We start from the raw sequence: 71,392 nt of genomic DNA on the forward strand, positions 1-71,392 counted from the left end.
GTGCATGTGCTTTAAGGTTGCATAATCAGTTGAAGACCATTACAGTGCATTTGGAAATATTTCAGACCCCTTCACTTTTTCCATATTTTGTTACGACACAGCCTTGTTCTAAAATTAGGTAAATACATAAATTTTATTTACACTTATTAAAGCTAAACAGACCTTATTCATACCTTTTGCAAAAGACTTGATATTGCGCTCCGGTGCATCCTGTTTCCATTGTTTCTACAACTTGGACTCCACATGTGGTAAATAAAATTGATTGAACATGATTTGGAAATGAGCACACACCTGTCTATATAAGGTCCTACAGTTGACAGTGCATGTCAGAGCAAAAACCAAAACAGGCAGTACCAATACCATTCTACGGTGAAGCGTGGTGGCAGCAGCTTGCTATGGGGATGTTTTTAAGCGGCAGGGACGAGGAGACTAGTCAGGATTGAGGGAAAGATGAACGGAGTAAAGTACAAACGGCCAAAAGTTGAGACAAATATTCATTTTCACGTCTGCTGCCTCAGTGTCTTTAGATATTTTTGTCAGATGTTACACTGAGGTATAATTACAAGCATTTCATAAGTGTCAGGCTTTTATTGACAATTACATGAAGTTGATGCAGAGTCAATATTTGCAGTGTTGACCCTTCAAGATCTTTGCAATCTGCCCTGGCATGCTGTCAATGAACTTCTGGGCCACATCCTGACTGATGGCAGCCCATTCTTGCATAATCAATGCTTGGAGCTTGTCAGAATTTGTGGGTTTTTGTTTGCCTCTTGAGGATTGACCACAAGTTCTCAATGGGATTAAGGTCTGGGGAGTGTCCTGGCCATGGACCCAAAATATCAATGTTTTGTTCTCCAAGCCACTTAGTTATCACTTTTGCCTTATGGCAAGGTGCTCCATCATACTAGAAAAGGCATTGTTTGTCACCAAACTGTTCCTGGATGGTTGGGAGTTGCTCGGAGATGTTGGTACCATTCTTTATTCATGGCTGTGTTCTTAGGCAAAATTGTGAGTCCAGTCCCTTGGCTGAGAAGCAACCTCAAACATGAATGGTCTCAGGATGCTTTACTGTTGGCATGACACAGGACTGATGGTAGCACTCACCTTGTCTTCTCCGGACAAGCTTTTTTTCCGGATGCCACAAACAATCAGAAAGGGGATTCATCAGAGAAAATGACTTTACCCCAGTCCTCAGCAGTCCACTCCCTGTACCTTTTGCAGAATATCAGTCTGTCCCTAATATTTTTCCTGGAGAGAAGTGGCTTATTTTGCTGCCCTTCTTGACACCAGGCCATCCTCCAAAAGTCTTCACCTCACTGTGCGTGCAGATGCTCTCACACCTGCCTGCTGCCATTCCTGATCAAGCTCTGTACTGGTGGTGCCCTGATCCAGCAGCTGAATCAACTTTAGGAGACGGTCCTGGCGCTTGCTGGACTTTCTTGGGCACCCTGAAGCCTTCTTCACAACAATTGAACCACTCTCCTTGAAGTTCTTGATGATCTGATAAATGGTTGATTTAGTTGCAATCTTACTGGCAGCAATACCCTTACCTGTGAAGCCTTTTTTGTGCAAAGCAATGATGACGGCACGTGTTTCCTTGTAGGTAACCATGGTTGACAGAGGAAGAACAATGATTCCAAGTACCACCCTCCTTTTGAAGGTTCCAGTCTGTTATTCGAACTCAATCAGCATGACAGAGTGATCGCCAGCCTTGTCCTCGTCAACACTCACACCTGTGTTAACGAGAGAATCACTGACATGATGTTAGTTGGTCCTTTTGTGGCAGGGCTGAAACGCAGTGGGAATGTTTTTTGGGGATTCAGTTCATTTGCATGGCAAAGAGGGACTTTGCAATTAATTGCAATTCATCTGATCACTCTTCATAACATTCTGGAGGCAGCAGATTTTGTGAAAATTAATATTTGTGTTCATTCTTAAAACATTTGGCCACGACTGTACATGCCACCATTGATTGAGGCTGGCACTAAAACCACACAATGAGCTGTATTCCGCCGTAAGCAAACAGGAAAACGCTCATCCAGTGCGGCGCTCCTAGTGGCAAGGGACTTAAATCAGTTTTACCTCATTTCTGTCAGCATGTTAAATGTGCAACCAGAGGGAAAACATTTCTAGACCACCTTTACTCCACGTGTACAAAGCTCTCCCTCGCCCTCCATTTGGCAAATCTGACCATAACGCTATCCTCCTGATTCCTGCTTACAAGCACAAATTAAAGCAGGAAGCACCAGTGACTCGGTCTATAAAATAAATGGTCAGATGAAGCAGATGCTAAACTACAGGACTGTTTTGCTAGCAGAGACTGGAATATGTTCCGGGATTCTTCCGATGGCATTGAAGAGTACACCTCATCAGTCACTGGCTTTATCAATAAGTGCATCGAGGACGTAGTCCCCACCTTGACTGTACGTACATACCCCAACCAGAAGCCATGAATTACAGGCAACATTCGCACTGAGCTAAAGGGTAGAGCTGCCGCTTTCAAGGAGCGGGACTAACCCGAATGCTCATAAGAAATCCTGCTATGCCCCCTGACGAATCATCAAACAGGCACAGCGTCAATACAGGACTAAGATCAAATCGCCCTACACTGGCTCCGACACTCGTGGCAGGGCTTGCATACTATTACAGACTACAAACGGAATCACAGCCGAGAGCTGCCCAGTGACACGAGCCTACCAGACGAGCTAAATAACTTCTATGCTCGCCTCGAGGCAAGTAACACTGAAACATGCATGAGAGCATCAGCTGTTCCGGACGACTGTGTGATCACGCTCTCCGCAGCTGATGTGAGTAAGACCTTTAAACAGGACAACATTCACAAGCCCGCTGGGCCAGACGGATTACCAGGACGTGTACTTCGAGCATGTGCTGACCAACTGGCTGAGTCTGTAATACCAACATGTTTCATGCAGACCACCATAGTCCCCGTGCCCAATAACACTAAGGTAACCTGCCTAAGTGACTACCGACCTGAAGCACTCACGTCTGTAGCCATGAAGTGCTTTGAAAGGCTGGTCATGGCTCACATCAACACCATTATCCCAGAAACCCTAGACACACTCCAAATAGCATACCGCACCAACAGATCCACAGATGATGCAATCTCTATTGCACTCCACACTGCCCTTTCCCACTTGGACAAAAGGAACACCTATGTGAAAAATGCTATTCATTGATAACAGCTCAGCATTCAGCCCTCAAAGCTCCTCACTAAACTAAGGACCCTGGGACTAAACACCTCCCTCTGAAACTGGATCCTGGACTTCCTGATGGGCCGCCCCTCAGGTGGTAAGGGTAGGTAACAACACATCCGCGACGCTGATCCTCAACACGGGGGCCCCTCAGGTTGTGCGTGCTCAGTCCCCTCCTGTACTCCCTGTTCACTCATGACTGCACGGCCAGGCACGACTCCAACACCATCATTAAGTTTTCTGATGACAACAATGGTGGCCTGATCACCGACAACAATGAGACAGCCTATAGGGAGGAGGTCAGAGACTGACGATGTGGTGCAAGGTCAACAACCTCTCCCTCAATGTGATCAAGACAAAGGAGATGATTGTGGACTACAGGAAAAGGAGGACTGAGCACGCTCCCATTCTCATCAACGGGGCTGTAGTGGAGCAGGTTGATAGCTTCAAGTTCCTTGGTGTCCACATCACCAACAAACTAACATGGTCCAAGCACACCAAGACCGTTGTGGAGAGGGCACGACAAAACCTATTCCCCCACAGGAGACTTTAGAGTTTAGTTCATGGGTCCTCAAATCCTCAAAAGGTTTTACAGCTGCACCATCGAGAGCATCCTGACGCGTTGCATTATTGTCTGATATGGAAACTGCTCGGCCTCCGACCGCAAGGCACTACAGAGGGTAGTGTGTACAGCCCAGTACATCACTGGGGCCAAGCTTCCTGCCATCCAGGACCTCTGTACAAGACGGCATCAGAGGAAGGCCCTAAAAATTGTCAAAGACTCCAGCCACCCTAGTCATAGACTATTGTCTATACTACTGAATGGGAAGCGGTACCGGAGCGCCAAGTCTAGGTCCAAGAGGCTTCTAAACAGCTTCTACCCCCAAGCTGTAAGACTCCTGAACACCTGATCAAATGGCTACCCAGACTATTTGCATTGCCCCCCCCCCCCCCCCCCACGCTCTGCTGTTACTCTTTTATTATCTATGCATAGGTCACTTTAATAACTAACTACATGTACATCATTATCTCAATTACCTCGACACCGGTGCCCCCCGCACATTGACTCCGTACCGGTACCCCCTTTATATAGCCCCGTTATTGTTATTTACTGCTGCTCTTTAATTATTTGTTATTTTTATCTCTTACTTTTTTAGGGATTTTAGCGATTTTAGCCTTCTAAGTGAGATAATGGCGTTTCATATAAACCTGGGCCCAGTCAGTAACCATGCCCACGTGAGCCCAGACATTGTGTTGGCGTGATGGAACGCCCCAAAGACCAGAGTACTTAAAAGGACTTGCTAACGAAATTTACATTAGACCAAAACATGCCGGGTTGCTGCCGGCGTGCAAAGTGATCCTAGCTGTACCCTGAATAATCAACCATTGAGACCAGAGAACGTGAGGCCGAGGTCCACACATTGAAATGGTTAGAACCTTTGTAAACCAGACCAAAACATGAAACTTTGCATGTAAAGTAGCCTAGGACATTCAACCAAAGATGAGAGGGAAGGACAGATCCCTCTAACTCCATGTGGTACACCTGAAGTATCCATTCTACAGAACACTCCAGAACAGAAGAAGGCCTACAACTAGGAAGGACATTGTGACCTCTGGTGGACAACCAGAGACTTCCATTGAAGCACTTCCCATAGACGAATCGAGTGGTTTCAACAGACGACAGAGAAAGACATCTACGTGTAAATATATATTGCATTTCTTTTTCCGAATGGAGTGGTCGTTCATGTGCAAAGTATTCATATTTCTTTCCGTGAGCGTAGCTTCCAAATGTGTGTGAGAAGTTGGCTCTTTGTCTCTCCCTCTCCTTGCATACCCCTCCCCTTTCCATTGCGTAACCAATCGGTCATGCTTTTGTGAGTCCCCTAGGGACCTGTTTTCATTGTATTATGTATGTAATCAATAACCTATGCTGTGTGTGTTTACATATTCTGTGTGATTTAGTTAGTTAGTTAATAAATAATTAAGCCAATTTGTGAATCGTTGATTCGTCACTTAGGTTAGGGTTATGCAGATATCCAAGGATTATGCAACGTTCAGAATGAGACTGGTGAGGTAATAATTTATTATTGACTGTTATTTATGTATAAGATCTTTAGTGTTTAAGTCGGGAGATAGTAACTTGGTAAACAACTGTTCCCGTGATGCCCCAAATTCCTAATTAGTTAATTGTTACATGATTAATTTAAACATGGTATGTAATTTTTTTTTTCATCACATTAATGATAGTCACGTCAACAGACAGGTGTGCCTATACAAATAATGTCCAATCAATCAATTGTATTTACCAGAGGTGGATTCCAATAAAGTTGTAGAAACATCTCAAGGATGCGATCAATGGAAAAAGGATGCACCTGAGCTCAATTTTGAGTCTCATAGCAAAGGGTCTGAATACTTATGTAAATACGTTTTATTTTAATGCATGCCAATTATTGACTCATGAGCCAATGCACTTTGCGTCTAAAGGTCTATACCCAGAAAGCAACTAGCCAACAATAGCCCTGACTGACAGTTTGACTACCTTTCTAAAAGTGACATTTAGGTCAAAGTTTTGATCTTCTAACAGTTGTGGGCTCCGGTTACCTTTTGGCCCAAACAGCTTATACCAGTGTTTCTCAAACTACTCTTTAGAGTACATCCAACTGTTCCAGTTAGTAGTCCACTGACAGCAGTGGGATTCAAACCCACGCCCCCGAAGAGATTGGTGCCTTGATCCAGCGACTTAGACCGCTCGTCTGTCACACCCCCTACGGGTCTCTCTCTCTCCCTCTCTCTGCGCCTCTGCCTCTCTGCGCCTCTGCCTCTGCTCCCTTGGATTCCCCTCCGGACCCGTTTACCCTGTCCCAACCCAGCACACTCCAACCTCAGCCTCCACATCTGGTTTCCTACAACTCATCCAAGCTTCCCCGGATCTGCACTCCATATCTCCCTGTGTTACATAAATACCTTGGTTCATTCATCTCTGTTTCCTCGTCTGAGTCTGCTCTTGGGTCCCCCTGTTCTGCTCCGCTTAACAGTGGCTTCTGCATTATGTCACATGGATGACGCTGGAGAGACGAAGAAGGTAGGGGGAGTAAAACATTTAATAAATAACGAACATGGAACAAAAATGGAACAGCATCAGCAAACCGGTGACACAAAGAAAAGACAATCAATGCATCAGCAGGGAACAGAGCAGGGGAACTGACAAATACAGGGGAGGTAATAAACAGGTGATGAGTGAGTCCGGGTGAATACAATATCGCTGATTGATGATGGCAGGAGTGCGTGATGCAGGGCAGCCTGGCGCCATCGAGCGCCAGGGGGGAAGAGCGGGAGCCCCCCCCCTCTAGAACAGCTAGATTCAGGCAAGAGTATCACAGGGCGGTATTGAATGTGTCACTGTCAGTCACCTTGATTACTCAAAATTCTCATTACCTGTGCACCTACGTTGTATAATTTCATTCATAGGCTGGGTTGTAGCAACCTCATGATGGGTACAGGGAACATTTGAGTATCATTTAGTAGACTTAACCTATCGATGTTTCATTGCCCAGGGTGAATGGAATATGTATGACACTCATCCAATATCTGTAATAAAAATAAGGCCATGCTCATAAAAAATCATCATCCTCCCTCATCTTAAACGGCACTGACCGCCACTGAACCTGACCACAAAGTCACAAAAAATGCTGATCTCCAGAAGACACAGGTGTAGACAATATGAGAGCCAGTCATCCCTCTGAAGTTCTTTACCAGGTCTTATTCTGTCCTCTAGTCAGTTATCTACAGTACTTGACCCATAATATCACACCATTAAGCCCTTACAACCTGCTACCGCCTGGACGGACGGACGGACGGGCGGACGGGCGGACGAACGAACGCATGCACACACGCACACACACACACACACACAGAGAGAAAACATTCAAGAATAGCAAGGCACCCTTTACTGGCTCAAACAGCTGACCAATCAACATGTTACCAACCGTTGGGGGGTGGGGGGGGGGGGGGGGGGGGGGATTGAAGATAGGGAACTGCAGTTGCCTTTGTGCCTCACGGATTGAGTGCCTCTCTCGGCAGGCATATGCTCACATGCCCCCCTCCGTGCAAAGCGAGCTAGCACAGGTAACAAAAGTTCATACAGGCGCTCTCTCCTACGGAGCTGCGCATACAGACCCAGCTGGCTCATCCTGAGTCATTGCAGATAGCCTTGGAGAGGGAGCTGGTGTGGCTGGAGCTTCAGCTGGGGCTTTGGTGGGGTGCAGGGAGACAGACCCACTGTGCGGGCTGGGGGGCAGAGCAGCCCAGAGCTAGAAAAGCCTGCATGGGTGGCTGAAATGACTGAACTCATTCATGCTGTGTCGCTACAGGCGGCACGAAACACACGCCCTGGTCCCAGGGTCTGCTGGGGGTGTGGCCAGCCAGGCCATCTGCGCCGGGATTGCCCCATGTCCCCCAGAGCTCAGGGAAACGGCTCTGGGTCCGCATAGACCGGGTAGTGTGGCTCTCTTTCCCAACCACCATCATCTTCAGGAGGAGCCCACCGGCACAGACGGGGAAGCAAGGCTCCACTTCCCCCAGAAGCAGACGAGGGCAAGCTGATGGAGCCTTTTGCTGTGGTGGGCCGGACCATGCCCCCCCCCCCCCCCCCCCGAATGTCACATTCACTCAACCCAACAAACCCTTTACTCCAACAGTTAAAGTAGCAGAGACTCTGCACCCCGTGCTCGCCCCCCTGACCTCATCCTGGACACAGACACAAGCAATGTGGGCATGGCTGGGGTGCTGGCTCAGGTGGAGCCAGAGGGGGAGAGAGTAGTGGCGTACTTCAGCAAAACATTTGACAAGCATGAGCGCCGCTACTGTGTCACCTGGCGGGAGCTCCTTGCTGTTGTGGCTTCCATCAAACACTTCAAGTACTACCTGGGTGGCCTGCCCTTTACTGTACGGACTGACTACTCTGCTCTCCAGTGGCTCATGTCTTTCAGAGAGCCAGAGGGGCAGGTGGCACGCTGGTTGGAGGAGCTTCAGCCGTACGACTTCACAGTGGTGCACAGGGCAGGGGCACGCCACTCCAACGCCGACACCATGTCCCGTCGGCCCTGTACTGCAGACGGGTGCCGCCACTGTGAGCGGAGAGAGGGACGGGAGAGAGAGCTGTGTGCAGAGGGGGTCTGTGCCACAGTGTGTCGGGCGAGTGGGCCTGTCTGCTGTGAGCTGCAGACTGTCGATGTGGCTGAATGGGGGCAGCAGCAGGGACGGGACACAGACCTGCAGCCGGTTTTACAGTGGGAAGAGGTGGCAGCGCTCTCACTCGCAACCAAAGGGTTGTGGTCAAAGTTTGAGAGATGGCTGATGGCGTGCTACAGTGGGCATGGAAGGAGTCAGTTACGGGAGAGGAGAGGTGGCAGGTGGTGGTCCCAAAAGCATTGCGGGAGGCTGTGCTCCAGAGCACTCATGGGGGGGTGGGGACTGGACACTTTGGGGTCACAAAAACACTCCGCCGCCTCCGTCAGGAGTTTTACTGGGGGCAGCACAAGAGGGATGTGGAGGACTTTTGCCGCCACTATGACAACTGCACAGCGAGAAAGGATCCCCCAGGCCGCTCTCATGCTCAGCTCCAACAGTTCCCAGTGAGGGCTCCCATGGAGAGGGTAAGAGTGGATGTAGTGGGGCTGTTCCCCACCACAGACAGTGGAAACCGCTTGGTGCTCATAGCCATGGACTATTGGCCCGAGGCCTATGCTCTGCCTGACCAGGAGGCAGAGACCATCGTCGACACTCTGACAGCGGGGATGTAATGGAGCATTGGAAGTTAAGACCAGGTTTAGCCGTTGTTCTCTCTCTTACGTCTGGCCTTCACAAGAGAAGGTCACGATGGATTTATTGGGCGTCCATTTATTTGGCGTGGGCTACGGCCAAACAGTAGCCTGTGTGAAGTTGGGTTAATAAACCGTAAATTCGTAAACTCAATCCTCTGTCTGGACAATTGTTCCTTTATGATCTAGCCAGGTCATTACAATACATTAAAAAGTTATACTTTAAATGCAAATGTTTAATAGCATTCATTTTTCATAACAAACCGATGCATGTTTTATATACATTGTGGTTAAAGTAGAGTATGATTTCATTTAATAATTTAATGAAAATTGTTTTAACACCAACCATAGTAAAACTATTGCAAACTGTCTTTAAAAAATACAAAACATATTTTTTTTAAAGAGCCGTTTGGGAGCCAAAAGCTCTTTTTGGTGATCTGAACCGAACGAGCTGGCTCACTGAAAAGGGCCGGAATGCCCATCACTATTATGGGGAAGTGTGTCTGCACTCGTGCGGCAGCGGCAGGTGCGCGAGACAAAACTTTACTAGCATCATAGCATACCATACCGGTGAATCGTTGTGACATATCGAATAGGATTTCTAGTGTAATCAATGTGTGATAACTACGTAAAAAATGTATCAACGTGTTAAATGTGACGTGCAGTCAGTCATTTTCAGGTCCCGATTGGTGAACAAGCTTATTTGACATGTCAATTAGTGTTATTTGACGTATATCTTTTTTGACAAGCAAAGACCCAAATGGCGTTCCATATCCAAATGCACTCTATGACTTGAGGAGTTATCAAGTTGGGGATAACTATTGTGACAATTCCAAAATGTATAATTTAACACTACTTCCTACCCCCATGGGCACTTATGAAGATCTGAGAGGATTGGTGTATACAGTATTGCCAAATAATTTTCAGGGTAAGTTGCTAGAGGCAGGTTGATTTGTTGCTAAAAGTTGCTAAATGACGTTGTGACGTCTTTGCGTGATTACGTAAAATGCGTCATTACGTAGAATACACAATAACATTACTCAAATTGACTGGCCATCTCTGCAAAACATATGATTTGACATTTGTTCAGGGACAGACTCACACTCTTTTCTGTACTTCTGGCTGTACAGTTTTGATTGAGACATGTTGATTGATGTTGTAAGCTCTGTTCAAGATCAAACATTCGTGACCAACTATATTCCTTGGGTTTGGCTCTCGAACCCGTGCTGCTGCAGTCAGCCAACATTGATTTGCAATTTGCTGAAATTGCTTCTGGCCTGCTGCTGCATGTGCACGAGCTGAGCCCCTGCTGCAAAAGTCACTCACAATGCACTTTTGCAGCCAGACACGTGTGTTGTGACTGAGTGTGTGACAGAGAATATCGTTTTTTTTGTGTCATTTAGAGGGAAAATGCATGCATTTGAGCATTTTAGTCACTTTTCAAAAGTTGCTAAAAGTTCCAAATAAATGTTTAAAAGTAGCTAAATTTGTTGCTATAGGTGCTGTTTGAAAAAAGGTTGCCAGGGTAGTCTGAAAAGTTGCTAAATCTAACAACAAAATTGCTAAATTGGCATCACTGGGTGTATATGTGAAAATCAACAAGCAGCCCAATAGTCAGTACATGTAAAACTTTAAAAAATGTAATAATTATGGGTGTCTCTCTTTTGTAATGGGCTCTTACACCCTCTAGTGGTACAACTCGTATTGTGCAGAAATTGCATTGATAGGATGCTTGATAGTACAACAAGCTTTTCCTTTGGAACAATTAAAATATTTGAACACCAGAATCGTTGATAAACAAGTATATGACTCGTTTGTCTGTGGTCCACGAAACAACGATGCATATCACACTTTTAATAATATGTTGTTGATGGAGGACATTTAATCAATGGGGACCTCCAGCCAAAGCCTCAAGCCCATGATGGCGTCACCGGTCTCAGGTGTTACCGGAAGCGCAGGTGAGTTGTTGCAAAATGCCTGCGAAATTTGCGCTACATTCAACTTTTTAGATTTATGAAATGAGATTCAGTAGTCTATTCGTTTCAAGTGGGGGTGCTTCAGTGGTTTGTTTGGAAAAGGAAGGAAGTTCGTAGCAGGAAAAGCGAAGGGAGGTCTATAATTATCTCAAGTCATTTATCAGAATTGACCGTCATTTTCCCAAGGACAGTAGTGAGGGTTTTACGCGCCTTGGAATGTCCGGACTGTTTTAGAATTGCTTGAAAATATAAAAACTAAATAAAAAGTATTAAAGAGAAACTTCTACAGTAATTTATATATTTTAAGATGCTAGTGGAAACGTTGAGTTGAATCATTTTACACGACAGCACTACCAATCAGTAACGTCACGTAAGTTACTTCTAAACTTTCCAAACACCATTGCCTGCTATATAGTTATTACGGAAAATGTGTAGACCAACTTCTGTACTGAATGGGACATGATCATGTGTGTGTGGGTTACGTTTACATGGTTCATATACAGGTAAATTGAAAAAAAAAGCCACGTTGTCAAAAAAAGGGCTTAGGAAAATTAACTTTGAAATTGTATTGATGGACTTGTATTTCTGTCACTCATATTGACCCTACAGTGGCAGAAAATTAACTTTGAAATTGTATTGATGGACTTGTATTTCTGTCACTCATATTGACCCTACAGTGGCCGAATTTATTTCGATTAAAAAATCTGTTACCCAGTATTCCCACACATTAATAGAGTGGCATATGTGATTGTATCCCAATGTAATCAATGTTTTAATTATTGTTTTTGCCAAATACTATATCTGTTTGGGATTCTTGCAGTACATTTTCTGGCCCCATGACCATCAGCTCAAGTAAATATCATCCCATGGCTGAATGTAATTGGGGAGCCCTTTATTAGGATAATTCCAAAAAGCATCTGCTCTGTGTTCCAGGAAGATTTGTATAGCTACTGTAATTGTCCCTAGAGACAACAATTGTATACGTCAAAGCTGGACTTCAGCTCTTTCTCATGTTTATCACAGCATCAAATACCTCACTAATGTGTCGTTAACCCTGTAGCTACTCAACCAATAATTCGGAAGACAATATCTCACCCTTGGGTTTGCGTCAGATTAACAAAACTAACCCATTTTACACAACATACACTCTTAACAAATCAATTGCTGTTACATTGAATGGTGCAATCCTCACCTTTTAATGGTTTTATTCCATAAGAAAATCCTCTGCCTGTGGTCTAGTTTCCCAGACACAGATGAAGTCCAATTTAATCCGTGTCTAGGAAACCAGTGTCTATCGACACAATACTGAAAAGACAATGACATACTTTCATAGAGATCTGAAATGTATTGTGTTCTTCCTGTCAATTCATTTGACTGTAGGACTCATCCACTCTATTTGTCTAGGCTACGATCTGAGTGATGGACAGAGACATTGAAGAGCAGGACCCCCTCGCCGTAGACCCTGTAGACAGAGATGGGAGACAGATGGGGGATGCGGGAGGTGATGATGATGGGAATAGGAAGGTTGGATGCTGCGAGAGGTTCCATCGCTCCATCTCCAAGTGGATGCTTCCGGAAGAACTCCACGAACAGTACCGGGAGCGAGCCAACTGCTGCCCCCCTCCCATCTTCATCATCCTCATCAGCATCGGAGAGGTGAGGGTTAAAACGCATCATGGTTAATACGCATCCTACTAATGGCAGCGCAGCATTGACAACAAGTAGCCTCTTTTGCATCTGCATACGTTGTTATGATTGTGTTATACCTGAGTGAATTTTCGATTTCAGGAAATGCTCTGGACATGGTATTTAAAGAGAGAGGTGCAGCTGATATTATACCTCCACCATGGTTCATTGGACAAAGCCTATGGGGAAATGTATTTAAAAAAAATAAATGCCAGAAATAAGGTCTGTGGTAAACACAGGCTTAGGAGATCTTATACGTTTTGTTCTATGAGATAAAATTAATCAGCTAATGTCACTTTTTGTGAGTTTTGAAGCACATAAAGTACAAAGGCTTCATAATTCATAAAGGTCATTTTAACTGACTGATATTATCTCTTAGAATAAAACGTCTCTCCTTGGCCTGTGTTAACCTCAGACCTTATTTTCTATGTTTATCCCAAAACCCTATTCTTTCCCCATTAATTTCCCCCATAGGAATGGCTGAACGAATCAGAGGTAACTCATTTCCGTTTTTTAGGACTACAAGCTGGCGAGCTCAATTAAATGGCCAACCATTGGTATTTGTGTATTCACACTCTCTGAGTTTGGATGTGGCTAAGGTCCAAACTGAAAAGCTCTTGTACCAGACATTCCTCTCTCTCCTTCTGCTGTGGGAGGTCTCGGCCAGCTTATCCATCTCAATGTCTGAATTCATCCAAGATTCTTAGAGCAATCCCTAGACCTATGTGTTGGCTCAATGAAAATAGAGTTTGAGCACAATTAACATTGGGACCAGGGTTTAAGGCTATCCTCCCAAGGAATGTGATTGTGATCATACACCGTGTCCATGACATTTCCCAGATATTTTAGTAGTATGGTGAGCTTGTTATGGCAAAATAATTGAGATGTGTGTTAGTTATTAAAGGTGAAATGAGTTTGTGAGTAGAAAAATGTGCGACGTCGACACAGTTTGTTAAAGGAATTTGTCTAGGGTTCTCTCTGCTCTTCTCATTAACTTTGTTGCCATTGTGTGTTATCAGTTTGGAGTATGTTTGTATTCTGCTATAATGGTCTGCTCTGCCCATACTGCAACACAATGCAAAAGGCTGACTCATGGCTACATTTAAAGCAACTGTTTTAGCCTTTCAGGACCCCTCCTGTCATTATGTAGCTAGTCACTGATCTAACCTGTGTCTGTCTGGACAGCTAGCAGTGTTTATCTACTATGCGGTGTGGAAGCCCCAGAAGCAGTGGGTCACCCTGGGCGAGGGCATCTGGAACAGCCCTCTCACTTACAAGTCTGACCGTCGGGAGGAGGCGTGGCGCTTTGTCTCCTACATGTTTGTCCACGCTGGGTAAGGGTCACCTCACCTCACACAGATGCCCAAACCCACTGGAGATTTACCATTGACCAAACTTTTTAGTAAAGGACTAGGCGTAATCCACAGGAGGCTGCTGAAGGGAGGACGGCTCATAATAAGAGCGAATGGAATGGCATGAAACGCATGGAAGCCATGTGTTTGAAACCATTCCACTGATTCTGCTCCAGCCATTACCATGAGCCTGCCCTCCCCAATTAAGGTGCCACCAACCTCCTGTGGCTTAATCTGTGTCCAAAAGAGTAGAGCATTGCAGGTCATTCCTCTTGCCACATCTCACTGAAATGATTCACTCTCTCCCATATCATCTGTTTATATAACATTTGGCCACTGCTAAAGCAGTTCTGGGTTCTTCAGAGCAGTGTGCACGTTGTTTGTGTTTGTGAGTCTTTCCACAGGATCTGATTCATTGGTAAGACATTCACTCGGCTATCCACTCAATCATACTCTCACACTGGCAGCGCTAGGGGGTAGCAAGATGGTGGTGGAAGCCCCCTCTAGAATAGGCCTGTTTTAAATTGTCAATATATAACGAAAGTTAAAATATTTCAATCAAATCAATCAAACGTAATTATAAAACCATTTTTACATCAGCCGATGTCACAAAGTGCTAAATCCACAGGATTTCTCTCTCTCAAAATCCTGTTCTCACGAACGTGCTCTGACTGCTCAGCAAGACGGCACAGCCTACATAACGCCGTGCCTCCTCATTGGCTAAGCCAGAATTTCATGAATTTGAATGGTTGTAAAATCCTGTTAATTGAGATACTGTATCTTCGGACTATGTAAAAGTTGCTTATAGCTAGCTATACCCTATGAAAGTCTCGCCTACTTCCTGGTGCAAGTCCTGTGCTGTTTTTGAATGGGCTTCAATCTTATATTATCAAATTCATGAAAATGTGGTCATTTAAGATATGTACAATTATATTCGTATTCATGGCTTAATTTACTTCTACCTGATGCCTTTTATGAAGATTTTCGATAGCATTTTTTCTCCAGAATTGTGGAACGTACCCCATAATGACTTTTTACCAGAAATAATTTAAGAGGTAAAAATAATATTTTTGAGGATGTGTTGAAATGTACTTTGCTTGCAAATACGTGCCAACCAAGCCGTCAGCTAAAAGCTAAACGTTTTGCAGTTAACATTAACTGTGTTGTTTCATATAGGCAGCCTGACCTTACGTATCCACATAACATGATGTGGTTGATGAAACGATGGAGCCTCATTTAATTTTTAGTGAAGTGGGCGGGAGGGGGGACAGTTGGGTGACGTGAGGGAGCGTGAACAGGGTGGGACCAAAGTTGTGGAAAGCTGAACTTTATGCATATACTCTGCGATATCGTGTCGATTTTGACCAATAAAAGCTGACTATAGCTTCTAGCCCCTACTGGATTGGCTGTTGACGCTTGCGTTCTAGTTTTTCTCGCAGCCACATAAGAAGCTGGTGGTTATCCGATTTAACATTGATATTTCAACATCAACAAAAATATTTAACCTTTATTTAACTAGGCAAGTCAGTTAAGAACAAATTCTTATTTACAATGACGGCCTAGGAACAGTGGGTTAACTGCCTTGTTCAGGGGGGATTCGATCTAGCAACCTTTCGGTTACTGGCCCAATGCTCTAACCACTAGGCAACCTGCCGCCCTATTAGCTGGAAAATATTTAATGCTAGAATGCAAAGTTGTTTTCACTTTGGTTGGCAATTTTACCAGCTGACACTTCTGCTTCTGATAGATTTTCTGTGGCTTCAATGTCAATGATTGATGAACTTCTCTTTGACACTGGTCCCAGTGTGCATGTATCCCAGGGCGCAGAGGCTACCATTGTACAGATAGTATCTAGCTAGCTTGTATTTTAGCTTGTGTGCGTGTGTGAGTACTTCATAGATTGCAAGCACCCCTTTGCAATGACCAAGCTACCCCAGTGAAAAATTCCTGGCGCCACCACTACTCCTAAGTCTCAACTCCCATGTCTCCATCTCCTCTCTATGTCTTCCTTCCCCACAGCGTGGAGCACATCCTGGGCAACCTGGTGATGCAGCTACTGCTGGGCATCCCGCTGGAGCTGGTCCACAAAGGCTTTGAAGTGGGCATGGTCTACATGGCAGGTGTCCTAGCAGGTGGGCATCCACATACACCCCCTTTTGTCCATTGACGCACAATCAATTAGACACAGTTGTCTTCAAAGGTCTGTTACGACTGAATGAAGTTGCTTTTAAGTTGACTCTGTTTTAGCTAGTGACATGAATAGTATAGCATGCGATTGGTTAACCAACGCAATGTGCGCGACAGGTTGCCTTAGTTATTATTAGCTCACTTGTTACATACCTCTTCTGGATTTTTGCTGATCATGACTGTACAATGCTAGCAACTCACAGGCACAGAGCTGTGTAGATGGTAATCACGTTTCACACTTAAGTCTCTGACATTCTTTCGCTTCTCAAAAGTTTGATTTTTCCTGTTTGGGTTTCATGGCTGAAATGTCTATAACGCTATAGATGACCTTCTCATGCATGTTGTCCTCAGGCTCCCTGGCCAGCTCCATATTTGATCCCCACAGTGCTCTGGTAGGGGCCTCTGGGGGGGTATATGCCCTCATAGGTGGATACTTCATGAACGCTGTTGTGGTGAGTTCTGGCTAACTGCTGATTCTACTATTTTAGCAGGTTTTTTTTTCTCTCTCTCATTATTTCCCTGTTCTTTCCTCTTGCGTAACTCCCTGGCCTACAGAACTTCAGAGAGATGATTCCTCTCCTTGGAGTGTTTCGTATTGGAGTGATTGTGATTATCGGTAGGTCCCTTCCTAGATCCACTCGACTTATTTTCCCACCAGTGCCTCAAGGTTTACTGTTCCAGCAGCGCCCACGCCTCTGTGGTTGTATTTCAGTAACTAAACGTTCAATGTTTTTTTTCTCAAGTCGGGACAGATGTCGGATTCGCCATTTACAGAAGATTTCTTACTCACGACGTTGGCTTGAAGGTAAGACATCTTTTTTGTTTGTCCTGCATGCCCTTTCTCTTCTTAAAATGCATGGCATTGAAAGATTTTCCACAGACAGATAAGTATTGTTTCAGCAGAGAGCAATGCTTTTTTAGAACAGTCTTTAGTTCACAACTGGAGAGGCTCTTACGCGAAGTCCAACCCTAGACCAATATAACAGTGAGTAGATCTGGCTTTTATCAGTGTGCCTATATAGAAAACTAGAGAGAAAAAAAACTGCAGTAGCAGTACCACCCAACTGCATTATACGGCTTACAGTTACACAGGACTGACTAATCTCTAAACCAGATTGCCCTCTACACACTCTGTCACACACACATCCTGTCTGTTCCCCCTGAATTATTGCACCCAAGCCATTCCTGTCACTAGACTGTGATGAGTGTGATCCTTGATTTTGTTTTCTGCTTTAGGAGAAGCGGAGAGCAAGATAAGGGTTGCAGCTGTTTGTCTTTCCAGCAGCCTAACTGACTGGGCTATAAGCTACTAATCTATCACCTACTTCCCCTCTCTCATCTTGCTTTTATTTGATGTTTCCTTGGTCTTTGTGAGAAGTGCGGTTTCAAATGTACTGTCTGCATTTAAACTGGTCCTGCTATTTTTACTGTCCACTACTAACCACAGCGAAAGGGCAGAGGATGCTAATTGTAAGGCTGTAGCACAGCATGACTTTGTTGGTTTGAAGGGAAAATTAGACTGAAATTAGACTTCTCCCTGGTCTCCCTCAGGTTTCGTTTGTGGCGCACATTGGAGGAGGAGTGGCTGGGATGACCATTGGTTACGTGTTCTTCAGCGCCTACAACCAGAAGCTCCTGAAGGACCCGCGCTTCTGGCTTTGCATAGTCGGCTACGTAGTCTTCCTCTTGTTCGCTGTGCTCTTCAACTTCTTCCTTTCCCCTGCATAATTTCACACTATACAAATGAATGCGTTTTGAATAACGGAAATAGGACATTTCAGGGACTTGGTAGGTTATCTAAAAAAATGTAAACCTCTACTGCAGGAGAGAAGAGATTTAAATTGAAAGAGGGATTCCTAGTTGAAGTGTAGTATTTCACTCAGCGCAAATGATCTTTGTTACATGTTTTTTTTTAGTGATGTTGATAATGAAATGCATTATTAATTTGATCTCTAGGTTTTGTACTGAACTCAATATACCTCAGTTAATTGGTGTTACGGGTATTTTTTTCCAGATGATGTTTGTCCTGATTAGTCAATGAGGTAGGACATTATTTCCCCAAGCAGGTCCTTTCCTCTAAGTTTTAGATTGGCCTACAAGTGTGTGTGTTTAGGTGTGTTTTGGGGGAATGTTCAAGCCATCAGGAGCAAGTGTGTCATCTGTTGGTTAAAGGCGTGTCAATTCGTAAACAAGCCATGAGAATGGCCCAATGCCAGGTTATTGTTTCACTTCCCTGTTGACAGGATGAGACACTGTCTGACAATAGCACATATCAATGTTAATCTGCTCACATATCCTTGGCTAAGCCTCTTTCAAGTATAATTTATTGAAGGCATGATATTCATTTGTGTTTCTCTTTAGCTTTTGCTACTTGCCAGCAGTTTTGAATTTCAGTCAGTCTGTTAATCCTTTGGTTGTTTAGGATGTTTGTGTACAGTGGAACAGTAGAGGGCAGCACTTTCCAATGTATATTAGGCATTGTCTATATAATTTCCATTGTGCCACTGTGTATTAGTCTACATAACTGTTTAGTATGACAGTCCGTGAGGAAAATGAAAAGGTCATTGAAAAGGCCTCATTTTATGCCATTTGTATGGCATATTTTTTTATTGGTGATATCTTCAAATGTTTTTCCTAAACTTATTTGTGGTGATATTTGTTAGTTGGTATGTGAAACCAAATGGCGGTTCAACAAACCTCTAAGAAACCAATACATACTTTAGGTATTTATTATGTAATCACAACTTTTACAATGTACTTTCAAAGTAAATGTCAGGTAGATAGCATAACATTCCAATTGTAAATGACTTGTTTTGTATTTGAAGTTCTTTTTTTATCTCCAGACTCAATCTTGTATATTTTCATCACTTTTACATTAAATGTTATTTTACATTTCCAAAATTCCCTTCGGATCTTAGATCTGTGTTGACAAAGCCACGCATAATCCGATCTCTGTGAAAATTATTGGATTATTTTTAGTTTTAGTTTTTAGTTTTTTTGTTGTGTAAACTCTATTTGGTGTTATATGACAAATATGTTTTGTCAAGATGAACTATCTTAATTCATCTGGCCTATAGCAAGCCAGACATGGGGGTTAGTGAATGGGTACGGAGCAGAATATTTGCTTGACTGATGTCTGACCTGACCTAGGGTGCCACGCTTCTATTATTAGCTAACAGTGGCTTCAAAAAAAGACAATTGATCGTACCCCAATGACAGCCACCACTCTAGCCAGTTTATGTGGAACATTCCATAGTTCCAGACTCGGAACATCAATACAGTGCCATTATTTAATTGTGTGCTTGCTAGTCTGCTTTGTGGACACTTAAACCATTGGTTAAGAGGGATAATGAACTTCAGAAAGTACTGATAAATTAGTAATGGCCAAGTTGTCATAAATATTGGTTCTTAAATTAAACAAACTGCTGGAAAATAGGCTAAATAAAATCCTCAAACAAGGTTCACCTAATGTGAATCCCTGACTATAAATGTATTTGAATCCGACTCATTTGGAAAGTGAATCAATCCCCCTAGTGTTGCCAAATGATTTGACCAATATTCTAAAGAGAGACCATTTCAGGGCAGTACACAGGGTTCTCAGGTGAATGGTACCCAGTCTATATTGGGTACCAGTCTGTTTGGGATTGAACAATGCTAGCTCCTGTAGTAAAGCAGAACCAGACTGGCACACCATCTGCTCAGCAATAATCCACCCAGGATTTGGGGTTAAGGTTTTGTACTGAGAACCAATATTTTCACATTTTCCCTTTTGTGCAGGTCATTAGTTAGAGCATGACAATCTGGTTTACTCATCATGGGGAGGTAGTAGTAGAACATGTTTGGATTTGGGCCAGTAGATATATGTAATTGATTCTTGAGCCAAATTTAAAATGAATGAGTGGGAGGTGCTTTGGAAATCTGGAAAGTGTTCGAGATAGACATTAGGGATTGCATTTGAAAGAATGTGTTTGAGTACTCTCATGAAAAATTATTTTCAGTACGCTCATATTAGTTTTAAGTGAAACGGGTTTGAAGGAAAAATGTATCCTGTATGCAATTGGTTGTTCCAATTACTGGTTGTTCTGAAACACAACTGAAAAGAAAGCGTCATGTATTTTCACTGCACTTGATACACTCCACAAACTATAAACAGAGCTTGAAATTGTGGCAGTGCTTATAAATTTAACCGGCTAAATATACAGAACAAAAATGGGAGCCAGGCCCACCCACTGGGGAGCCAGGACCTGCCAATCAGAATGGGTTTTCCCCCACACAAAAGGGCTTTATTACAGATGTAAATACTCCTCAGTTTCATCAGCTTTCCGGGTGGCTGGTCTCAGACAATCCCGCAGGTGAAGAAGCCGGATGTGGGGGTCCTGGGCTAGCGTGGTAACAATTGGCCTGTGGTTGTGAGGCTGGTTGGACTTACTGCCAGATTCTCTAAATCGTAGTTGAAGTGGCTTATGGTAAAGAAATTAAAATTACATTCTCTGGCAACAGCTCTGATGGACAATCCTGCTGTCAGCATGCCAATTGCACACTACCTCAAAACTTCAGACATCTGTGGCATTGTGTTGTGTGACAAAACTGCACATTTTAGAGCGGCCTTTTATTGTCCCCAGCACAAAGTGCACCTCATACAGCTTAATATGCCACATCTGTCAGGTGGATGGATTATCGTGGCAAAGGAGAAATGCTCACAAACAAGGATGTAAAAAAAATGCCTGCACAAAATGTGAGAGAAATAAGCTTTTTTGTGCGTACAGAAACTTTCTGAGATCTTTTATTTCAGCTCATGAAGCATGGGACCAACACTTGACATGTTGCATTTTATAGTTACATTTCTAAATTTAGTGTACAGGAATTTGATTATTAGTAATAGAATATAAACTTTTAATCTAGTACTCGCACCCATCCCTAATAGACATCAATTGCACAGCACACAGATTGGCAAACTCCTATTGGTGTTAGTCTACTTGTTGATAGACAAAATGACAGATCCATGTAACTGCAGGATTATGCCAACTCCTGGACAAAAAAAAGCAGACAAAGTTTTGAATATACCCTTAACATCTGTGGTATTCAGGTTTAGGCTCAATTTGAATTGAGGCAGTCAATTTAGAAGTAAACTGAAATTCCAATTCAATGAAAAAGGGACTCTTTTCCACTACTTCTCAATAAACTGAAAAGGAGAAGCTATTTATGTCAAAAGTTCTGATTTTAAATTCAACTCACTTCCTGAATGGACTGACTTCAATTGCAACAAGCCAGAGTAATCGATTTCTTGTAAATTAATACAAATATTGTGTCAACTGCCAGAGACAACTTAATTACAGAGGGGAAGCACCAGAGTATGAAATCGGACATGACCCATTGATTGCATTAGAAGAGTAAAAAACTATAGATCTGAAAGAGTTGTGGCACAGTCCCATAGCGTTATGTTGTTTGGGAGGGATACCAGAACCAGTAACTGATTTCAAAATAAACTCCCATCACATTGCCTATGTATACCATGATCATCAAACATCATATAAACTGCACCAAACATCTCTCACGGGGGCTATGGCGTATAGCCTATAGACTCTACAGACGGCAGACAAGAGGGAACCTAATAAGTAGGCCGTCTGTCCAGTACAACACCTTCCCATGCTTCACTCTTATATTCCTAGCTATACATTCAAGCCACACTGGACTGTTGAAATTTAAGTTCAGCTAGTCCTTTAGGAGAAGCCAAATATCTTTTTAACCAAGTAATTCCACTGTTTCTTTTTAATTAAGGACATTATTTAACTAACCTATAACCCTGAATCAATAAATGGCAAGCATGAATAGGCTGAAACAATTGCTGTGTGGCTATGATTTATCTTGTACTGTATTGGTAGAACTCTGATTATTGATTTTATCTCGCTGACTGACCAGAATCTGGCACTGGCAGCTGTCTCAACTGTTCAGTCATACGTGGTGTACTGTCTGCACTGGAAACCCTGGTAAAATTTGGGTCACAGAAGTTCAGGTGATGCGCATCGACAGATGTGGAGGGGGCACAAACGATTTTCTTTTAAAGCTTTTTGGTGGCCTCATCGCGGCTGGATGACCCGTGGGGATTCAAATCACCGGCAGTCTGTCCATGCTGCTGCAAGGTAAATGGAAATGACTCTCTCATTGATTTCTCTCATTGTTTATAAGTTAAATCACCGAGGGGAATGGCTTTATTTTTGGCAAAACAGGACTACTGAAAGGAGCAAGAGAGGCAAATAATAAACATGATAATCGACGGCTTGCTTATTCATACATTTTGATATCTGCTTTACAAATATGTGATGCTCCATATTCATTGTAAATTTACATCTGTCTTCGATGTACATTGCCTTTTTTTCCCCTGATAAAGGTATGTTACAATTCATTATTTATATGTCAATGACTTAACCAAGTTTAGTTTTAAATTGTATTTATTGATATGAAAGGACTGATGCATTATTTTAATTGGTAAATCAACCTTTGTGGGATTAAAATAGTCTGTGGAATAATATATTTTTCATAGAGTATTTGTTAATGAAATACAGGTTTTAAAACAAACTGCATAGAAAATAACATTTACATGTACTTTTTATGATGTATTTTTGAAGATACTAGTGTAAGAAAGTTCAGTTGCTAATTGTTACACACCAAATTGTGGCTTGAAAGTTGGTTGAATGTTTTATATATAGATATTAATATGAATAAATGTTGTATTTCACAAAAAAAACAATGCTTTTGCTCATTATTGGGGAGGAATGCCCCTTTATGTCCAATTAGAATTTCTGAGCAATATTTCTGTCCATTGAGGGGCCTTGGGCTAAAGAACCATCCAAAAAGGCAAAAGTTCCATATAGCCTCTTTAAATGACAAAATTGCCTCGATCCTTTCTCTGCCTCCCACTCACAGACACAACGATGCCCTGGTAAAGATGGGGGATTGGAATTTCCTAGGGGGGATATTGGAGGAGGTGCATATCCACTCCACTATGGTGGGAAAAATCTGGCTCACCATTCTATTCATCTTCCGCATGCTGGTGTTGGGTGTGGCGGCCGAGGACGTGTGGAACGATGAGCAGGCCGACTTCATCTGCAACACGGAGCAGCCCGGGTGCCGGAACGTCTGCTACGACCTGGCTTTCCCCATCTCCCTCATCCGCTTCTGGGTCCTTCAGGTCATCTTTGTCTCATCGCCCTCACTGGTGTACATGGGCCATGCTCTCTACCGCCTCCGAGCCCTGGAGAAGGAGCGGCAGAAAAAGAAGGTCCTGCTACGTCGCGAGCTAGAGCTGGTGGACGTGGACATGGTGGCTGCTCGGAAAACGATTGAGCGAGAGGTGAGGCAGCTGGAGCAAGGCAAGCTCAACAAGGCTCCGCTGTCGGGGTCCCTGCTGCGCACCTACGTGGCCCACATCATTACCCGCTCCGCCGTGGAGGTAGGCTTTATAACGGGCCAGTACATCCTCTATGGCTTCCAGCTCTCCCCTCTCTTCAAGTGCGAGCGTGAGCCTTGTCCCAACGCGGTGGACTGCTTCGTTTCCCGGCCCACAGAGAAGAGTGTCTTCATGGTCTTTATGCAATGCATTGCTGTAGTCTCCCTCTTCCTAAACATCTTGGAGATCATGCACCTGGGCTACAAGAAGGTCAAGAAGGGCATCCTGGATTACTATCCACACCTGCAAGACGAGCTTGACGACTTCTACTCAAGCAAAACCAAGAAAGACTCCGTGGTGCATCAGACAGGCATTGCTTCCTCCGGCTGCAATCCCACCATGGCCTCCGCGCCCAGTGGCTACAACCTCCTACTGGAGCGGGCCCAGGAGGGTCACACCTACCCCCCCCTTATCAACCCCTCTGCCTTCCTCCCTGTTCAGGGTGAACTGGCTGGTAAACGGAGCGTGGAAGAACTCAAAGATGCTGCACATAGCCCGACGGAGCACAACTCCAACTCCAATAACACCAGCAGTGACAGCCGCTCACCGCCCTGCGACTCAGTGACCCCGCCAAAGCAGGAGGAGCCAGAGGAGTCTGCACACCTTCCCCCTCACAGCGAGGAAGAGAAGAGGGGGAGCCCAGACTCTCCCAGGCGCCCAAGGGATGCATCTCATGCCTCCTCCTGCCCGACATTGCTAGTAGGCGCCGGAAGGAAAACATGGAGGGTCAACGCTCCCTCAAATTGTTCCACAGTGGTGGAGGGCAAAAGCTCAGACACAGATTCTTGTGGGGGTGCTAAGGCCAGTGGTGGGTACCAAGCCCGGACTGCGTCGAAATCGGAACCCAAAATGCGTCCCTCCACCCCAGACTCACTGGGGGACTCAAGTTCAGGGTCACAGCACAGTCCGAGAACACCCTCTTCCAATCGCCGACCATCATCCACAAGCAACGCAAGTAGTAGGCGAGCTCCTACAGACTTACAAGTCTGAATGCTAAGAGTAAAACCTTATCCCTTGTCCCTCAGACAAAAAAAAAACTTTATTTCAAACACAGGGATCAGAAGAACATGACATGAGTTGTGACATTGTGCGAACTGCTTCGGAGGGAAATCTGTTGCAGTAGTCCAGCAAAATGGATAGATGTGTTTTATAAGATGTCACCTCTGTTTCTGTTGATCTCTATGTGGTGGTTTATTTTTGTATTCACCAGCTTCAAAGCCTCCGTCATGCTTTGTGATGACGTAAGACACAGTAGATCAAACATTGGGTGTGGGGACTAGCTATTGGGAATATTGACCTGCTTTTAAATGTGTTGTGGCTAAGAGAGAAAAACACTGGAACAGTACAGATCACACAGCAGTGACACCGTTAATGCTTTCTGTAGGTTTCAGTTCATTTTAAACACCATTGTTTAGAGAGAAACCATGAAAATATGTCCTCATGGCAGCCAAATTCAGAATTTTGTTTCTCTAATTGGTCTTTTGACCAATCAGATCAGCTCTGAAAAATATCTGATATGAAAAGATCTGATTGATCAAACGACCAATTAGTGGAAAAAGATCAGAATTGGGCTGCCTGTCTAAACGCAGCCAAAGTAGCTTTTGACCACTGAAAATAGAGTATGTAGACTAAATGATGTATATGTACATTGCATGAAAGAATGACCTAATTTCATATTTATAAAAGCGTATATCTTGGTTTTTATTTTGCATTAACTACTGTATGTCCATACTATCATCGTAAAACCATGTATGACGGTTACAATGGCCCTCCACGTTCTTTTAGGCACAGCTTTTCTTTTAAGGGTTGTGGGGTATTTCAGTTTCTTATGCATTTCAAGTAACGCCAGCAGAGCCTCTGTGTGCACACAGTACAAAAGTGATATCATGAGGTAAGATTTCTATATTGTAACAAATATGTGAACGTGATTAAAAAGGAAAACACCCATTACGTTAATGTTTGTTTACTAGATACAAAACATTGGTGTACAGTAGGTTAAGTACACAAAGCAGAAAAGGGGGGTTTGCTTTTATGAGGGGAGACAGTCAAAGGACAAAAGCTATTATATTTCAATATATCAAATATACAAAAAAAAAAGAAAAAAGAACAGAGGTGAATAAAATCCTTTGCCTCCAGTTGTTGGTTTCGACTCGCCCTAAAAATCTGAGTTTCTAACTAAATTACTTCAATAAAGCCGAGGCACATCCTAGTCGGCAGCTCCATCCTCTTGTGTAGGCTCATAGCGTTGAAGCTAAGGAAGTGTGTAAAAACAGAGATTCAATTATTTTGTTCGTTTTGAAAAGTTCAAGCCTACGATGTACAGATCTTCACACTCAATGAAAAATAATCATAGGCAGGCCTACCCTGTTCTTGAGTCCTTTGTTCTCCTCGGCCAGCAGCTCACACCTCTGCCTCATGTCTCTTAGGTCCTGCTGGAGTGCCTCAGTGTCTGCAGACTCCTGGCCAGCCACACCCAAGTGCTGCTTGAGGAAACTGGATAATATTAAAGAAATTGCAGTGTGCTGAGGGAGGAATTCAACTCATTCTCAATCTTATTGTCATTGAAAATGAGTAATTTTTATATTTTAGAAAAGCATCCCATCATGAGCTGTGACAGTCAACACTTGTTCTGTCATCTGTGTGAGCACGTCGGGTTGCTATACCACTAAAGGCAACAGAAAGGTCAGACTCTGAATGTGAGGAGGGGCCTCAGTGGAGTTTCATCACCTTCCAAAAACATAGCTATACATGTCTACATTATGTAGGAAATATTCATTACAAAAACAGAGCAAACATTTTTAAAAGGATACTCAAGCGCATTGTTGGGTTTCTCCGTCTCTTCATACAATGCCACCAGCACTGTAATAAGGAAAGGCACAAGCCGTTTTCGTAATTTGCGTAGGTCAAATAAAATTAACAATTAAAGTTAATGAAATATTTGAAATAAACACACCACTGGTGAGGCTGTCAAGGACACCAGCCTTCTCCAGGTATCTTTGAAACTGCTCTCGTTTGGACTCTGAAGCCTGTAGACACATTGGCATGGAGACAAATGATACTTGATTACCTGATTAACAAGATGGTCTATATGGAGGCGGTGAGGGCCCTCGGAGTGTGGCGTCAGGAAAATAACCTCTCACTCAATGTCAACAAAACAAAGGAGATGATCGTGGACTACAGGAAACAGCAGAGGGAACACACCCCTATCCACATCGACGGGACAGTAGTTGAGGAAGGTGGAAAGTTAAGTTCCTCTGCGTACACATCACTGACAAACTGAAATGGTCCAACCACACAGACAGCGTGGTGAAGAAGGCGCAACAGTGCCTCTTCAACCTCAGGAGGCTGAAGAAATTTGGCTTGTCATCTAAAACACTCACAAAATTTTACAGATGCACAATCGAGAGCATCCTGTCGGGCTGTATCACTGCCTGGTACGGCAATTGCACCGCCCTCAACCGCAAGGCTCCCCAGAGGGTAGTGCAGTCTGCACAACGCATCACCGGGGGCAAACTACCTGCCCTCCAGGACACCTACAGCACCCGATTTCACAGAAAGGCCAAAAAGATCATCAATGACAACAACCACACGAGCCACTGCCTGTTCACCCAGCTATCATCCAGAAGGCGAGGCCAGTACAGGTGCATCAAAGCTGGGACCAAGAGACTGAAACAGCTTCTATCTCAAGGTCATCTGACTGTTAAACAGCCATCACTAACATGGATAGGCTGCTGCCAACATACAGACTCAAATCTCTGGCCACTTAAATAAATGGACTTAATAAAGGTATCACTAGTCACTTTAAATAACACCACTTTAATATGTTCACATATCCTACATTACTAATCTTATATGTATATACTGTATTCTATACCATCTACAGCATCTTGCCTATGCTGCACACCATCACTCATCCATATATTTATATGTACATATTCTACTCATCCCTTTACATTTGTGTGTATGAGGTACTTGTTTTGTATATGTTAGATTACTTGTTAGATATTACTGTATCGTCGGAACTAGAAGCACAATCATTTCGCTACACTCACATTAACATCTGCTTACCATGTGTATGTGACCAAATAAATGTGATTTGATTTTTTACTTCCAATTTATTCAGGGTTCCGTAATTAGCTAGTTCATCCACGATGCTGCTAGATGTTTGCTGGCACCATTTTGCCCAAGAAAGGGAAGGAACAAGACCCTGTGCATTCATACCTCCCTTGATGTAATCACTGTTAATAAAACATGATTGAACAGGTGAACTCAGGGGCTTCACCACACCACAGCTTTCACCTGTCCAGTAATTTCTAATCAATGATTCCACCAAGGAACCTAATTCAAGCTTAAATGGGACTAGTATGATTGCTATAAATATTATAGCCTTCCTTACTGTGTACTGAAAAAAAACATCCAAACTGAGTATTGTACCTCGGTAATAAACTATCTAGCTACAGGTTAAGTTAGCGAGCCAGTAATGGACTAAACTCCATGGTGACGTTTGTTTCTGATTAACTTCACCAACTGAGTGTCGCCGAGAACAGGCTTTGTGGTAATCTAGCTCAGACTACATCGATTCGCCCAAGGTCAATACTTTAAATTATAAAACTTGTACTCATGTTAGAGTGGCTTTGTTTGCTTTAAATCCATACTTTTCAATATACGTTCATTCAAATACCACAACCGACTGTTTGCTCATTGCTCTAAGATGGCAACTCATCGCAAATGCGCATGTGCTAAATGAATCTCAACAAGGAAACATTCCGTGGTTGTATCAATATTACCCCAAAGGTAGTACAATATGAAGATAAGCTAAAACTGCTCCGTCAATTGAAATCTCCATCACACTGTAGGCGACTTCATGGTGACGTTAGCGCATGCGTAGAAATACGTTGTCGGATCGAACGGTCGTCTCACGCTGAACTGCGCATGTGCAGCCCATCAACCCAAAGGCAGTCCTTTGATATAAAGTTGTTTTTGACGAAAATTAAAACGTGCCAGTTTGTGACTTTCACGAAATTGGACTAATAACATGTTCAACTACTTAAGATATTGGCTCGAATCTAGCTTGTGCCTTTAGATTTCAAGAAAATGAACTACGGAAAACATTTTCACTCATCTCATTTTACATCCCAAACCTGCCCGGTTTGGTCTGTTTCGCAAGCTTTCTTTGAAGTCTCGCGATGTTGTGACTCTGGGTTTGGAAACTGACTGTACCTGTGGTATTTGATTACCGTTTATTGGAAAAGTATGATTTTAGCACACAAAGAAAGTCATTGGTACAAGGTGGGCGTTTCATAATTATTATTTTTTAAAGTGTTAATCTTGAGCGAATCGATGTAGTTGAGACTACATTCCACAAAGCCTGGTCTCGGCTCCACTCAGTTGGTGAAATTCATCAGAAAATTCCTTCACCATGGATTGGAGTTTAGTCCGCTACCTAGCAAATGTGTAAAGGGCTAAATTAGCACACTAACGCGTGGCAAAACTTTAAGCTCTCCTGGTTGTTTTACAATGCCATTGTTGTATTTTACACACTGCATCGTTACTCACGCCAATGTAAAACATTATTATGCAGTCCACTTACTCTGTAGTGTGCCATTATGAAGTTAACGTTAAACTTTACTGCTAACTGAGGTTCTTACGACTCTCACTGCCTGCAACAGACAGTTTTCCCTGTTAGCCTTGACGTCAACACAAGCACGCTCGGGTTTAGAGCATGCGCAGTGTAGTTTATTGAAATACTTTCTGTACTGTCTTTTTCTGCCCTCTGCTGGTGATTTTGTAGTCTTCACACAGACAGTTCTCACTTTTTATTTGATTAATTTCACCTTTATTTAACCAGGTAGGCTAGTTGAGAACAAGTTCTCATTTGCAGCTGCGACCTGGCCAAGATAAAGCAAAGCAGTTCGACACATACAACAACACAGAGTTACACATGGAAGAAACAAACATACAATCAATAATACAGTAGAAAAATCTATATACAGCATGTGCAAATGAAGTAGGATGAGAGAGGTAAGGCAATAAATAGGCCATGGTGGCGAAGTAATTACAATATAGCAATTAAACACTGGAATGGTAAAGTGTGCAGAAGATGAATGTGCAAGTAGAGATGCTAGGGTGCAAAGGAGCAAGATAAATAAATAAATACAGTATGGGGATGAGGTAGTTGGAAGGGCTGTTTACAGATGCAGTGATCTGTGAGCTGCTCTGACAGCTGGTGCTTAAAGCTAGTGAGGGAGGTAAGAGTCTCCATCTTCAGAGATATTTGCAGTTCGTTCCAGTCATTGGCAGCAGAGAACTGTAAGGAGAGGCGGCCAAAGGAAGAATTGGCTTTGGGGGTGACCAGTGAGATATACCTGCTGGAGCGCGTGCTGCTTTATATTTTGATTGAATGTGGATTCATTCCACAGATGGAAAACAATACTGGAATTACTGGAACAACATTAATTGTACAATTTTACTATGATTCAAAGAGATACATCCATCGTGAATTGACCCCCCCAGTCAAAACAAAATAAAACAGTCAAACTATACATTTCCAGCCAAAATAACTCCAGGTGAAAGGTCACAAAACAAACCTGTGCCCTAGCAGAGATACTGTATATAATGACGAGATGCTCTTGTCTCCGCACTAACTGGCGCGAAGGCAGACGGTCTGCTTATCTGTCTAATTTTTGATCGTGTTTAAATTAATTTCTGCGTTCGGTCTGCTTTTATCGCTGTATTCCCGCGGGGACATATTTTGACGGGAATTGACCCTCTCGCTTCGTTTCTTCCTCTCTGGCACTAGTCTACTTGGTCAGCTGACTGCAAAACATCTGACAAGGGTAGAACCAGTCTCGACAGATTGACACCCTGGTTATCCAATTATTATTCGCATCCTATGTACATCATCCAATTAGATTCGGAGGTGGTTCAAGAGCAGGGTTTTCGGCGAAAGGGAAACATAGGGGACCCGAAGATCTAAAGGATAAGGGAGAATATTACAACACACTCTGGATTTGCAAGTAACATTGGCATAATTGATGCATTTAAACTGTATTTTAGGTTTTATCGGCGGTGTGGAAGGATCTGTCGGTAAAAGCAGGACTGCGTAAAACTAATAGGGTGAGGGGGGGATTGGGGAAGCGAGAGTTGTTGGGTCAAAATGTCGATTCAGTACGAAGTGGAACCGTTGGCAGACAGCTACGGGGTTGCGGACTCGTTTCCCAAAGATTTTGGATATGGAGAAGAGGAGGCCGACATCGAGGATAGCCCAACTCCATCTGACAGCAAACCTAGAATTCTGTTAATGGGTTTGCGAAGAAGTGGCAAGTCGTCAATACAGAAGGTAGGAAGCGATGTCGGCGGACATGATTAATCTGTCTTTACATAACGCCTTATTTTAGTTCAATCAGCAACTATAGCTATCATCACCAGTTATTGGGATAGCTTGCTAACATTGCCACAACTTCTAAACATTCCTGAGGTTAATATAGTAACATGCATCCATTCTGAATGCCAGACTTTACTTCTATGTGAAATACCAGATGTCATCCTGGTCTGAGTAGCAGTAACTTGCTATATGACATGCAAGCAAACACTTCAGTATAGCTAGCATCTACAGAGATGGTCTGGTTTAAAACCTCCGTGGTGTTGCATTCTTTCTTCTAGGCAGTGGTGTAAAGTACTTAACTAATTTGTTTCTAAAGTATTGTTGTGGTATCTGTAGTTTACTATTTATATTATTCTGGAGAACTTTTACCTTACTACATTCCTAAGAAAATAATACATTTTTACTCCATACATTTTCCCTGACACCCAGAAGTACTCGTTACATTTTGCATGGCTAGCAGGACAGGAAAATGGTCCAATTAAAGGTACTTATCAAGAGAACATCCTTGGTCAACCCTATTGCCTCTGCTCTGGCGGACTCACTAAACACACAAGCTTCATTTGTAAATGTTGTCTGAGTGTTGGCGTGTGCTCCTGGCTATCCGTAAAAATAAAATAAAAGATGGTGCCGTCTGGTTTGTTCCCTATATTAATAGGGAATTTGAAATTATTTATACTTTTACATTCAATACTTAAGTGTATTTTAGCAATTACATTTACTTTTAATACCTAAGTATATTTAAAACCAAATACTTTCAGACTTTTACTCAAGTAGTATTTTACTGGGTGACTCACTTTTAACGTTACTTGAGTCATTTTATCGTTACAGATCGTTTACTTTTACTCAAGTATGACAATTGGGTACTTTTTCCACCACTGTTTCTAGGGAGGTTCAGCCAACTATTTCAATTGATGTTAGCCAGTGAGCTGGCTAGTTGGTTCAGCTAACGAGTGCAAACAACATACAATTAATTCAACCGTATGTATGTAAAATAAACGTTTGCTAGGTTACTTGTTGATCATTTATCAGGTGAAAACATGTTTCTTGCTCGGTGCGATCACTTGCATGGATTGGGCACGTGACTGTCTGCCTGTCTAAAATCTCTTCTCTGGCGTTCCAGATCTTGTGAGACACTCGCAATCAGCATTATATTGCTAAACAACCTCACTCATGACATCAGAGCTACAGCCACACTTTTCATATTATCACTTATATGGTTCAATAAGTATGCTCTTTCCAGGGAAATGCAATTAATTCTAGACGCACCATATAACTTCACTCATTAGAATAAAAATGTTCCATCCCTGTTTGCTAGTTTTAGATGTAGTTGTTTTGTAGCAGACTTTTTTTGCGTTCTTGTTAAGATGTTGGGGGCAATGCCTTCACCCATTTGATACAAGGAGCAAGAAATCATGTAACCTGAAATTAATCTGAAGGTATTTCTGCTTCAGTAGTAGAAGATACAAGACTTACAACACGTAACGTATTAAAGAGACTTTCTGGTACTTTTTCCTACTTTTTAGCCAGTAGTTCTGAAAGTAACCTACGTGGTGGCAAATTGAGGTAAAACAGTAATTCTGCTCATATATTATGCATGTATGAACTACACATTGACACATCCAGCCCAAGGCGAGAGGTTTAAAAAATAAAATACTTCTAGTCTCCAAAGTACCAGAGTGTGTTTTTCTAAGGGCGCCAAACTATTTAGTTACATGGTTTATTTGTGTTTTTCTCATATTTTCATTCATAGGCTATGGTTGTGCAGAGCTACACTGTTGTTGAAGGCCCATCTAAATCCATGATCCTAAATACTGAGCCGCAGAGTACGTTCTTCCCTTAAGCCTCTTGCTAGTTCCAAAACATGTGATTTGGCTTTTTCCTCTGGTAGCAGTGACCCCAGGTACTACTACAAACTCTCAAAATTGAGTGTCTCTCTTTGGTCTTTTGAGAAGGAAGCAGTAGGTCTAGGTGTGGTCATTTTGTCTTTACAGCACTGTCTAATTTCCTGTTTCAGGTGGTATTCCACAAAATGTCTCCTAACGAGACGTTGTTCCTGGAGAGCACCAACAAGATCTACAAGGACGACATCTCCAGTAGCTCGTTTGTCAACTTCCAGATCTGGGACTTCCCGGGTCAAGTGGACTTCTTCGACCCCACCTTTGACTACGAGATGATCTTCAGAGGCACGGGTGCTTTGATATTTGTCATTGACGCACAGGTGAAAAGATTGAGTGGAAAAGTGTATTAAAAACACAATGGTTGACTGACTTACTGACATGTTGAACACCATAATTGATAAATTATGAAATATAAATAGAATTACTAGAAAGGGAAAAAGCCCTTCAGACCACAGCATTTTAACAATACTCATGTCATGGGTAATGTCTGAACCTGTTCTATGGTCTTTAAATGAAATGTATTCAAACTGACTAAACTGTATAGTTCATACATTTAATTAGTGTTTATAGAGAAGTGGATGATTTAAGTGTGGGCTAGACTACTTCTACTCTGCAACAGGATAAGCTTCTGATGTTGAAACGTTGAATGACCCAACACTTCAAAGACAATTGATTGTCACAGACGTTTTCTGAAGACAGTGCACATTGCTATCCTAACTGCTGGAACAAAGGGATCTTAACCATGATCTAAATCAAAGCTAATTTAATCAGGGAGGCCATTTATCATTTATCTCAATTTAATGATCACATTGAAAGAAGTTACCAGTGTCACTACATTTTCTATTTTTCTGGTTTGTGCTTAGTAGAGCAGGCGAAGAAAAATGCTTTCAAACATTTTTCAATGGAATACGAAATTGAGCGTTTCTCATTGGACGTGTCCAGGTAGTCCCCCCCCCCACTGTTTCACTCCATTTTCTTCCGTTTGGTGCCTAATGAACTAGGGGTGTGAACGTTAAAACGTTTAAAGGAAATTGGCATCCTTAACGTTAACACGGAACCCAAATCGGCTGCGTCCATGCGCTATCGTGCACACATTTATTTTGTCCACCTACACCAAACGCGATCACGATACGCAGGTTAAAATATCAAAACAAACTCTGAACCAATGTCATTAATTTGGGGACAGGTCGAAAAACATTAAACATGTATGGCAATTTAGCTAGTTAGCTTGCACTTGCTAGCTAATTTGTCCTATTTAGCTAGCTTGCTGTTGCTAGTTAATTTGTCCTGGGATATAAACATTGAGTTGTTATTTTACCTGATATGCACAAGGTCCTCTACTCTGACAATCCACACACAGAACGGCCAACCGACTAATTTCTAGTCATCTCTCCTCCTTCCAGCCTTTTTCATCTTTGAACTTATATGGTGATCGGCATCTACACTTTCATAGTATTACCACGACCACCGGCAAAACAGTTCGTCTTTCAATCACCCACTTGGGTATAACCAATGAGGAGATGGCACGTGGGTACCTGCTTCTATAAACCAATGAGGAGATGGGAGAGGCAGGCCTTTCAGCGCGATCTGTGTCAGAAATAGAAATGGGTTCTATTTTAGCCCTTGGCGTCGCAGATGCTCGTTGGCGCAATAATTGAATAACATGGATTTCAAAATGCATTTTGCGACGTGTCTGGTCAGCATGTAAGAAAAATCCCTAACCGAAAATCGATGTATTTTTTATTTTTTTACTTAGATGAACAAAGTAACAGCATAGTAGGGCAGTTTAGGTCAACTCTAGGAGGGTTGAAACGTGAGGATCAACTTCTCTGCTGTTTTGGTGCCCTTGCTACCTCGCTGTGAACAGCGTGAAGTGAACCCGTGCATATACTGTGTGTGACTGTGAGAGCGAACTGTTGCATCTGGCTCAATATCATAGCCTTTTCATTGATGATAGGCCCTGCTTTACTGAAGTTGTGAGACATTGCAAGCTAAGAAATTGTGAGGTACAGCATTCCATTGTGAGATACAGCTTTTAATTATCGATAGATCGGCTAAGTGCACAGTTCTGCCTGTCTGTCTGGTGGCCGACCTGCCTATATTGTGCCCTTCTCTCCGTCCCTCGCTAGCACGCAAGTGTTTGTAGCTGAATCTAATCTTGACACTCAGAAATGGGAGTCGACGTGGAAGGAATAAATTATTTTGGTGTCAACTATCCACCACTACGTCATCATAGTAACAGTTCGTAAAAAAGGCAAGGGACAACAATGAAGTCCTGTATGGCAACACTTTGAGAAGGAAATGCAAACTTTGCATGGTGGAATTGAGGTACATTTAAAAAAAAAATGTTTATTGCATTAATGGATTTTTTTTGTTTTGCAGTTTAAACATTAAGAAAAATTGTCCATTTGTCACATTCCTGTAACCTGCAACAGGACACCGTGTCCACATTGCTGGTGTTTTCGCACAACCTTAATAATAAGGTTGTTAATCCAGGAATTGGTTTTAAATCAAACATTTTTGGGGGGTGAACAAATGTTTAATTTTGTCATTTATATGGTTGGTAGCAATGTGAAAATTGTTGCGCAAGTCTGTTGCAGTTCTTGTCAACTACAAAACCCACAATGCAATACTCTCTGGGCAGGCTGGCTGGCTAGCTAGCAAACATAGCTACACACAATAATACCAAAGTCAATATCAGCATGTGAAGTAGCCAGCTGTAAAATTGCCTAAAACGGCACTATCAATTTAGGCGTCTCTCACCGAGTTTGCCTCTCCCCAAAGTGAGTACAGAGTACGTTGCTATAGCAATAACGGCCCTTTCCCACATTTCCAACAGACACACAGGGCACATTGCAATATAGTACTTGAAGGAGAAACTGAGTTGAATACATTTGGTTCACTGTTTAGATTGAGAACATCTAAGGGGGAAAAAAAACAGTATATACTTTGTCATGAGGATTTTTAAATGGATGTATGTGTTCTAGACAAATATGCCCATACCATCTATTGGCTGATTTGGAGATCTGGAGTGCAGGTAGGCCTAATTGTTATAAAAGCGTGATGAAGTGTCATATTGTGTTATCCCATATCTCCAGTGACGAGAACCTTGTAGCTATGACCTGTTCCTACAAGATTTCCTGATTTCAGACGGACCACTTAGAAGTTAAATCATGAGGGAAATTGTTATTTTACCCACTGATAGAACCTAGGCGATCACCAAATTGTCAGGAGTTTCATGATTTTTCTTTCTGTGGGTGGATTATCCCGTTAATGGTAATTATCTGTGCGGTTTAACTAGGTTGTAACCACTTAACGTGTCCTAGGTGTTGTATGTCCAACAAACCTACTGTATCCTTTTGCCAGTTTATTAAGACTTTTCCAGCTGAGTTAAATTTAGGAAGTGTTTGTACAAGCCACTGTACTGAGGCAGAGTGGCACTCCATATCTCACTAGCGTTCAGTATCTCTCAGTGCAGATGCAGAATTCGCAGGGAAATAAATTGACAAGCTTGCTCAACACATCCAATGTTGTCACTCACTTTTGCAGTGGGACTTTGAGATTTCGCAATCTGAAGTATTATGATGGTTATGTTGAAATCTTTGATTGCTTTAATCTAAAAAGTAGCCTAATTCTCCAGGAATTCTGGCAAACTCTCCCCACCACTGGGATTGTGACAAGTAGGATATGAGCCTAGGGGATTGCGTTATGCATGTTGGATAGTTTGGATGTGGAAATGTGCATGCAGGCAGCAAGATGCATGTAGTCTACTTTTTAGGCACACTTGTACACTACTTTGTTTTAAGCCACTTTTTCTATGTGTGTTTGTCTCTGTTTGTGCTTGTGTTCTTCTTTGATCTTCTTTCTGCCCAGGATGACTATGTGGAGGCGTTGGGCAGACTCCACCTCACCGTGTCGCGGGCCTACAGGGTCAACCCTGAGATTAACTTTGAGGTGTTCATCCACAAAGTGGACGGCCTCTCCGACGACCACAAGATCGAGACCCAGAGGGACATCCACCAGAGAGCCAACGACGACCTGGCAGACGCCAGCTTAGAGAAGCTTCACCTCAGGTAGATCCACAGACACTCACCCTCAAAGGGATAGTTCAGAAAATCTAACCGTCCCTTTAATCCTCCCCTTTTGAGTTTACAGTATGCCAAAGGAAAAGCATTGAAAGCCTACAAAAAGAGCAGCTACACTAAACTAATTAGCCTTCTCAGCTTATTACCTTGCTATTGTTGGTTTAGTATTCTATTGTAAGCCTAATTCTCTTTTTTTTTTCTACTGTTCAACCCAGCAATGACCTCATGGGAGTTCAGGTGATGTGCATTTGACTAAAATGTTAGCAGTTTTAGCATTGGTCAGCCATCTTTTTTTTCACAACATAAGCTAGTCATCTGTGCAGCCAAGTAATTTCTTGTGGCCTCTTGTCACTTTGATTATTTTCTATATATCATGATTGGTTTTGGAATATGGCTGAAATCTGAGTGAATCAGATCACACTTGCGATTCCACTGATGTTGATACAGTGAAAATAGATTCAGGTAGTTTTGTGTTAGTGTTAGCCTAGCTGTTATAACTCTCTCACTCTGCATAAGGAATGTTGGCCAGTTTTAGGCTTGTAAGATTGGGTTCTCAGAAATGACTTGCCTTACACAACACATGGATGAAAATATTTGCCGCGATGTGGGGCAAAACACGTCCCTTGTTTTGGTCCAACATTTGACTGTGAGTGGGGCAGTAACATATTAATGACAAGCACACTTGTCAGTGTGTGTGGTCCTGGATCATAGGGTTTGCTTGTATACTTCCTGCGCATGGTTGTCATACTCCGAGCATTACTGTTAGATTCCACCCCGGCCTCTTAATGAACAAACGCCACAGCGAGTGTTCATGTTGCAAACTGTCTATGTTAAAGGATCAGAACGATTACATGTCGCCTATATATCATGTACCGTTACGCTTATACTGCCTTCAATGTTTGGTATTTCCTCTCCTGAAATTGAAACCATAGCCTCAAATTTGATTTCTGCTGAAATGGTTGTTTTTGATGGGGGATATCATCACATGCCCTGATGATCATTTCCCAGATATTGGCCTAGGCCCTTTATACATTAATGATACTGAGCCTAGCGAGTCATTTTATGAAAAGACAAACTGGTTCAAACACGCTCTGCAGCTTTCCAGTACTAGGTTTTTCAATCAGGCTGTGTGCTTTTCCTTTCTTGAGATGTAGGCCTATTTTATGAAAGGTGAGATTGCTGTTGGTGCACGCCAGACAGTTGGATCAATGGTGGATTTATAGTGAAGCTGGGAGGAAGGATGTCATGTTGAGTTGAGTTGTTGTGTTCTGTTCTGTTCTCTGCACTGCAAAGACATCTCTGTGCGAAGTCTTTGGATCTGTTGGTTAGAACTGCGGTCTCTGAAGTTTCCCAATTGTCAATTTGGGACAATGAAGTTACAATCACTACTGTTTTTATAGAATTCTTTAAAATGTTACGCTACCTTAATGCTTTTGTAATACGTTGCTAATATTTTCAATTCTGCAGTTGAACTGTCCCAAAATGTAGCATCATGGTCATTATTAAGTGATTGCTTATCTTTGTGTTTTTAAAGCTGAGAAATGCTTTCCGTTTCTCATGTTCCCTACTGTTTTGTGATATGATCCAGTCTCACTTTGTGCTTTTACTTGAATTACAGTGCACAAGGAACTAAGTCATCAACTCAGTCCTAACCTGTGCAAGCCTATAGCTACAGTGAGGGGGGAAAAGTATTTGATCCCCTGCTGATTTTTTACATTTGCCCACTGACAAAGAAATGATCTGTCTATAGTTTTAATGGTAGGTTTATTTGAACAGTGATAGACAGAATAACAACAACAAAAACAGAAAAACGCATGTCAAAAATTGTATAAATTGATTTGCATTTTAATGAGGGAAATAAGTATTTAACCCCCTCTCAATTAGAAAGATTTCTGGCTCCCAGGTGTCTTTTATACAGGTAACGAGCTGAGATTGGGCCTCCCAGGTGGCGCAGTGTTTAAGGGCACGGCACTGCACTGCAGCGCTAGCTGTGCCACCAGAGAGTCTGGTGGCCATGTCGCAACCGACCGCGACCGGGAGGTCCGTGGGGCGACGCACAATTAGCCTAGCGTCGTCCAGGTTAGGGAGGGTTTGGCCGGTAGGAATATCCTTGTCTCACCGCGCACCAGCGACTCCTGTGGCGGGCAGGGCGCAGTGTACGCTAACCAAGGTCGCCAGGTGCACGGTGTTTCCTCCGACACATTGGTGCGGCTGGCTTCCGGGTTGGATGCGCGCTGTGTTAAGAAGCAGTGCGGCTTGGTTGGGTTGTGTTTTGGAGGACGCGTGACTTTCGACCTTCGTCTCTCCCGAGCCCGTACGGGAGTTGTAGCGATGAGACAAGATACCACAAAAGTTATTTGATTTTTTTAAACACACTCTTAAAGGGAGTGCTCCTAATCTGTTTGTTACCTGTATAAAAGACACCTGTCCACAGAAGCAAGCAATCAATCAATCCGATTCCAAACTCTCCACCATGGCCAAGACCAAAAAGCTCTCCAAGGATGCCAGGGACAAGATTGTAGACCTACACAAGGCTGGAATGGGCTACAAGACCATCGCCAAGCAGCTTGGTGAGAAGGTGACGACAGTTGGTGCGACTTTTCGCAAATGGAAGAAACACAAAAGAACTGTCAATCTCCCTGGGGCTCCATGCAAGATCTCACCTCGTGGAGTTGCAATGATCATGAGAACAGTGAGGAATCAGCCCAGAACTACATGGGAGGATCTTGTCAATGATCTCGAGACAGCTGGGACCATAGTCACCAAGAAAACAATTGGTAACACACTACGCTGTGAATGACTGAAATCCTGCAGCGCCCGCAAGGTCCCCCTGCTCAAGAAAGCACATATACATGCCCGTCTGAAGTTTGCCAATGAACATCTGAATGATTCAGATGACAACTGGGTGAAAGTGTTGTGGTCAGATGAGACCAAAATGGAGCTCTTTGGCATCAACTCAACTCGCTGTGTTTGGAGGAGGAAATCTGCCTATGACCCCAAGAACACCATCCCCACCATTAAACATGGATGTGGAAACATGGTTTGGGGGTGTTTTTCTGCTAAGGGGACAGGACAACTTCACCGCATCAAAGTGACGATGGACGGGGCCATGTACCGTCAAATCTTGGGTGAGAACCTCCTTCCCTCAGCCAGGGCATTGAAAATAGGTTGTGGATGGGTATTCCAGCATGACAATGACCCAAAACACACGGCCAAGGCAACAAAGGAGTGGCTCAAGAAGAAGCACATTAAGGTCCTGGAGTGGCCTAGCCAGTCTTCAGACCTTAATCCCATAGAAAATCTGTGGAGGGAGCTGAAGGTTCGAGTTGCCAAACGTCATCCTCGAAACCTTAATGACTTGGAGAAGATCTGCAAAGAGGAGTGGGACAACATCCCTCCTGAGATGTGTGCAAACCTGGTGGCCAACTACAAGAAACGTCTGACCTCTGTGATTGCCAACAAGGGTTTTGCCACCAAGTACTAAGTCATGTTTTGCAGAGGGGTCAAATACTTATTTCCCTCATTAAAATGCAAACCAATTTATAACATTTTTCACATCTGTTTTTCTGGAATTTATTGTTGTTATTCTGTCTCTGTTCAAATAAACCTACCATTAAAATTATAGACTGATAATTTCTTTGTCAGTGGGAAAATGTACAAAATCAGCAGGGGATCAAATACTTTTTCCCTCACTGTAACTTCCCATTCTTTTTTATATCTTTCAGTTTCTATTTGACAAGTATCTATGACCACTCAATATTCGAGGCCTTCAGTAAAGTGGTTCAGAAGCTTATCCCACAGCTGCCAACACTGGAAAACCTTCTAAACATCTTTATATCCGTAAGTACCAAATTCCCTCTTGATTTAGTTCTCGCTGTTTGATTTGAATGCTTTTTTGCATTTCTTTCATTTGTTTTACCTGGGTTGTGTTCATTCGTGTACACCATAACATAACATTCTTTCAACGGAAAATGGAAAGTAATGTTTCTCATTGGACGAGTTCAGCTAGTCCCTCCCTGCTACTTGGCTGTACCTGCACCAAAACTCCAGTATTTTTCAGCACTTTTATTTCTATGTCTGATCAATACTTGTTTCCTCATGGCTCCCTCTTGTCCCTCTGCAGCAATATGTGTGGAATATCGAATCACAATAAAATCCCATTGTTGAATAGCAGTACATATAGAATCGTGAGAATTGCAGTACATATAGAATCGTGAGAATTGCAATACATATTGTATCGGCACTAAAGTATTGTGATAATATTGTACCATGAGTAGGGCTGTTGTGGTGATCGTATTACCGCCACACCGGCAGTCATGAGTCCTGACCACAGTCAAATTCCACATGACTGCTGAGTCACGGTAATCTCCACTTATGCACTGTGGACATGCGTTGGTACGTAGTACCCAACTCGCTAATGACCATCAGGTCCTAATGGCCTGGTACTCAGGGCTCTGTTGACCCTCTAACCACTCTGATATCAATGCAAATGCCATTGAAAATCACATCAAACACTTTTCATCAAAACGGTATCATGCTTTTAGAATGCACCTCACTGTAATTGATCAATATTGAAGGAAGAAGTGCAACAACCGGTTGGAACTGAGTGGAACACATGGTCATTGTAGATGTTGTTCAAAGCCTTAACACAATAATTTGGACAGCGCTTTTTATGGCGACGATTAATTCAAAACACCCATATTATATATGAGCCCGACAACCCCCAGAAATAAAATGTTTGCCGTTATACAATACATACCAATTGGTTTGGTCTTTACTCTAGTAATCACCTTTGAGTGTGGACTGTATTACTATGCATACTGGATGGACTGGTTACCTTATGCTGCGCTCCAAACTAGAGTTTGACCGATTGTGATTTTTCATCTCCGATATTGATTATTAAAAAAGCAGACACTGATTAATCAGACGATTTAAAAATAAATAAATAAAATTAAAAATTTTAAAAAATGTATAAATATATTTGTAATAATGACAATTACGACAATACTGAATGAACACTTTAACTTAATATAATACATCAATAAAATCAATTTAGCTTCAAATAAATAATGAAACATGTTCAATTTGGTTTAAATAATGCAAAAACAAAGTGTTGGAGGAGAAAGTAAATGTGCAATGTAAAAAAGCTAACGTTTCAGTTCCTTGCTCAGAACATGAGAACATATGAAAGCTGGTGGCTCCTGTTAATATGAGTCTTCAATATTCCCAGGTAAGAAGTTTTAGGTTGTAGTTATAATAGGACTATTTCTCTCTATGATTTGTATTTCATATGCCTTTGACTATTGGATGTTCTTATAGGCACTTTAGTATTGCCAGAGTAACAGTATAGCTTCCGTCCCTCTCCTCGCCCCTACCTGGGCTCGAACCAGGAACACATCGACAACAGCCACCCTCGAAGCAGTGTTACCCATGCAGAGCAAGGGGAACAACTACTCCAAGTCTCAGAGCGAGTGACGTTTCAAACGCTATTAGCGCGCACCCCGCTAACTAGCTAGCCATTTCACATCGGTTACACCAGCCTAATCTCAGGAGTTGATAGGCTTGAAGTCATAAACAGCTCAATGCTTGAATCACCGCGAAGAGCTGCTGGCAAATGCACAAAAGTGCTGTTTGAATGAATGCTTACGAGCCTGCTGGTGCCTACCATCGCTCAGTCAGACTGCTCTATCAAATCATAGACTTAATTATAACATAATAACACACACAAATACGAGCCTTTTGGTCATTAAAATGGTAGAATCCGGAAACTATAATTTCCAAATCAAAACGTTTATTCTTTCAGTGAAATACGGAACCTTAAGTCTAAATATTGCTGTTATTTCTAAATATTGCTGTTACATTGTACAACCTTCAATGTCATTATGTACAATTCTGGCAAATTAACTACGGCCTTTGTTAGGAATAAATGGACATCCCACAGTTCGCAATGAGCCAGGCGGTCCAAACTGCTGCATATACCCTGACTGCTTGCACGGCACGAGAAATGACACAATTTCCCTAGTTATAAGAAATTCATGTTAGCAGGCAATATTAACTAAATATGCAGGTTTAAAAATATATACTTGTGTGTTGATTTTAAAGAAAGGCATTGATGTTTATGGTTAGGTACACATTGGTGCAACGATGGTGCTTTTTTCGCAAATGCGCTTGTTAAATCATCACCCGTTTGTCGAAGTAGGCTGTGATTCAATCGGAAATTAACTGACACCACATCGATTATATGCAACGCAGGACACTCTAGATAAACTAGTAATATCATTAACCATGTGGAGTTAACTAGTGATTTATGTTACGATTTATTGTTTTTTATAAGTTTAATGCTAGCTAGCAACTTACCTTGGCTTCTTGCTGCCCTCGCCTAACAGGTAGTCGACCTGCCACGTAGGCTCCTCGTGGAGTGCAATGTGAGGCAGGCATTACACTCCACGGCAGAACGAGGAGGGGCAGAAGGAAGGGCCTGCATGGCAGGATTGGACTAGTAACCGGAAGGTTGCAAAAACGAATCCCCGAGCTGGTAAAAATCTGTGGTTCTGCCCCTGAACAAGGCAGTTAACCCACCGTTCCTAGGCCGTCATTGAAAACAAGAATGTGTTCTTAACTGACTTGCCTAGTTAAATAAAGGTGTCGGAGAAAAAATAAAAATAGGCAAATCGGTGTCCAAAAATGGCGATTACCGATTGTTATGAAAACTTGAAATCGGCCCTAATTAATCGCCCATTCCGATCAATCGGTCGACCTCTACTCCAAACTGCTGTTGAGTCTGGGAGAGAACGTATAGGTTTAGGCGATGCTGTTCGTTGAATGTGCAGGGTGGCTTACAGAGTTCGCCTACAACTTGTAGTGCATTTGTATAGCCTAGTAATAGGGAATTGTTTTTATATTTTCCAAATCAATAGGCTGACACTACCTTAAGGTACAGAATATCTCACCACTGTGCATTTCCATCTCCTCCCGTCTCTCATTCATTCCTTTCTCCAGAGTGACTGTCAGCTTAATGAAATATGTTTTGAAAACAACTTACTATCGATGATCCCAAACAGTTTTCACTTGGGTTTCCCTAATCAAGCACTGGGTAGCTGCAGTAACAGGGTTGGAGAGCCCATGGCATATAGAGGCTGCATGCTCCTCAAACAGTGGTTGATGCAGTGTGTAATAACCAGAGTAACCTACCCGGCATAATTGTTTTTTTTAAAGAACTGGCGGGAAAGTGGCCTCCGTTCGTTATTCCCCTGTTCCTGCCCATTTGATAATGGGACATCATGCAACTCATATATATGTTTTGATTTCTAAGACATTCTAAGGTTTGTATACATTCACAACTAAAGTTGCCAAATAACTCTGAATCTTGCATATAAGACCTGTTCCAAATGATCACTCTCTTTTACGCTCAACATAGCCACTTCATATGCGTACTCACATTGGAATGGGGAAAAAATATTCTTTCTGTTTTATTCAGCTAAGTTCAATTATATTATTTTTAGTATTAAATCAAATAATGGCACAGGACTTAAGCATATCTTGAGCATATCTGCTAAATGAACAAGTCTACTGCCTATGGCATGGCACATTATCTGGCACAGCCAGATAACATACAGTAGGCCAACTCGCATTCTGTTCTTCTGAAATACATTTTCCTCATATCGTTATGTTTCTTTAGACCTGCCTAAAATAAATAATGGATTTATTGTGAGGGTATTAAATTGATTTATTAGACTTTTTAAAATGTAGATGTTCCATAGGTGCTCATCAGCGGCTTGTATGTGTGCAGGCCTGGAGATGCTAAACGTGTTTCTGTTCATTAACAGTCAATTACAGTGGGACTGGAAGTCTTTTTCATGACAATAACCGTCTGACAAAAATTAATGCACGGCACAGCCCTAACCATGAGGTCCCTGGCAATTCCCAGCCCTAGCAGAAATGGTGTCTGGTGTGTGACTTACATTGTGACGTGTGTCATCGTCATCATCAGCCCTGATGACCCTTTCATACACTGCTTTTATGGCTGTTGTCTAATACCAACGTTCCAGAGTCCAAAGTCTCTTCGATCCCGGTCAAAATACGTTTTGCGGGCCTCCCGGGTGGCGTAGTGGTTAAGGGCGCTGTACTGCAGCGCCAGCTGTGCCATCAGAGACTGGGTTCGCGTCCAGGCTCTGTCGTAAGTGGCTGCGACCGGGAGGTCCGTGGGGCGATGCACAATTGGCCTAGCGTCGCCCGGGTTAGGGAGGGGTTGGCCGGTAGGGATGTCCTTGTCTCATCGCGCACCAGCGACTCCTGTGGCGGGCCGGGCGCAGTGCGCGCTAACCAAGGTTGCCAGGTGCACGGTGTTTCCTCCGACACATTGGTGCGGCTGGCTTCCGGGTTGGATGCACGCTGTGTTAAGAAGCAGTGCGGTTGGTTGGATTGTGTATCGGAGGACGCATGACTTTCAACCTTCGTCTCTCCCGAGCCTGTACGGGAGTTGTAGCGATGAGACAAGATAGTAGCTACTAAAACAATTGGATACCACGAAATTGGGGAGAAAAACGGGGTAAAAAAAAAAGAAAATACATTTTGCATTGGTAAATAAAATGTATTTTCTTTACTTAGTAAACCCTTGCTGTTGACATGAACTGAAAGATAGCTCTGATTTCTGCCAAGCTTGCTTTTAGAAGAACCAAATGGGCACTCATGGTGTTTCTATGTCCCTCCTCCTTCCCTTCCTCCCCTATAACCCTATTCCCCCTTTTCCCCTCCTTCCATCATCAGAACTCGGGCATAGAGAAGGCCTTTCTGTTCGACGTGGTCAGTAAGATCTACATCGCCACAGACAGCAGTCCGGTGGACATGCAGTCTTATGAGCTGTGCTGTGACATGATCGACGTGGTTATAGATGTCTCCTGCATCTATGGGTAAGTCCCCTAGAACTGAATTCCTGTCAGATATGTATGGTATACAGCTGTGTGCGTGCATGCTTTTGTGGTAATTTTTGTGACAACACTTTACTTCAAGCTGAACGGTATAAAATCGTACTTTTACCCCTTGTTATAAGCGTGTATGAGGCTTTCAACGTCTTATTATAAAGTTTGAAATGTTAGGTCCCTGTATCGAACACACTTCCAATTTGAATGAGTTCCCTTACGTTGACTGTTCTATTTTGTGTGTGTTGATCCAGTCTGAAGGAGGATGGCAGTGGTAGTGCCTACGACAAAGAGTCCATGGCCATCATCAAGCTGAACAACACCACAGTCCTCTACCTGAAAGAGGTCACCAAGTTCCTGGCGTTGGTCTGCATCCTCCGAGAGGAGAGCTTTGAGCGCAAAGGCAAGCCATCCACCGCCGGACCTTCCTCATTACTGCATTAAGCAGTCTCTCGATCATGTGTGACTTCACGCCCACAAGGGCGACATTCAGACCGATGCCAATGGAGGAGTGGCACAATCTTATTTAAGGAAGTAATCATGTCTTGAGTCTCTTGAATTTCAAGCTTCTCAGGCGGTAGCACGCATATAAGTGGTTAGTTTTTCTTTGCCACTGTAGATGTTCTTCACACAGGGCGTTATTGGTTTATCTTGATAGGGGGATACTTTATTCACGTCTTATTCTTTGTTTCAACAATACGTGACTTATGGAGTAATCGACTGAGTGATGTTCAAAGTCTCTAAGATCACAGAAGTGAAAATATATTCAATCCCTTCTCTCATTGACACGTATCTCTCCCCAGGCTTGATAGACTACAACTTCCACTGTTTCCGGAAGGCCATCCACGAGGTGTTTGAGGTGGGTGTTTCCACACCGTGGACGGGCTCCCAGGCGGCCGGCACGCCCTGCACCAAGGCTGTGACACTCAACGGCACGCCCCGGAGCACTGTCTAAACACAAATAGACAGACGGAGAGAGAGGATAGGAAAGGACAGAAAGATAGAAAAGAAAGATGGGGAGGGATCGTGCAGAAAAGACTAATGGATTGGGGTTTTCAGTAAACCAATCATAACTCTCGCACCCAGATCCTAAAAATCACAGGAAGAGGACTAGAGCTAAAAATTCAAATGAAGAGTCAGGGCTGAACCCGAAGCTCAGAGGGTAAGGAGGACTGCGAGCTTACAAAGCTAGGATGAAAGGGAAACTGAATGCAGAGAAACTAGGAACATTCGTACATTTCGTGTGAATGCAAGGCATTGTTTTCCGCTGTTTGGCACTCTTTGCCACGAGTAAAAACAGCTAAATGAAAGTCCAACAGGACTGGTATACGTAAGCAAAATCGTATTTGGCATTTGGGAACTTTCAGTGAGAGAGGCTTGACGTGCTTCAAGTCCCAAGAGACCTGAGGAAGCTTGGTAATATCGTTGTCTGTTTTAGCTGCTGGTTCATCCATGTGAAGAAGTACTTTTAAAAAAAAATGTAAACGTTGATGTAACCCTCGATAAGGAGAAGAAACTGCATAGGCTGTAACGGGGATCAGTATAGTTGTGTAACCCTGTGCATACTTATGGGTCGAAGTCTCTAAGAAATGCTTGGTGTTTATCCAAAACGCACATGGTAACACTTTCTCAAGGCCTTATTTAGATAGAAAGCTTGCAGCAGGCAAGCTCAATCACTACTCACCCGCCTGTATGCTGCCCAAGACTTTGCTTCTGGTTTCATTCATTCTGAAGAAAACAGGGTTCCTCAGAGTGCAAAAGGGATTGTAGTGTCCACTTTTTCTGCTTTTGTTCGTGTGTGTGTGTGTGTGTGTCTGGAAAAGAGGATAGTTGGGGATTATGGATTCATGACTGCCCCATGTTGATTTGCCAGTGCAGGCCCTATGCTCAAAGTTGCTGTAGTGTCATACTGTATAATGCTATGCCATGTTGGAAAATTGCGCTAAAGAATAAACCTGTTACCAGCGGTTTGATCAGTGATGCTTATAGATTCTGAAACAACATTATAGATTCTAACTAGGATTTGTTGCAGTTGGATATCTGATTCATTAGAATCTTGCACAGACAAAACATTATATTTTGTCTTCTGAAAATAGTCAGTTGCATTGGCTTATTCTCTTGGTTTGGCTATCAAATGATGTATGCAGTACAAGCACATTCTAGATATATATATCTCCCTTGTGCATAAAGTAGTCAGTTTAGCCATATCTTCTGACACTCAATCGTAATACTGCCCCGCATGGATGCTTGCCATAGACCAAATGCTACTAACAGCCAACCAACTATACCAATCTTCAACTAATGTGTGCAACTCATACATTTATGACATCACAAGTTCTTTGAGCATGACCCTTCTCTTTACTGAAGCAGGTGGAGTCCGATGCCATTAGGAATGAGCTAATCTGGTCCCAGATCTGTTTGTGCGGTCTTGCCAAGGCGTGACAATGAATAAAAGAGTTGGCAAGACGGCACAAACAGATCACGGACCAGCCTAACTAGGAAAGGTCTCTGATGGGACCTATACATTCCGGTTGTGTGGCACCAATTGACATTATATCATTTAATGATGGTTATGATCATGATAAACAGAATGGTGGCAATGAAATGCCAGTCACCACTTCAAACCCTGCCTTACGTGACTAGTTGTTTAATTCACTCATCCCCCATCGCACAGGGGCGGCAGGTAGCCTAGTGGTTAGAGCGTTGGGCTAGTAACAAAGGTTGCAAGATCGAATCCCCGAGCTGACATGGTAAAAATCTGTCGTTCTGCCCCTGAACAAGGCAGTTAACCCACTGTTCCTAGGCCGTCATTGAAAATAAGAATTTGTTCTTAATTGACATGCAAAGTTAAATAATGGTACAATTAAAAACATTTGTTTTTAAATCGCGCCGTCTGACGCATATAGGACAGCAACAACGGCTTTCCACTTCTGGCACTTTGGAAATCTTCTCCATTGTGCTTTAGCTTTGCTGATGTTGATCAGCATTTCAGTGTCTATTAGGTTTGTCTCAGAGCCTCAAGGAGTTGGGCCATTGCTTGTTTGTCTGAGGAGGTTGGCGTTTAATGCATTAGGCCAACAGATGTGGAGTATTCTTCGCAGACAAGTTGCGTGTAAGGTGAATTGTTTATTCTGGTCAGTCACTTTCCAACACTCTGTACCATACAGCACAACACTGGTGGATTTAGAATTTGATCTTTGTGCTGTTATCTATCATCTTGACTTACAAATTTGTTGGAACTTTATGAAGGTTTCACTTTAGCTGAGGGTTCTGCTCAAGGACTTTGTCAGTTTTATCACAGCAATCCACACACAAAAAAAAGAAACGCAGCATGAAGCCAATATGAAAACCCATTCCAAGCATGTATGCAACAACGTGTCGTCAAGCTAAATGATTCTCAACATAACATTGCTCATTGTATTTCACTGTGGGTAAGAGAGACCAGGTCTAACCATGAAAATGAATCCTGGGAAAAAATGACCAAATTGCATTATTCTGCCCTGAATGCAAGAAAGGTTGTTTTTTTTGCCTGTGTTTGTTTTGTTCATTTGATTTTTGCAAATAGTAGACATTTGGGACTGTAAATCCACTGTAAATCCACTGTTGTCAGTTCTGCCAAAGGTTTTATCATTCACATGAAATAAATACTTGCACATCAAAAGCAAATGTTTCTGGTTTTACTTGATGTTTTAGTACATTAGTTATTTGGCAGAGTAGGGCACAATGATGTATTGTATGAAATCTGGTATCTGGCACAGTATCATAGGCTTGTGCTGGCTTGCCAAATCAGCAGGCTCTTTTGACACCTGGAAATGAACACTAGATGGTGCCAAATGACTGTTCTCATTTCTTCATTGTGTATTGCAATTCAGTTGTTTGCCAAACTACCTGAATAATTTCACTATGCATTTCAGGGATGACTACATTGGCAATGATAGACTCGATGCAAATGTTTTTAACCCTAGCCACAACCACAGGGATCGAACCAGAAACACTTGGGAGGTGAGATGTCCAGGCAGAGATGACTGAGAGCGGCCTCCACTGGTTCGCTGTGAAAGAACTTGCCCCGAACCGAGAGAGATGGAGAACAATGGCCTTCGTCAATGGCCTGTGCTGAAGGTCAAGTATATAAATACGACACACTTTTTTTCAAAAAAACAACAACTTGCCTAAAAACATCTGTATTTGATATATATATTTTCCATTTATAATAACACAGGCTAATCAAATCATAGGCCTACGTATTTAGCCTATCATTTCAACAATGCTATTATTTGAAACCTTAGCCCCAAAAAATTGCAAATTTAGTTGAGTTGCTTTGGTTCAACATTGTGGTCTTAAAAATACATAAATAAATGTACCAATCCATAAACCCCCACTGGTTTACTGTGCAAAATATCAGTTGACTGGCTCTGCTATGAAAGTGCCTTGCCAGTTAAAATAATCCTCACAGCCACTGATGACCCATTATGTGCAGAGGTAGGCGAGGCAACTAAACACCACTTCCCCACAATTTAGATGCAGTAAAACACTGACAGCTTTTTTTGATCCACTTCATTAAGCCTCTAATTTCTTATAAAAATCCTGCATTCATCTTGGCGACGGCTTCCCCGCGGTTCTTCAAACTCTCCTCCAACCTCCCCGCGTTGGTTTGATGGCTCCTCAAATAGGCTCTAATTTAAGATAAATAATGCATTCCCACTGTAGTAACCATGCCAAGGAATCTACAATGTGACTTCGACATAGTAAAATCATAAATTAACAATCAAAGTATAAGGTCTCTCAAACCCCACACCCTAAACTGAGTACACCATTCTGCCACCTCTGGTGTCTTGGCCATCCCACCCCTACGGAAGGGCAGCTCCCGCTGAGCCCAGTCATTGCTCTTTTCTGTCCTGGCACCCCAATGGTGGAACCATCTTTTCCCTAAAGGTAGGACAGTAGAGTCCCTGCCCATCTTCCCAAAAACATCTGAAACCCTCCGTCTTCAAAGCGTGTCCTAAATAATCCCACAGCACCCCCTGACTTTGCTGATAGTAAGTACATTTTTATTTTAAAAATCAGCTATGACTGAGGTATGTGGTTGTCCCACCTAGCTATTTTAAGATGAATGCATTCACTGTAAGTCACACTGGATAAGAGGGTCTGCTAAATGACTATAATGTAAATGTCTCAAACTGTAGACGAATCACATTCTCTGATAGACCGCCTGCCAGCCTGATGTTATGTGAATAATTAAGGTATTGCTCTGCAGTTTTAAGATGTTTTTATTTTTTTCACAAGTTGAAATAGGTTTGACCTTTTAGGTATGGTGCGAATAAAGACTTGAGGTCCTGGCTTACTATGCTAAAGTTGAAGTCAATGTTTTTGGGCTCTACTGCCGACATTGGTCATAGACCTAAAGTCATTGTGATCTGATGATGGTACACTATATACAGTGCATTCGGAAAGTATTCAGACCCCTTGATGTTTTCCACATTTTATACAAAAATGTATGATTTCTCCCCCCCCCCCCCCTCATCAATCTACACACAATACCCCATAATGACAAAGCAAAAACAGGTTTTTAGAAATTGTAGCAAATTTATTACAAATAAAACAACTTAAATATCACATTTACATTTAGTATTCAGACCCTTAACTCAGTACTTTGTTGAAGCGCCTTTGGAAGCGATTGCAGCCTCGAGTCTTCTTGGGTATGACGCTACAAGCTTGGCACACCTGTATTTGGGGAGTTTCTCCCATTCTTCTCTGCAGATCCTCTCAAGCTCAGTCAGGTTGGATAGCATTGCTTCACAGCTATTTTCAGGTCTCCAGATATGTTTGATTAGGTTCAAGTCTGGGCTCTGGCTGGGCCACTCAAGGACATTCAGAGACTTGTACTGAAGCCACTGCTATGTTGTCTTGGCTGTGTGCCTAAGGTCGTTGTCCTGTTGGAAGGTGAACCTTCACCCCAGTCTGAGGTCCTGGGGCAGGTTTTCATCAAGGATCTCTCTATACTTTTCTGTTCCTTTTACCCCTCAATCCTGACTGGTCTCCCAGTCCCTGCCGCTGAAAAACATCCACACAGCATGATGCTGCCACCACAATCCTTCACTGTAGGGATGGTGCCAGGTTTCCTCCAAACGTGACACATGACATTCAGGCCAAAGACTTTAATCTTGGTTACACCAGAGCATCTTATTTCTCATGGTCTGAGATTCCTTTCGGTGCCTTTTGGCAAACTCCAAGTGGGCTGTCGTGCCTTTTACTGAGGAGTGGCTTCCGTCTAGCCACTCTACCTCTATTTGCAGTTCGTTCCAGTCATTGGCAGCAGAGAACTGGAAGGAAAGGCGGCCAAAGGAATAATTGGCTTTGGGGGTGACCAGTGAGAGATACCTGCTGGAGCGTGTGCTATGGGTGGGCACTGCTATGGTGACCAGTGAGCTGAGAAGGCGCGGCTTTACCTAGCAAAGACTTATAGATGACCTGGAGCCAGTGAGTGTGGCGACGAGTATGAAGCGAGGGCCAGCCAACGAGAGCTTACAGGTCGCAGTGGTGGGTAGTATATGGGGCTTTGGTCATAAAACGGATGGCACTGTGATAGACTGCATCCAATTTGTTGAGTAAGTGTTGGAGGCTATTTTGTAAATGACATCGTCGAGGATCGGTAGGATGGTCAGTTTTACGAGGGTATGTTTGGCAGCATGAGTGAAGGATGCTTTGTTGTGAAATAGGAAGCTGATTCTAGATTTCATTTTGTATTGTAGATGCTTAATGTGAGTCTGGAATGAGTGTTTACAGTCTAACCGGACACCTAGGTATTTGTAGTGGTCCACATATTCTAAGTCCGAACCGTCCAGAGTAGTGATGCTGGATGGGCGGGCAGTTGCGGGCAGCGATCGGTTGAAGAGCATGCATTTAGTTTTACTTGCATTTAAGAGCAGTTGGAGGCCACAGAAGGAGAGTTGTATGACACTGCAGCTCGTCTGGAGGTTAGTTAACACGGTGTCCAAAGAAGGGCCAGAAGTATACAGAATGGTGTAATCTGCATAGAGGTGGATCAGAGAATCACCAGCAGCAATAGCGACATCATTGATGTATACAGAGAAGAGATTCAGCCCGAGAATTGAACCCTGTGGCACCCCCATAGAGAACTGATTGCTCAGTTTGGCCAGGCGGACAGCTCTAGGAAGAGTCTTGGTGGTTCCAAACTTCTTCCATTTAAAAATGGAGGCCACTTTGTTCTTGGGGACCTTCAATGCTGCAGAAATGTTTTGGTACCCTTCCCCAGATCTGTACCTTGACAAAATCCTGTCTCGGAGCTCTACGGACAATTCCTTCAACCTCATGGCTTGGTTTTTGATCTGACATTCACTGTCAACTGTGGGACCTTATATAGACAGGTGTGTGTGCTTTTCCAAATCATGTCCAATCAATTTAATTTACCACAGGTGGACTCCAATCAAATAGTAAAAACATCTCAACGATGATCAATGGAAACAGGATGCACCTGAGCTCAATTTGAAGTCTCATAGCAAAGGGTCTGAATACTTATGTAAAATAAGGTGTTTCTGTTATTTATTTTATACATTTGCAAAACATTCTAAAAACCTGTTTTCGCTTTGTCATCATGGTGTGTTGTGTGTAGATTGAGGATTTGTTTTTTAAAACAATTTTTGAATAAGGCTGTAATGTAACAATGTGGAAAAGTCAAGGGGTCTGAATACTTTCCGAATGCACTGTAAGTACATAGGCCTATGTGTGATGCTGGCCTATGTTGATACCAGCTGAGCTCTCCAGTCTGTAAGCAAAACAAAATATAGTGATGAAAGGCACAGCAACAGACCTTTTATTAATGACATACTTTTACTGTCCAACATAATGTGGATTATATCAAAGTCAATCGCATTTAAAACTTTTTTTCAGGCAGGCTGACATGACTGCCATATAAACTGACACGTTTCATACTCCAGAATCCCTGTAGCACTTCCTTTCGGTCTCTGGATGGCACTAGTGTCTACGTTTTTGAATCTTCCTGAGTCACTAATGTTCTGTCTTCCCCCATCACTCTTTCTCACTGTGGTGGGCAACATGCAAATCAAATGTTAACATCGCAGACTTGCACAGTGAGAGAGAGGAAGAGCAGCTTGATGTACAGCTGTAATTTGGCGCTATAGCAGCTCCTGAAATTGCCTTGCTTTATCAAAACCGACGCTTGTCTCATCCTCACCATCTAATAAGAAAACTCACCCAATAATGAAATTAAACCAGCAGAAACATACTTTTGCCTGTCTGTGATGTCACACTCGGCTCCATTACGTTGCGAGCACATGCACGTCTAGTTGAACCTTTTATCTTATTTGCGTGCGCTGTCATTATAGCAACGATACAGTCAGTGAAACCCTTAATAAAGCTCTAACTCCTGTGAACTATCTTTTTGATCTGTGTGTTAGTATTAGACGTGATGAGGAGGAAATGAAGTCGACTCGGGTAGGCATGTTGGAATTTGTGACAAATGTGAAGGTAGTTAATTGATTTCTTTCTATTTGTCAGGCAATACATCCTCACCGTGTGTACTGTCGTACTTTCAAGCAAATTAGGATTCATTCATTAGGATTGTATGGTTTTCAAATCAAGAGTCACTTTTGGTCTTAGATCAGCCTTATATCAGAGTAATTACGATTCAATAACATTATGTAACAAATCCCATTTGTACTCATTTGAAAGTAGAAAGAAGTCTGCTTGGTACACAATTCCCCTGTTCTCCTATATAGATACCCTGAAACGATGCCACTGCAATTGTGTTGTCATGTTCAGTAGCCTTGAAACATGGGTCTCAGTGCGGGGGGCAGGAGCACCTATATCTGGGCCCTGACTGTCAAACCCCCTTGCCTGATTTCCTCTCCCCTCCCACCCTCTGACGCTGCACTGGGGGGGGGGGAAAGAGGAAGAGGAGAGACGGAGAGGAAGAAAGAGGGAGGTAGAGGCAGCCGTCTCCTGTATTTCCGTGGCTGGTCAGCCAGTAGACCATGTAGTGCAGGGCCAGTCAGACAACAGCCAGCTAATGGGCAGTAGCAGAGCAGCCACAGTGACAAAAGGAGCAGTGACAGATGCCATTATCTCAGCCTCATGCAGATACAACTGGATGCAGACACAGGCCTGGAGACAGACAGACAGGCAGGCAGCCCTGTGTTTGTGTGTGTGTGTGGAGGGGCTAAAGTGGTGTGCGTTTGTGTGTATCGGATGTGTGGGTGTGTGGAGGGGATATGGGATGGTGTGTGTGTCTGCGTGTGCAAAGTTAATGAAACGCGAGAGAAGCACTGGATTATCACTGGGACTAGACTTGCCTGTTCACACTCGTCCATACTCCTCCAAGTGTGTGTGTGACTGACTGTGTGTGTGCAACTGACTGTGAGTGTGTGTGCTTGAGTATGCATGACCAGTGTAGTTACTGCTAGACATTTGGATCACTCACCCAGTTCTCGCTCAGTATTCAGAGGGATCATGAAAACCATATTGCATGCTCTCTGCGTTTCATCTGGTGTTGGGTTTATAACATATGCAGTTTCCACTTCACCAAGGATGTTCTGGTCATTTGGAGAACCAAAATGGGGCCGTACGGGGGATGTGGCAGCATGTTTAACAGGCTTGGCAGAGGGAGAGAGTCATTAGGCAGCGTTTTTGGGGTATAACAAATTTGTGCTAGCTCTGCTCAGTGTGGTGTGGTGACATGGGACAGTGATGTAGACTGTGGAGATGGATGTTGACAGTGGAATGTCAGCCCTCCAGTCATTTTCTAGACTGAGACTGAACACTGGGTTGGAGTTTCTGGACCTTAGCCAGAGGGAGGGAGGGCGAGGCAGACAGACAGTCTGTGATGGAGGAGTGAAGGCCTCTCTGCAGTGATACATTTCCTCCCATCGTCTTTGAATCTCCACAGGTGAATGATAAATCCAGTTAGTTGTGAGGAAACAGATCTTGGCTTTAGGCCTCTCTTTACTCATTACTGCTACTTCGCCAATTCAGCCTCAACCACCACTGAGGCTTGCACACAAACACACAGCCCCCCCCCCCCCCTGCTGAGTGTCTGACACTGTTGCTGCCAGACTAATCAGGGCACTACTGTACCCCCTCCAGCCCTGCGTTCTAAACTCTCTCTCTCTCTCTCTTTTTAATCAGTGTGACTGGAAACAGACCTTCGGTATGACGTCATGCCTTGCTTAGGTGACAATGATCGGCATCATTGGAGATGACAAATACAGAAAAATCATGTTCAAATCCCGATTTTAAGAAGACAACATCTATTAAAGGATTCGGTGCAGTCATGATGAGGCCTTTTTCTAAGAGAGGCCTGTATGTGAGCATAGGACACAGAGGAGTCTAATGCTGCTGGGTCTTCTCAGGAAGAGGAGCGCATTACAGGGAGACTGCAATGAGAACCATGGAGCCCTGATACACACACACACACAGACACACACACACACACACTTGTGCATGTAGAAGTGTGTGTGTGCACAGACACACACACCCTTCTATGGCACTGTGAAGCAGCAGCATGGACATCCAGCAGAGCGATGTCCTGATGCTGTGTGAAGTGCAGTCTCTCCATGGTAACTACTGGAGCCATGTATTCAAATGGCACTGCGAGACACCACCCCCACTACGTTCTATACTTAGTCTCTGTCCCTGGGACTCTGCTTTCTCTATTTTGCTCTAAAGCTAACTCTCTTGTTGTACTGACGAGCTTCTTATAGTCTGGTCGTATACTTAGTATTCTCATCGGAAGTGATCTGTCTTCTTTATTCTTCTTTATTTAAGCGAGAGAGAGAGTGTGTGTGTGTGTGTGTGTGTGTTTGCCCCTTGGAGCATTCCAGGGGCAACACACTGAGAGAGTGCAAGTGAGAAGTGAGTGTGACGGATTGCATCCTGCCGCCGAGCGTGTGTGTGCGTGCGCATGAAAACGAGAGCAACTACATGTAACCAGCCATGGGACAGAGGATTAGAGGAAGATGGCTGTAGAGGAATGGAGCGGAATGTGACAGTGGATGGAGATGTGCTGATACGTAACACAGAGAACACGAGTGGAGAGGTGGAGAGAGACCAATAGGCACGGACAGGTGGACACAGACAATAGCCCAGCCTACATCCATTGCATCCACTGGTCCATTCTCAGCCTCTTGCTCCTTATACAGTATCTGGGGCCAGGCAAGCAACACACAGGAACACATTAACACAAGATCGACATGCTAATGGTATGGCCCTGCAATTTGTGCAGAACATTGGAGCATGGGCCCTTTGAACTGTACACTCACTTGTACTCAATGCACACACACATGCATGCACAAAACCTGACACGCACGGACACACCCACACACACACTGATGGATTCACATGTGTGCACACTTGGACACGTGCACACAGAAACAGTGGGAGATGGGTGTTTTGCAGCTTGGATCCACACCAGTGGTTTCCCTCACTGCAGTATTGTTATTTAAATGTGGGAGAGCGATCAGCGAGCATTAATGGCATCTTCAACACTGCAGAGGCAATTCTCCTCCAGTTCCCTACTCTCCTTTCTTTCACACATGGCTCGTGGGCACACCTTGAGGGGCATATGAATACCAAATATCACCGGCGTCCGCAATGCAACACATTTCCCAGTTTTCTGCACATTTTGGCATTGTAGTCAGCAATACTCCAGTTTGCAGTTTAGTAACGGCAAATTATGTATTTGTCATCGCTGCACATTAGTAATCATTTAGAACACATGCATGCAGGTAGTATTGTGTCGATGTATTTGGGCTTGTTAGAAGTAGGTTTTTTTTTAGGTTGTTTTCAAAGCTGTGTTTTGATGAAACTTTAGTGTCAGGCCTGCCCTGACCTTGTCTGTCTCCCAGACTTTGACGTTCCTGAAGCCCTCGTGATGTTTACTCTGTCACGGACAATCAGAGCCCGGCTTTAACACCTGTGGTGATGGGATCATTTGAGCTGCGTAGAAGAAATCCCCAACTCAACAGTAAATAGAATGAGACTGGACAAGCACCCCTGGCAATCGCCCCTTAGCCCGTACCTGTTTTAAGATTCTTTTTTTGTTGTAAATCCAACTAGGACCATTGGCACAAAATTCAACACATTCTTCCCCTTTTCTAGTTCTCAGGTGTGTCCTAATGCTTTATTTTAAGAAGGCATAAATAGTTATTTTTTTCATCCCTAAATGAGATTGTGTTTTTTTATGTTTTGATATTTGATATGGTATAGAGGCTTCCTGATGTTTAGTGGTCAAGCAATTTAATAACATGTCTTGTGGGCTCAGCAGTGGAACACTTAATATTCTCTATATTCAAGTCAAATTTGAACAAAACGGTTGAATGTCGACAGATGTAAGAACGACAAGTTAAACCGCACAGAGGACAGATAATGGGGACATTTCATTGCATATGCCGAAGTGCTGTGTAATTGGTGAGCAATTTACATAAGTTTTGTCCCACAATTAGCTAGACAATGAAATTCTCTGTCACATTTTCATTTTAAACAAGAGAATGAAAGCACATAAATTCATGTCAGTTAATGAACTTGCAGAAGACATGTTAAATAGACGAGGGGCACAATGTTCACATTTTAAACAGTTCACCTTCTTCGGACAGACTGACTTTTTATTTAGCACAAAACATTTCTTTACAATTTAAGATTGATAAATGTAACAATTGTAGAGCTACTTTTTTTTTTTTTGTTCTTAAATCCAATTTTAAATGGAATATTAATGTAAATGGAATAGAGAACATGACAAATGTGGTGCATGTTCACTAAACTCAGTCCACCACCTTAAGTTGGGAGCATGGCTGACTCATGGGGCTACGTGTGTAGGTGTGTGTGCTAACACATGCCATTTCTATTTGTGCGTGCGCACACACACACACACGCGTCTTTCTCTGTGTATTTGAGTGGATGTTTGTGTGTGTGGGGGGGGTGCAAGCCTGTACACACACACACACCACAGTAGGTGTTGTCAGAAATGATCCCATTTTCATTACTCACCAGTTCAAAGGAGGAGGTGAGGCCCTGCCTTGCAGCAGTGATAAATGCATTACCCCAATAAACCCTGTCTCCACAGAGGTGCTGAGTAGGGAGACACACAAACACTGTTGTGAGGGAGAGAGCGGATCAGATGAGAAAAGAAGAGGAATGACAACGAAGAAGTGATGAAGAGGGAGAATGAGGAGGGGACACAAAGGAGGAATAAAAAGGAGATGCGAAAGAAAAGTAACAGATGTCAGAGAGAGGAAAGAGAAGGGACCGGGAAGGACCGACCCGAGAGGAAAAGAGGCAGACAGACGCCGAGGAGGGAGGGAGGGAGGAAGCGAGCGATCAAGGGAGGGTGGGAGGGGGTGAGAGACAGAAGGTTAGGGGTAGAGGAGGGCTAATGCAGAATTTGTGGCACTGGGTGTGTGGAAGGAGGGATGTAGGGAGAGCTCCGGGATCACTGATGTCCAGCTGGCCCCTGCCTCTGCCCCTCATTAGAACAAGGCCATGTCCCCGTCCCGAATAGTAATACAGGGAGGAAGTGGCGAGGGGGCAGGAGGAGAAGTGTATGTGTGTGGATAAATGGATGTGTATGCTTGCATACATGGACAAGTGTCTGTGTACCTCTGAATGTGTGTCTTTGCTAACTGTGGATAGGCCTTTCGCCCGGCCTGGCCACCACCTCCAGTAATGAGGTGAGAAGAAACGGATTCAAACCTTTTAGAGGAAGTGGACCAGTGTTGCATCAGTTAAACACACAAGGTCACGATCCTTCATTACCACCCATTAAATGACATCAGAGCGCCAAAGCCACACGCATGCAAATTGAAACGGGCGGCGAGTTCATCAAAGTCAAATCAAAACCTGAACCAATGCAACGGACAGGACTTTTCAACCTAACCACCAGGTCTTCCCTCGCTCTTTTTGCACTCTGTAAGGAACAATGATGTGGGGGTGGGGGGTGCAGGAGGGCGGTGGGGGGAGGGCATGCAGCATACAATTAAAAGGCGGAGCAGTGAGTCAAGGGGACTGACCCGGGTGGAGAAAGTGTTGTGTGTGTGTGTGCGCCACATAATGAAAGGTTGAACTTTGCAGTTGCCGGGGTGGCATACCAAATCAACTTGCCACTGGGAGAGGCTAGTAGAGGGGGGAGCGGGACCGAGTGAGAATGACAGAGGGCCGGAGAGAGGGACTGAGTGCGAGTGGGAGGGAGAGGGGCCGAGAACAAGCAATGGGGAGAGAGGGACTGAGCAGGAGGAGGAGGGAGGGGGAGAGAGCCGGAGCGCGTCGTAGCCACAGGGGCTGAGTGACAGAAATTAATAATTAGTGACAATGATTGACAGCGCTCCCTCCATCTGCGGCTCTCCGCTGCCTCGCAGGCGCTCGCCTCCGCCGGCGACCGGCGGGCACAATGAGTTCCAGAGGGATTCTGGGAGAAGCACATGATTGACAACTGCCGTCCTGGAGAGACGGGGACAGGGAGCGTGGAGGGGCGGTGAGTAAGGGGGGCGGAGGGGGAGGATTGAGGGGGCAGGGAGACAGAGTTAGGAGGAGGGAGGGGATGGGGTGCTTTGGGAGAGGGGGTCAGAGATGGTCCCCACACCACAATCCCTCCACCACACCACGACCCCTACACCACAGCACGACCCCCTACACCACACCACGATCCCTCCACCACAATAGTATTATGCAAAACAAACAAATTTACCGCGGAGAGGGGGAAATAAACAGAAGAAAATGAGAAGTGTTCAAGCCCTGGCTTCTGCTGTAAGGGGAAATGTGTTTGCTTTGCTTCTAAATAGCCATCAGCTGTGAATTTGTCAGCCTTCTCTCCTCTGTCACCTCTTCTCATTCGGTCTCATCCCCTTCTTCAACCTGAACTGCCATGCAGCTCTCCCAGCTGTCTGTCTTTTACTGTCAAATCTGACACCATATTGCCATAAAAAAGTGATGTGATTATACATTTTTGGTACAACAATAGAATTTCACTTTTACCCAACACTATCAAGTTGTAGGCCTGAACAAAGGTGAAGTTTGCCCAATATCCCCATGTATTTTTTAATCAGGACATTGCCCCCCCCCACCCCCCAAATCTCTTCTCCATCTCTCTGTCTCTCACTCTCTGCCCAGCGAGCAGACAGACACATGTATCCCATGCCAGGCCAGCTCTAGCCCTCTTTGACATGGGCCTGGCTAATATGCTCCAGCACAGCAAGACGGTCTCCAAGGCTTACAGCTACAACACTGTAACAAAGTACTGCTATATACCTCAGGGGCGCACAGGGAAGAATGTGCAGAGCAAAGGAAAATCCAGTGGGGAAATGGTTCATATCACAAGACATTATTGATCCCCCCCCCCCCAAAAAAAACAGCTCTGTTTTTCAGCGTTTCTTCTGCGGTCGGCTGGGGGTTTCCTAAGTCATGCCCTGGAAGTGAGTGCAGTAAGTTGTCTCATTTTTCAGGATAGTCCACTATTATTTCACAAATTGTTATGTTGAAACGGATATGGAAAGGATTCTTTGGGGGACTCGGATGTTGTAAGACAGAGCACTGACTGTTTGATGAGGGAGTGCATGTTTTTGAAAGGAGCCAAGGAGGAGAATCTTGTTGTTTTTGTGGTGTACCCCAATGTGTGTTTTCAGACCAGTCACACACCTGGCAGGCTGTTTATAGTTGATTTGTACTGGAGGATAGTGGGGGGGGGGGGGCTTGGGGGGGTGATAAGAGGTGATTGAAGAGGTTAATATAGCATTATTGGTCATCTCCTTCCCCCCTTATATACCCTTAAGGGTCTCTCAGTCCTCCCACCTCACCAGCTGAGGCATACAACTTTTGTTTCTTTCCTTATTCCTGGACACACACACACACACACACAAACAGCACCCTCCTCCCTCACTCCCTCCCTCCCACACACACACACGCATACAAACACACCAGTTAACAGACATGGGGGCACACGTGTAGTTGTAGACTTGACAGTTGGTTACTGCAGGGCCCGGCAGGTGTGGTGTGTGTGGCCCCAGAGGGCCCCTGACTCATAGGCAGAGAGGTGTGTTCTGGGTCCTGGGCTGACTAGCCTGGAGTTTACTTCACCTCCACTACACTGATTGATTGGAACCGGCCTGGACACACACGCTCCCATCGCCTTTGGACATCAACCCATCTTTTCCTACCGCCAACCCTCCAACATTATGTATTCATCTATTTTTTTTTTCCTCTCGCTCTGCCTCCCTCTGTCACGTTCTTCTTGTTTTTTTGTTCTTTCAGACCGTCCCAACTCTCCAACTTAGAAAGTTGACTGCGTTCGTATAGGTGATTCACGAAGAGCTTGGGTAGGAGGTTGAATCATTGTGGAGTATGAATGAAATAGTACGATAGGCCCTTTGCTCCACTAGTGGCTAAAAGGAACAAGTCACGTAGGAGAGCCGGGTGTTCAGTGTACAGTATGTTCATTCTGGTAATTGGTAATGGAATGACACGTTGATAGTGACATCAGACATAATGATATATTTTAGTCTTGGTCAGGAACTGTGTTAGAAAAATGCTCTGTACGAGATCAGATAAAAAAATATCCCTCTTTTCACTGATTAATTTATGAATACTAAGTGATTGATGTACAGATGAGAGGGTGACCGTGATGAGGTTCTTACCCTGACACACTCTCTCCATATACCTCTATTTATTTCCTTCTCTCTGTATCCATTCCTCTCTCTTTCTCTCTACTTCCCTCTCTCCTTATCTCTTCCTGCCTCTCCCCTTCTCTTTCTTTCTCTCTGTCTCCCTTTTTCTCTCTCTCTCACTCGCTCTCTTTCTGTTTCCTTCTCTTTCTCTGTCTCCTGCTTTCTCATCCCCTCTCTCTGTCTCCGCTCTCTCTCTCTCTCTCTCCCGCTCTCTTTCTCTGTCTCCCTCTCTTTCTCTCTGTCTTCCTTTCTCTCTGTCTCTCACCGCCACCGGAACAAGCCTGTTCTTGGTCAGTGTCGGCTGACGGTCAGAGTCCGAGCTCGGTGCGGTCTTGAAAGGCGCCGCGCCACACACACCTGGCCCGCCGGCTGCCTCTTTGGTCTACATCACCTTTTGTCAGCGCCATGTTAATGAAGCTTCCGCACTCACTGGGGCGCCTTTTTTAATGAGCACGGCATTTGATCGCAATAGACACCCGACCCTGGTTTCGCCCGCGTTGTTTTAGTTCTGGACACCACCGTTGTGTGTGTGTTCTGAGGAGGCTAGGATGAGTAGGAGGGAGGGGTAGGTCAGCTGATGAGAGATAGTTTTTTTGAAAAAAGGGGTGTTTGTCATCTATTTTTTTCTTTCTCTTTTTTTTCCTTTTTTTGTACCCAAGTCAGACGTGCCTCGTGGCTCTCCCTTTTCAAGCAGGGAGATGAAAGAGGCCCCCGCGTGTGGCTTCCAACAAAAGTGCCAGCGATCACAAACAAACCTTCAAATGAAACACATCAAAGCCGCTGCCCCAATTGTTAGCCTCTCGTATCCGAGGAAAATTGGCTCATTAAGGGCAAAAAATGACATTGTTTACATTAGCCGGGGCCCTGATTAGATCCCGCCATGTTTGTTGTGTTGTCCGCCTTCGCCCCGCTGCCGCTTACCAACAGACCACTTCAGCCACAACGCCGCACAATCGCTCCTTTGAAGGCTTTCTTCATTTCTCCGGGCAAAAAAAAAACAAAAAAAAGAAGAGTGGGACGAGAAACTCGCAAACACACACAGGTGGACATGATACCTGGGGCTTTTTCACTCTCCTCCCCCTCCTCGTTTCTCTCTCTCTCTCTAGAACTAATTAGGTTGCCTGTGGAAATGGAGCCGATTGGAGAGGACAGTTGGGTCCGTGATGAGACTGTTTGTGGCGTAATTGTGCTGATAAAGAGCAGGGTGTTGTTGGAGAAAAATAAAATAAATGCTTGACAATGAAAGGGACCCGGGCTCTTTTAGCGCCTATGGGGCTCAGCTCCATCTCTTCAATGAAAATAATACCTTTTGTGGTCTTTTGAGCCTTTTGTAAGCGGAGATGAGTTCTAATCGTCGCGTCCCGTGTTTTTGGACAGGCCCGGCCATGCGCTGTGTCATGAATTTGTTGCTGTGTAAGAGCCCTTCTGCTGTCATTCATCTACCACTCAAGCTCTCTTTCTTTCTTTTTTTCTTTCTTTCTTTCTTTCTTTCTTTCTCTTTTTTTCTATCTTTTTCTCTCTTTTTTTTCTCTCTCTTTTTTACTCTCTCTTTTCTCTTCAAGCCTTTGTCCAGCCTGGATCATTCCCACTTATGGTACACATGGCGATAGAGCACAACTGTGATCATTGAAGATCTATAATCAAATTCAATCTTTAAAAACCGATTCATGATCCATTATGAGTTACTTTACACTGAACAAAAGTTACCAGGGGAAAGTATTTGGAACTGAAAATTCAGGAGGTGTAATCGATATTTTGCACAATTAAAACTGCAAGAGCAACTAACAGTTTACCTATGCTTTTTTATTTACTTTTTTGTGCGCTGCTCCTGCAATTTACTGGATGTGTGTACACTACTTCCAAACAAATGGTACTTTGCCCAGTAAGGCCTGAGTTATAGTGGTGCTGCCTGCCTGCCTGCCTGCCTGCCTGCCTGCCTGCCTGCCTGCCTGCCTGCCTGCCTGCCTGCCTGCCTGCCTGCCTGCCTGCCTGCCTGCCTGCCTGCCTGCCTGCCTGCCTAAACTTGAAGGTGAGGTGAGCGTCGCTAACATCGTTGCATCGCTAACGACAGCCAGTGACCCTGGCCGTGCCCTCCGCTGGCCCTCAACTCTCCTTATTCCCCGGGCTGCCTCAGAGAGAGAGAGCCCTCTTTCCTCACACACTGATGACCTCTCCCAAACATAATAATAACCACTGAGCGATGGCCGCTGGCCCCCAAACACCCAGCCCTCAGGTTAGGGCCCCACATTATTTAGACCGTTTCCTCCTGAACTCTGACTCCCTATTTACATATCTTCAGTTTTTTTCCTCTTTCTTTCTCTCCTTTTCTCTCTTGTCGTCTTTCAGTCTCTTCCTTTCCTTCCTCTTACTCTCTCTGTTTCTGTCTTTGTTTCTCTCTCATTCCTCCCTTCCCTTTTCTCTCTTTTTATTTTGCATTGTGGCAGTCATGTCCTAAAAACTAATAATTACCATTTAGAATATTATGGAATCTGTCAGGGAGGGGGGCCCGGAGTTTGCTCCGTTGCCTATAGAATTGTTGAGATGTTTGGTTTGTTTGGAATCTGAATTTCCTTGACTTTTGACCGCCTCAGTCTCCAGGGGGGAGCTGGGAGTGAAAGAAGGGCACGCAATGAGTTACATTTGCCATTTTAAGGACCCATATGAAAAATAAAAATTGGTAGCAGCAGGAAGGAGAGGGAGGAGAGACGACATTGGCGTTCTGGGGCAGCCACCATTTGAATTCATGAGGTTGGGTTGTGTGTCTCTGCCCACACTTCTCGATTAGAATATAAAGTTGTCTTTACTTGAACTGTCTTCCTCTTTTTTTGTTTCTCCTCTCAGAGTAGGGCATCACACGCTTAGATAATTCGTTTATTTTCGGATTAGAATTAGTTGAATTTAAGTGGTTTAAAAAAATTATGTTATTGTATTGTATATATTGCATACATGTCGTGAAATACATAGTGAACAAATATAGTAAAATACACTGAGTGTACAAAATATTATGAACATAGCTTTCATCCAGTCAGGCTATGCTCCCTCAAAGATCACTTTCACAGTCAAAATGCAAGCCGAGCTCTACCGCTTAGATTTCTTTAAAAAAAAACATGACTTCAAAAATGTTCTGCAGGAATGAGGTTTGTGCAGTAGGCCTAATACATTTTCACAGCATATTGCCGATATTCTTGGCCCACCAATATTGTGCGTCTAAAAACACATCACAAAATAGATCAGTTCGTGTAGCACTTGAGGCACAGCTGAGCATAAATTGAAATAATTTGCTTTTTATTTTACTGGACTGATGGTGCATCTGATCAAATAATGATATCCGTGATCTTCAGGTCGGAGCTCTACAAAGATGCCAGAGTTTCCCGACTTGGAATTCCGACTTTGATTTCCCGAGTAACTGTAGTTCCCAGTTGTCTTGAACGCACTGAAGTCAGAGATTTCCAAGTTCCCAGTTGTTTTTGAACACAGCATTAGTCTGAGCGGTGGGAGGGAGAGCGCAGCAGAGGGTCTGCCTCTCACGGTCCCTGCTTTCCTCCAGTGAGACTGACCAGAGAGAGGGGACACCGTCTTCCGCCTGATGGCGAAACTCCAGTCGCACCACATCCTCATATTAAAATAGACGAGCTGCTAATAATAAAACGCAGGCCTATTGATACTTTTCTCCTCATTAATTTCAGCTGCAGCGTGAGTGGAAGTAGGGAGAAGTCATGTTTTTAATGCCGTGTTGATAGGGATCTCCCGAGTGGTACAGTGGGCTAAGACACTGCATCGCAGCGCTAGAGGCGTTACTACAGACCTAGGTTCATTCTCAGGCTGTGCCACAACTGGCTGTGAACGGGAGTCCCATAGGAAAATGCACAATTGGCCCAGAGTCGTCCGGGTTAGAGGAGGGTTTGGCCAGGGGGGGGGTGGCTTTACTTGGCTCATCGCACCCTAGCCGCGACTTGTGGCGGGCCGGTTGTCTGTTGGCTGACCCCGGTCGCCAGTTGAGCGGTGTTTCCTCCGACACATTGGTGCGGCTGGCTCCCGGGTGGCGGGTGTGAAGGATCGCTGTTTGGCGGGTCATGTTTCAGAGGACACATGACTCCACCTTCGCCTCTAAACGAGCCCGTTGGGAAGACCGTGTTGACAGTGCTGAATGAAAAATTCAACACGAACAACAACAAAAAAGGAGCGTAAAGCCTTTATCGTTGGCTTTTCCTCAGAAATGTTTGGTGATCGACTAGGAATGCCTTGAAGATCGACCAGTTTGGTGATCGACTAAGAATGCCTTGAAGATCGACCAGTTTGGTGATCGACTAGGAATGCCTTGAAGATCGACCAGTTTGGTGACCACTGGTGGAGATGAAGGGAAGGAGACCTGTTCAAGAAGGATTTTTAAGCCTTGAGACAATTGAGACACGGATTGTGTGTGTGTGCCATTCAGAGGGTGAATGGGCAAGACAAACAATTTAAGTGCCTTTTGAACAGGGTATGGTAGTAGGTGCCAGGTACACCAGTTTGGGTTTTTTATACTCAAAAATGGTCCACCACATCCAGTCAACTTGACACAACTGTGGGAAGCATTGGAGTCTACATGGCCCAGCATCCCAGTGGAACGTTTTTGACACATTGTATGGGCCATGCTCTGACGAATTGAGTCTGTTCTGAGGGCAAAGGGGGGTTGGGGGGCGGGGTTCAATGTTAGGAAGGGGTTCTTAACATTTTGTACACTGTGCATAGAGATACAGTTAAACTCAATGTAACACAGTTTTCATCATTTATAACGACAGTAACACATTTATTAAGCCCTTAGTTCAGACGTCATCCTAGGATGGAACCACCACTAGTCAGGCAAACCACAGCAGTATAAATCTATGATGAGAAAGACCGGGAGAGATTCTCTCTCTTTCTCTGACAGCCTCATCAGAATGATGTCACGTACCGTATAGCTCCCTGTCTCTCTGCTACGCCTCTATATCTCCATGTAGGAACAACAGTGAGAGGAGGGAGGGGCTGGTGCTGAGAGAAGACGGGGGGGGCAGGCCCAGTGGGGGACTACATTAGGAGGGTCTGTGTCCTGCTCGTGGGACAGGGGTCCGGTCCGTGACCTTGCGGATAATAACTGTCACAGAGGTCAGCGCTTCAGGTTCACGTCCCCGGGCTGCTCTTAAGAAGGACCTGGGAAGAGAATAAAACCCCATCACTTCCTCTCTTTCTCTCTCTGTCTCCATCATCCCATCTTCCTCTGAGTGCCCTCCACCGCTCATGTCACCGCTATCAGTTTAAATAGTGCATTATGCAAAGCAGAGATGATTTAGCTGGGGGGTATGATAGGGAGAATTGCTTGGGGGCGAGAGAAAAAGAAAGAGGGGATTTTTTTTGTAGAATGTAAGGGGAGTGGGTGAGAGGTTTTGGAGGGGTGGAGGAGTTTGGGGTGTAAATGAGGGTTAATATAACTGACATGGGAGTCCTTCATTCTATCTAAGCTAGCCTCTAAGACAGGTAACTCACTTAGTGGATCGGCTCACTGAGATGGGCTGTTGAGAGGATCTTCACTTTGGTGTCTCTCTCAATATGAGCCAGAGGCGATACAGGGCCTAGGGGTCCCACTTTACCATGCAGAGGGGCCACTGGAGAGCCACCACAATAAAGATGACTTAGGCAGGTGTGATATGGCTGGAGGGGAATTTGTGAAAAACAGATTTGATGAATGAAATTGAAACCCAAGAATTATGATTTTCTTAAAATCAAAAACCCCAGGTTGACTTAGGAGAGTCATCCATATAAGATCTATGGTTATATCGTCTAGTTAAATGAATTTGGTTTGACCTGACTCAAAGAAAAAGGTTATTGCGGAATAAGATTTGGGGAGGTTGTGGTTCCCGATGTGCCACTACTGATACTGTGGCTGAACAAAATATTTCCAAAGTATTTTTGATTTCCAATTCATGCCACAATGTTCTCTAAAACAATCAACTTCTCAAAATATGCAGCCAAAACCACCAAAGCAGCTTTCACGGTTAGCTTCTATAGTATTTTGAGACATGCTAATAGTGCTTTACAGTCAAAATATGAACATGTGAATCTCTTTGTTTGTCTCATATCTCAGTCATGTGGCTAATGATATGCACAAGTTCATTTGGCATGCTCTGTTCTGTTTATTTATCTCTCCAACCTTACTGGAGCGACGACGCAATGTGACTGTTTAAAGCGTCAGATTGCGATTGTTTGAAAGGCGGCCATTTTGTCCGTCAAAGTGGCCATTGATTAGCCCAAGGCATCCCCCTGGGGTGAGTTAAATGGTTTCTGTGTATCGCTATTACGGAGGTTAACAATCGTTTTTTTCTCACTGAAATGAAGGGCATTGACCCTAATATGGGGCTATGTAGCTCCCATAATAAGATGATAATGATCCTGCCCCCTCCCCCCACCACCAAACTGTCAGTTAACAGTATTAGATTACCTATGCATTGCTTACGAGAGAGAGATGGAGGGAGAGAACTTGAAATTATAATCCTTCAAATAATTTCCTCTCTCTGTCTATCCTGACGTTTTCTTCCGCACACTGCCCCTCTTCTTCACGTGCATGCTTCACTGATGACTGTCGTAATTGCGTGTGCACAAGCACGATTTCCCCCGAGGGGGTCCCCAAATTAAAAGAAGTCATCCCATCCCTCCAGCTCCCACTCCCTGCTCCAGGGACCCCATGCTTATTTGAATGGAACTTTATATTTTTCTCTCTTCTTTGCTAAGCTTCGTGTCACTAATGAATAAATAAACACAAGCGTGCAGTGGGTTGACTTTCACGCCTGGGTGCTCCGGCTTTGATGAGATCTCCTCTTCTTATAGATAAGCTGGAGAGGAGAGGACAGTCGTCTTTAGTCCTGCCCCACTGCTCTAGCTCACTTGATGTAGATAGAGGAGATGTTGAGTGCTGCAGTCTATAGAAGCAGACACGTCTCTAATGTGTCTCTGCTGCTTTCTTGGACCTGCCATTGTTTGACAAATAGATTTGATAAAATAAGATGCATGTACTGTAAATAAATTAAGGTGAAACAAAAAAATCTATGATATTCAGAGGCTGGTTTTCCTTCTAGCTGGTTAAAATTCTGATAGAGGAAGTCACTTTCTAGTGGGTCTCTTGTTCCTTTTGAGGACATGAAGCAGCTACTTTTAAAGGCCTGCTCTGTGATACTTACAGCAGCTTTTGATCATTTAAATGAATGATATATATACCCATTGATAATTGAAGAATATCACGTATGAATACATAATGAGCTGAGTTCAACTGTCTAACCCTGTCTATGATTTACAATGTCGCATGACTGATAATATAGTCTTTGTTACTAGCTTTAGAAGTAGAAAGGTAGCCGTGTGCCTAAGAGCCAAGAGCGCTAACCATGTGCTGTGCTGAGCTGAACGGGGCGCAGGGATTGTGGCACTAATTAGCCCATAATGGCATCATAAATTATGGTCAAATAAATGCCGGTCGTCGGGCAGACTTTTTAATGAAAAGTTGTAATGGGTCACCCACAGACGCCTGAGGGGGGCTAGAGGTCCTCACTCATGCCATGGCCATTCATCACCTGGCCTCTCGCAACAGTTGCTGGTACTGTGCTAATGTGTTATCCACCAAACCAGAGAACCATGGCATAAACAACACTGGTATAGAGGTACAGCAGCCTAGTGCTAGCCAGTATGGCCATGGAGGCTGGACAGCAGGCCTGTCGTTTGAGTGAGGGGTGTGTTGGTGCACCCTGGGTTCTGTCGTTTTAATGTTAGATTTAAGAATGTTCCATCCTCCTCGATCTTAATATGACCAATATTGTTAGGGTGCTGTAATTGGTGTTTAATGAATGCCTTGTCGGTTTGAAATCCCTGAAACACAATGTGGAGCATCCAAAATTAGACTGGTCCCACATCTGTTTGTGCTGTCTTGCCATTTGTTGTGCTTGGCAATGACCATAGGAGTTAGCAAGATCGCACAAACAGATCTGGAACCAGGTTATACAAATGCCAAATGTCTGGAGTTTGTTGTTTGCAAATACCAAATGCGTACACATGACCAGACATGTCCTCCTTGGACATGTGATGCAATGATGGCCATGACTTTTCACTGACTTTTCACTTTCCTTCTGAGAAATCCTTGACTGACTGAGTGTCAATGCCTTGAAAGAGTGGTGAGATGAAATAGTTTTGGGACTTATTGATGTTTTTTTTGTCCCCCCCCCCCCCCCCCCCATACACGACTCGATGGGTTCTAGCCGATCCTGCCAGAGTGAGAAGAATCATTAACGAGGCTGCTGTGATTTACGTCCTCTGTAGATGGGCCACCCAAATGATCTGTCTTGCCATCGCTCTCATCAATCACCCACAACCAGAGGGCACTGCAGGCACACGGAGTGGGGCGCCGCATGGAGCGTGGGGTGGCACTGAAATGCACCGAGAGGGGTGGGTGGGGGGGTGTTTCTGTTTGTGTGTGTGGGAGGTGGGTATAAATACGTGTGTGTGTGTGTGGAATTATGTGTGAGTGTGTGTATATGCATGTGTACGTGTGTATCTGTTCGCACAATCTGCACCTGTGTGTGAGTGGGGGGGCTAATGACAAATTACTGCTTTTACACACCGGAGAGGGATGAGTGATTTTACTGACCATTGGCTGAGCAGAGTGTTGTGGTTGGCAGCCTTCCACACAGTGTTGTACACTCTGAGTGGGTTGGCAGCCACTCCAAACCTCAGTAGGACAGCATAATGC

At 43.8% G+C, this 71,392-nt stretch overlaps 4 protein-coding genes across 6 annotated transcripts; 3 read left to right on the forward strand and 1 right to left on the reverse strand.

Moving 5' to 3' along the window:
- The first annotated feature begins 10,907 nt into the window (after positions 1-10,907).
- Positions 10,908-19,133, forward strand: LOC110488922 (rhomboid-related protein 2). 3 transcript variants are annotated; one of them, XM_021561410.3, is made up of 8 exons: positions 10,908-10,989; positions 12,412-12,663; positions 13,879-14,027; positions 16,065-16,177; positions 16,584-16,684; positions 16,788-16,848; positions 16,976-17,037; positions 17,784-19,133. In XM_021561410.3, exons 2-8 carry the CDS (start codon positions 12,427-12,429, stop codon positions 17,958-17,960), a joined length of 900 nt encoding a protein of 299 aa, XP_021417085.2. In that variant the 5' UTR covers positions 10,908-10,989; positions 12,412-12,426; the 3' UTR covers positions 17,961-19,133. The 3 variants fall into 3 exon arrangements, with proteins under 3 accessions (XP_021417085.2, XP_021417068.2, XP_021417076.2); XM_021561393.3 differs by having other exon boundaries at positions 10,970-11,377; XM_021561401.3 differs by having other exon boundaries at positions 10,980-11,377; positions 12,388-12,663.
- A 1,854-nt stretch (positions 19,134-20,987) lies between these two features.
- On the forward strand, positions 20,988-25,164 carry LOC110488936 (gap junction alpha-9 protein-like). The gene has a single exon (XM_021561423.3). The coding sequence runs from the start codon at positions 22,948-22,950 to the stop codon at positions 24,667-24,669; it is 1,722 nt and encodes a 573-aa protein (XP_021417098.3). The 5' UTR covers positions 20,988-22,947; the 3' UTR covers positions 24,670-25,164.
- A 462-nt stretch (positions 25,165-25,626) lies between these two features.
- Positions 25,627-29,386, reverse strand: LOC110488943 (c-Myc-binding protein). The gene is made up of 5 exons (XM_021561436.3): positions 29,270-29,386; positions 26,633-26,705; positions 26,490-26,538; positions 26,043-26,172; positions 25,627-25,930 (listed from the first exon to the last, which is right to left on the reverse strand). Exons 1-5 carry the CDS (start codon positions 29,282-29,284, stop codon positions 25,886-25,888), a joined length of 312 nt encoding a protein of 103 aa, XP_021417111.2. The 5' UTR covers positions 29,285-29,386; the 3' UTR covers positions 25,627-25,885.
- Positions 29,381-49,625, forward strand: LOC110488952 (ras-related GTP-binding protein C). Its single transcript, XM_021561449.3, has 7 exons — positions 29,381-31,018; positions 33,078-33,281; positions 36,835-37,034; positions 40,772-40,886; positions 45,813-45,955; positions 46,219-46,367; positions 46,768-49,625. The coding sequence occupies exons 1-7, from the start codon at positions 30,836-30,838 to the stop codon at positions 46,917-46,919; spliced, it is 1,146 nt and encodes a 381-aa protein (XP_021417124.1). The 5' UTR covers positions 29,381-30,835; the 3' UTR covers positions 46,920-49,625.
- Positions 49,626-71,392: the final 21,767 nt, after the last annotated feature.

The sequence above is a fragment of the Oncorhynchus mykiss genome, chromosome 2 (assembly GCF_057628025.1).
Source record: "Oncorhynchus mykiss isolate SJ-2025 chromosome 2, ASM5762802v1, whole genome shotgun sequence".
Lineage (NCBI taxonomy): Eukaryota > Metazoa > Chordata > Actinopteri > Salmoniformes > Salmonidae > Oncorhynchus > Oncorhynchus mykiss.

What these genes read in the sequence shown, in the direction of transcription:
- LOC110488922 (XM_021561410.3), top strand. Translation starts at nt 12,427, where the DNA reads ATGGACAGAGACATTGAAGAGCAGGACCCCCTCGCCGTAGACCCTGTA. An exon ending in TCCTCATCAGCATCGGAGAG is followed by an intron (nt 12,664 to 13,878) that starts GTGAGGGTTAAA and finishes CTGTCTGGACAG; the next exon opens with CTAGCAGTGTTTATCTACTA. An exon ending in CATGGCAGGTGTCCTAGCAG is followed by an intron (nt 16,178 to 16,583) that starts GTGGGCATCCAC and finishes TGTTGTCCTCAG; the next exon opens with GCTCCCTGGCCAGCTCCATA.
- LOC110488936 (XM_021561423.3), top strand. Translation starts at nt 22,948, where the DNA reads ATGAATAAATGTTGTATTTCACAAAAAAAACAATGCTTTTGCTCATTA.
- LOC110488943 (XM_021561436.3), bottom strand. An exon ending in AAACCCAACAATGCGCTTGA is followed by an intron (nt 26,173 to 26,489) that starts GTATCCTTTTAA and finishes AATATTATCCAG; the next exon opens with TTTCCTCAAGCAGCACTTGG. An exon ending in ACAAAGGACTCAAGAACAGG is followed by an intron (nt 25,931 to 26,042) that starts GTAGGCCTGCCT and finishes ACACTTCCTTAG; the next exon opens with CTTCAACGCTATGAGCCTAC.
- LOC110488952 (XM_021561449.3), top strand. Translation starts at nt 30,836, where the DNA reads ATGTCGATTCAGTACGAAGTGGAACCGTTGGCAGACAGCTACGGGGTT. An exon ending in GATGTCTCCTGCATCTATGG is followed by an intron (nt 45,956 to 46,218) that starts GTAAGTCCCCTA and finishes GTGTTGATCCAG; the next exon opens with TCTGAAGGAGGATGGCAGTG. An exon ending in GGAGAGCTTTGAGCGCAAAG is followed by an intron (nt 46,368 to 46,767) that starts GCAAGCCATCCA and finishes ATCTCTCCCCAG; the next exon opens with GCTTGATAGACTACAACTTC.